The following is a 72,089-nucleotide window of genomic DNA, read 5'->3' as shown; positions in this document are numbered from 1 at the left end:
GTGTCATAAAACAAAATTAATTGTCAAAATTTCTTAGTAATTGTAAAGATGTTTTCCACTTCATTTGTTCATGATGTCACGAACTAAATATTTTTCTGTAAAAAGCACTAAATAAATAACGGAAAGAAGTTTTTGTAATGTCTAATTCTATCAATTACAGTTATGATATTGCAAGAGCTGCTGTTTTTTAGAAATTAAGAGCGTGCAAAAAAGATTTGCATTATTTACATACTTATTTATGATACTGATAGTAAAATTATAAATAAAAATATGTATATATATACTTTCATAAAACTATAAATCAAAAATAATAAAGAATTTGGTAACATTTACAGTAGTACAGTGGTAAGTAATCAAATATTACAAGTATTGTGTAAAACTACAATAAAAAACTACAGTTTTTATAAACAAAATTGCGATAGTTGCCTTTTAGTCTGACAAATTGTTGACCGTTACGTAGATATCGCTGACATCTTCTATTGATGATTTGTAAAATTTCTGTATTTAAGTGTTTTTGTGTGGTGTAAATTTGGCAGTAAATTCAACATCCTGTTCTGTATGCGCAACTGTGCACCGCCAGCTTTTGTTTGACTACCAAGTGCTTTTTACGCTGTTCTTGGGCGTTGCATGCTGCTTTCCCAGGACTAAAGCAAATCTTAATAATTTTTATTGAGTTTCAATGCTTGGGTCTTTGAATATTTATGTCAAAGCAAATCTTCACTAACTATTTTGTTGAATATTATTTAATTGCTATATTACGAAACTTTTTTTATGAACATTTTAGAAAACACAACTAGATATTTGATTAAATAGTATTTGGAAACTCAAACGAAAATAAAAATGCATAGTTTTTTTATCATTATTAACATTTTTAAAGTAAGTAAGTAAATTTGATTGCCTTTATTGGCTTACAGGCGTATAATTTTTTGAAAAAGGCTTATTTGAAAATTTTTGACACACAAGTTAGTTTATAACTCAGTTATGTAAAATATTTTATTTAATATTAAAATTCATTTAATTAAACTAAAATATATATGCAAAAAGAGTGAAAATTTTTTCCGAAAGAACAAACAAAGAATTAATTTAAAACTTTAATTGTAAATAAGCGATTATGACGAAATAATATATGCCAAAATTCACTCACAAAAATACCGTTGACCAATTTATTAAAGTTTAGTTACCTTTAATTGCGTTTAAACTTTTGCATATATGTAACTACATACATGTCTATTTCCATACAGCAATATTTACCTATATTCGCATATAAAAGTATGGTCTGCATGAATAACGGCATCGTTTAAATTTTTTTACGAAACTATCACAAAAATTTTGTTTTCAAAAATTTACAGCTGCTTCAAAATATAATATTTGAAAATCGAGTTAAAATATTTTTCTAACACACATCAATCAATTGTACTTTTCACTTTTAATTTATTTATAATTTACAATACTTCAATATTTGCTTTTATTGATAAGTTTATGAACAATACACCAAAACTTTAAAACGCTTTTCTAAGTAACGACGCAAATTTTTAGCACCGTAATATTAATATTCCTCTTATCTTTTGTTTACATATTAGTTTTGCTTTTATTTTCATTTATATTGTGTGCTATGTATGTACAGCATCATTACAGATGTACTCTTTTATTGCTGCTTTCGGAGATCATTCAGTAGGCGCAGATATAGCAATAACAACAACAATTTTATTTAAATTGATCTTCCTCAACTTTGGTAAATATGTTTCTATAACAATTATTATTTATAAATGGAATGTTGTTGTCAACTGAGTATCATATTCAAGGTAATAATGGTTTTGTATTAACTACGAATGTACATACATACATATGTAAATTATATGCTTTTGTGTTTGTATCGCTTAACTTTAAGAGAACCAAAAAAAAACCTTACTTGCTGCAAATTTTCAGTTTATGCTGTTGTACATTTGTTTTATTTCGCTACACTACACTACCCTTTAATTTAAGTAAATTGTTCAGCTGGTGGGGTAAGTGACTGTTTGAATTTCTTAACTCCGTGTCTCAATAGTTGCGGGTTTCAAAGGAAACGCCACAAGTATTGGCAAACTAAAGGAAATATTTTAGAGACTGATTTGCTATGCATAACAATAGCAGCATGCACTAATGAGCTTTCTAAGTTAAGTTGGAACGTATTGTTTATGTGGGGCGCCAGACATCTGGATCCTCCATTAGTGTGATATGTTGGTCGGTGCCCATTTGCATTTGGCCCCCGTCTGGTGGCATTTGTGTAGGCGATGTTGCGGCTGCAGCCATATCCTCGCGCGATGCTCTAAAGCGCATTCGTTGTTGCATATAAAAAATTTAGTTGAGCAATATTTAAACATAGGGCATATATAAGGACAAGAAACGAATTGTTTGCGACAAAATAAAACAAGGACATTTAATAAGAAATAGAAATAAAGGAATAGAGAACAAAGAGAAACAAACATGTAATTAGTTGATTAGCGCTTAAGGATTTGTTTAGAAGTGTCGTACCTAATAGCGAGGGCTTAAGCAGTATGTTACATTTCAGTTTACCCTTTAACCTATTTTTTTGGTTACTAACTTTTACGAGCCACTAAACATATATTTGTATTACATTTGTATTATTTCAATATATTTTTCTTTCAAGTTTGGAATCGTAATAAGTTAGAATAAAAATGTAATATCAGTGGACAGATGATTTCGAAAGACACCGTGAACCCTTTGATTTCTTTACAAATTAAAAATAGTTGAAAGTGCTACAAACCCAGTAGAAACAATTAAGGAAGTTCTAGGTTCGGGTGTAACCGAACATTTTATACTCTTGCAACTTGGATGGATCAAAGCCAGGGATATACCTTCAGGTGTTCCAATTTCCAGCCGGAAGTTCGAAAATATTTCTATTAGGTATATGGGGACTGAGGGAATTTTTGATCCGATTCAACCTAATTTTGACATATAGGCATACTATTATCTCTTCGATTGTTGGTTGTTTGTATCACCTAAAACTAAGCGAGGTAGATATAGGGTTATATATATATAGATGATCAGGATGAAGAGACGAGTTGAAATCCGGGTGACTTTCTGTCCGTTCGTGCAAGCTGTACCTTAAGTAAAAATTGAGATATCTTTATGAAACTTGGTACACATGTTTCTTGGTACCGTAAGACGGTTGGTATTGCAGATGGGCGTAATCGGACCACTGCCACGTCTACAAATTTGCTATAACTAAGCTCCACAATAAGATACAAGACTGTTATTTGGTATACAGGATCACATTAGGGAGGGGCATCTGCACATTAAAAATATTTTAAGTGGGCGTGGTGCCGCCCCCTAATAGGTTTAATGTGCATATCTCCTAAACCGCTCGTCTTTTTTTGCCAAGGAACACGTGTACCAAGTTTCATTAAGATACAGTCGTTTGCAGAGACGGACAGACAGACAGTCACTCATATTTTAACTCGTCTCATCATCCTGATCATTGAATTCTAATCTGTAATTTATTTTCATTGTATTCAGTAATGTTTACAATTTTACCATGGAAAGATATACGCAAGAACAACGTTTACAAATTATTCAATTTTATTATTATTAAAATAATAGTTCTCCAGCTACAACTTTTAGTGCGCTTTTGCCATTTTATGGTCGCAATAATCGTCCACCCCTCAAGTTGAAAATGTTCAAGTACCAATAGGATAAAGAACCGAAGAAGTAATGAAAATATTACTGCCGTTCTGGCAAGTGTTAAAGAAGTCCGCAATTTGTCGATTCCAAGACGTTCTCAAGAATGGGGACTGTTTCAAACCACAACCTAGCGGATTTTAAGAAAAAATTTGGGCTTGCATCCGTATAAAATTGTTCTCACTCAAGAACTGAAGCTATTGGACCACCGTAAACGTCCTGAATCTGCTGATTTTGCCGTGGACCAACTTGAAAACTATAACGATTTTTTTAAGAAAATCATCATCTGAGTGGTGCGTTAAATAAAAAAACTGTCGATTCTGGTGCAATTCACAAATTATTAATGAACAAATATTACATTCACCTAACTTGACAGTTTGGTGTGGTTTTTAGTCTGGTGAAATCATCGAGCCGTACTTATTTTGAAATGAAGCTGGTGACAACGTTACTGTCAATGAAGAGCAGTATAGATCGATAATAACCAACTTTTTATGGCAGAAACTGGAAGAAGTTGACCTTGACAACATTTGGTTCCAACAAGACGGGACTACACGCCTCACAGTATGTGCAACAACCGAATTATTACGAGAAAAGTTTGGAGACTCGATAATTTCAACAAATTGAACATTGAATGGCCTCCAAGAAGTTGTGATTTAACACCATTAGACTACTTCTTGTGGGGTTATTTGAAGTCATTGGTCTTTAGCAATAAACCCGACTCTCTTCAAGCTTTAGAAGTCAATATTGAACGTGCTATTCATGACATACGACTTGATTTAGTGGAAAAAGTACTCGTAAATTGGCTTCATCGAATTCGTTCTTGCAAAAGAAGTTGTTGTTGTTGTAACGGTTATCTAGTCCCCGCTTGGGTGGTAAATTTCAGTTTGGTTGTCATCAAGATCATCTAACGGGAGGACCAGGAAACGAGCTGTTTCGACGGGGTCGGACCTTAGGGAAATGGGTGTTAGATGAGTGGGGTTCGTTGGTCAGGTCATATATTTGGTATGTCTGGGTCGATTCTGGATAAATAGGTGTTTAACCTGCTACAGTATCCAGAACGAAGTTGTGCAAGGGTCATTCTAGATTGACGTGGCAACTCGAGCTCTACGTCTGCGATGGGTGGTGGTTTGACTTCAAGTATGCCATTCACTGTGGGTGAGTCGGTGAAGGTGTCTATGGCTCCACTTTGAATGGCGTCCAGTGCGTGTCTAAGGTTCATTGCGTCCGAAGTCTGGTCGGCGTACTGTCCAATGTCGTCGACGTAATCAAGGACCTCTTGATGTTCCTAGGAGGCGGTTCCGCTTCAAGCAGACGACTGCAAAGGTGGTTTCTACGAAAACAGCCCAGCAAAAACTGCTTGGAGAGGAGCTCGTTATGTTCCTTGACCGGAAGCATACGGGCCTGCCTATGTACGTGTTCGATTGGGGACATCAAGAGGCGTCCCGTGATAGTCCGGAGTGCAGTGTTTTGACATGCTTCCTTCCTCGTCTGCGGTGCACTACATCCAAGCGGCCGGCCGATTGCCTTGTAAGTTCCCAACAACGTTTCTTTGTCTTTTCCTCAAGAGCTGCCGGCAAGCGATATGAGGATTTTGTTGCAAAAGAAGCCATGGACACAAAATCACATTAAATAAAAAACATTTGAATTTCCTTAACAATTAGTGTGTTTTTTTTTAGAAGAAATCATACCACTCTCAATGGGTACCCCTGTAATATAACCCTATATCTATCCCCATTATTTTTAAGTGATACAAACAACTGTTAAATGAACAAAACTATTATACTCTCTAGCAACATGTTGCATGAACATCCCAGTTATAAAAGAAAATAAATAAAATAAAGTCCAGTTAGTGCACCATATATAAATCAAAGAGAATTTTGATGAACTTAGATTTTATAATATTATAGGAGATTAACTACTAAAATACGGAAAGATTCATAAACCGATTGTTAAATAAACAATATTGAAATTTTACAATACATGGCGCGACACATATTCAAATAAAAACATATATCATATTACAACATTGTTACCACTCCAAACTTGAATTTCCTAACACATAGCTGTAGCCTGCATACTAATAAATATTTTCATTACTAGCTCTAACAGGGCACACAATTTTCCTGTTAAAAATTGCATTACTTACTTTTTTCCCAATCCCATTAAACCATATATCACGCCAGTTCCGAACACAAGACCACATGCGAAAATACTACCCAGTCCTGGGCACAAAATTATGGGGGGTATAGCAATCCTGGGGAAAATAAAATATCATAAGTGAAATCTCAAATAAAATATTTATCTAATACTTACGCGCAATAGAAGGCAGCACGATTCCATAATGGACGTGCATCTACTTTATTTGATATATCGTTTACAAACTCTATACAGAAAAAACAACAAGGCGCTTCCAGTGCCATCACTACAAAACCGACCACCATTTGTATGATACCCGAGATAAGGCAGGAAACGTTGAGTAGCAGAATGCCGACGACATTCCATAGTCCAAATAGTATGCAGACTATAGACGGAAATAACAATGTATTGTATATATAACTGAATTTAAAACATGGAAAAATATTTCTAATTTAAAATAATATGTGTGTGTATATTATGTTCATATATAATATAAAGTGATTCGTTTAACTATTTTCACCGCATATGGGTCTACGCAACCGCAGTTCGTTACAACATGAACGTAACCGTATAAACTCGCTTCTCTATTCGGCCAAAAACTGTTCACTAACTATTTGCGGTATGTTTTCGGCGGCTATAACACTCATCATTACTTAATTATAAAGTTAAAAGTTTTTGAACCAAGTCCTCAAAATCAACATAATTTTGATTATTAGCTGTTCAATGTTTACGAGTATTATATGTATACTAAAAATTGGTTGATACTAAGCAACCATGACGTGACTCATTTATTTGATGTTTGTTGATAGTGAAACGATCGTACGAATTATTATTTACGATGCTGGTTTTATTTCAGGCTGACAACATAAGACAGTAACGGTGCATGTAACGTGTAATTAGTTGTAGCGATGATGAAGAAAAGTTGCATTTGATTTGTTGACTTATTAGGCGCACATACTCCCCAACCCACACCCGTACATTACAAAACAAAACTATAACAAAATAACGTCAACCAATGGTAACGCACCAACTAAACAAACCCATCGCCGTACGAATGAACATACTGAACGCCAATATTAAGAGTTCACTCACAGTAAAGCATTGGAACCGGTTTACTATTATGCCTTGTATCGCCATACTATTGCTACTGTTTTTTTGCAGGTTTTTTACTCAAGCTTTGTAAAACAAACCGTATTGATAAAACAAAAATCAAAAGCCGGCTTCATCTCTGTTTATAGTAATGAAGTCTAAGCTAGCACCGTAATTTATTTGAATGCAAGTAAGCATGAATGTTGGTTACCCAGAAGCCTTACAATCATAATAAAACATATGATTAGTTAGGAATACAAGTATAATGTAGAAATAAAAGAGAAAAAAAAGTAATGATCAAGATAAAATGGAATCTAATGCGAAATAAGATGAGTCAGCAGACAAATAAAAGTATTTATCTGATTTCTTGATTCAACCGTATGATATGGATTATACATTTATGGCGTTTTCTTGTAATCATTGATAATTATTTTGTTATCAGTTATCTTTGCGCATGCACATGCTTCAAGTGAAATACTTACATTTGTATATACATAAATATAGGTATGAAAACGGTTTGCTTTCATTCGTTAAAAGTAAAAAAGTTTTTTTGGAGAAGACAGGAAAATGTAAAACGAAAGTAAAAATCGTGCATTTACGTACATATTTAGATATGAAAGCAATTCGAACTATATTTATTAAATGAGTGAATGTTAAATGATGTTGAAGTTTTAGTTATTTTAAGTTAATATTTATTGATTTATAAACATGAAATAACTGAAATATTCTTTGAGTTAGGCAATTTTTGAGATAAGCTATATACCACTGACGAAACTACATATATCAAGGATGTACTTATTTTCATTCATATTAACTTTTTCGGGCCAATTATACATTTTAAAGCAGTTAAGAAGGGGAAGTACCTTACACAAATATCGTGGGCGGAACTTAATAAACTACAAGGTATGTTAGGGAATTGTGGTTTAAACATTAAAATTATAAAAAGTTATGCGTATCAATATAAAAAAAGATCGACCCATAAGCTCTAAGAGACAATAATTTTCACAATATATTCAATTAAGGAGAGTAAATGTCAAAAAGCGTGACATTTCGAAAAAAAATTTTTTTTTTTTAATTTTTGCATATATAATTAAATGTAATATACTAAAATTTTAAATTAATATTTCAAAATATAGTTATCAATAGCCAATGTAGTCAATCAGTTTAACTTCAATTGTACAACTTATTAGGAATATTGTCTAAAATTTCAAGCCGATCCGAGCAAAATTTCCAGATGTATACTCGTTTAAAGCTCGTAGTTACGTACGACTCGACGCGTTTTTCTCAAAACTCCCTTTTTTGATGTCGGTAGTCAAAGTTTCTCGATAACTTATGAACCGATCGTCGGGAAAATTCGCGTACATCTTTTAAACATGTTTGACTACTGCTTCATTGCATTTACAATTCAATTGAGAGGGTAATACATGGCCAAATTTAGTTCAAAAGTGCATATGATCAAGCAGTAGCTATACTCACCTACTAAAAGAAAAACTATGTTTTTTGATTTCAGATAAAAATTACCTAAGTTACAGTGACTACCGAGAGGACACTTTTCTGCCGCTGACGTTAGTTAAGGCGCTGTTAACAGCTGAATTTACATTATTTTTTATTGCAAATTTTTGTACATGATGTAGACATTATATACACATAGTACGTGTATCAAAAAAAAAAAATAATACTAATGTTGTAGATTCAAAAAAAAAATCCAGAAAAACTACCTTATTTTAAGTTACAAGACCCACGTAGTCCCCTAAGCACGTTTTCTCAAATCTACATTTTTCCTATTGATTGCAGTTGTAACTCGAAAACAAATTCTTCGATCGTTTCGATTTTTCTTTGTACAATTACCTTCCAGTTTTTCGGTTTTTTGTTTGAGCCACGATGAAGACCGTAAACACTACAGTAGTATTTTTTGCTAAATTTTTTTTTTGTATATACATTAATTATTCATTATCATATATAATTTTTTCAAGCGTTTTATGCAGTAGTTTTCTTTAAAAAAATTTACAAAAAAAAAACTTTTTTTCATCCGATCATACTACGTGTGAACTTTAACCATTGCCTTAACTTTATTACTATCGTATCAGTCTTAAGGAATATTGCATGTATATAGTTAAAAAATATTTATGATTATGCATTGTTCATGTGATAACAAATATGAAAATGCATTTGTTGTTGAAAGCTGCATTCTATAATATAAATGTTTAAAATTAAACATTGTAGTCGAAACTTTGGGTCGTTACTTCGTATTTTTATATTTTACGCAAGTAAAATATATTTTAATTTAGTAATTATATCAAAAATATGTCCCTAACATTAAAGTTAGCTCTATGTTTACTATGAATTTACATATTATTTGCAACTTGTTTAATCGAATCGGAACAGTTAAATAATTCACATGAAATATATGGCTCTTACTATGATGATATTCGTATAATATATGCACATACATACATATTTGCTTCTTCAAAAACTTGAGTGATTAACAACTGGAAAACATCTTACAATTCATTTGTATGCGATAACATTTCTAGATATGCATCAGATGCCTAATGTTATAAGCCATGGTTTTAAAAATATGTATACACACTTGTGTGTATATACATATGTTTTAGTACCCGTATATTTATATTGTAGAAATACAACAAAAATTACAAAGCTACAATATTTTGTTGCAATACATAATATTTATTAGTTGTAAACGTGACAGTGAATGTGTGATCGAACGTCACTACCATACATCATGCTATGCTCCTATTGATACAGATTCTTTTATCAATGCCAGTAAGCCTCTTGTAGCGAGTATGTGCATTTGCTTTTAAATATGAATACACACAGAAATACAACATAAGTAAGGGGTGCACAATCAACTCCCTAGATTTCTGATACTTATGAGCACACAAGTATACAAATGCCATGCAAACCAATGAACAAAGATAACGGTTAATAATTGCATACAGCTTTGTCTATCGAAGGTGGTCGGCTTTGAAAAATCGATTGAAAAGCTACGCATTCTGACACTATTTGACAGTAAAAAGAGGAACATAAAAACATAGAAAACAGCTGCGATATTAAATACGACCTCCTAAATGATTTGTGCAGTTTTCAAGTATTAAATTAGTAAAATCACATGTGTGCTCAATGATTTACTTACAGAAAGCTCCAACAATACCCAATAATCTTCCACCATACTTCATGTACCATGGTGCATCTATGCCGCCCATTTGTTCTGCTTGATTCGGCCGCGCCAACAAACCTGTGATTTTCTCCGCAAAGGACTGCATATTCAATTTGGTTACATGTTATGAAATGAAAACAAAAATTTAGCTACGATAGTGTCAACAAGATATGTAGAAAAGATATGCGAGGAAAACATTGCGAAACGAATAAAAAAAATTATCATTGCATCGACTTTTCCAATTGGACTATTCGTTTAGCCTTTATTGGTGAAGACAACAAATTTAGTTTTCCTGTGCGCTGTTTTATTACTCGCATTCTTGATTTTATTACCATTTTGTTAGATTTATATGTCACACACTATCTAAAGTCTATTGAAATTTAACATACACTTCCTTTTTAAATTACACTTATCGCAATTGCATACGAACACAATAAACTTTTTCCTAGACGATGAACAAAACTCTGTGTTTCTTTCTGCCAACAGTCACATAAGTAACGAGCAATTTGACACATCAAAAAAGAAGCAGCGAATAAAAAATGACTGACAATAAAATGACGAGTGAAAGAAATAGTCGGAAGTTTACAGTGTTGTAGGCTTTAGTTTATATTTGAACATTATTAAAAAATTACTTAGTACAAACGCGCTTAGCTACTTTATTTTATTGGCTAACAGAAAATATACTTTCTGCTTTATTCTCTAAACCATAAACTTCATTCCTGTAAAGTTATCTTTTTAGAGGCTAATTTTTAAGTCTTATAGCTCAAACAGTCACCGACATTACTCCCTTCCGTACGTCAGCTGACACCTATCTTATGAGAGCGCAATCAAGGATGACATGATGCGAGACTCTCATTTTCCCCAATTTTACTGTTATTCTCTTTCCCGGATTTTTAAGATTAGGGAATTTTGAACAGCTGATATCAAAAAAGGTGGGATGCCAGAAATAAACACGAAAAATAGCTAACAAAAGCAGTGCGAAACGAAATTTCAAGGAACGTACAACTAAAGTTTTTTTGCTAATTTAATTTAAAACGTTTATCATAAAACCATGATATTTTATTACGACTTGTATTGTTTCTTTGTTATAATTTTTTTATTTATATATAATATTTTAACGTTTATTGATGTTTTAAAAGTTTTATAATATGAATACACGTATTAAGGGATGTATATGCGTTATATAGGCCTATTCAGGAACCGAGCACCTAAAAATAATAATTAAATGCAAAATACCCAATCCTTTATCTTTTGACCGTAGCATGATTGACAAATGTTATAAAAAATGCGAGTTTTGACAGCTCTCTCTCGAATCAAAGAGTTTCGCATCATTTCATCCTTGGCGCAATGTAAATGAACACTCACCACCCCTTCTACCGACCGCTTCAACAGACCGCGCATTAGGATATCCGCAAAAATCGGATTTTTCCCGTAGAAATGAGTGAGCTGAGAGTGGGAGAGCAATCTCTTGCAACGCAGGGTTGTCAATCTCAATATTTTGTAGAAATTAAAAAATAAACTTGAATGTATTTGAAATATTCTTAAAATAACTCAAAATCACAGTCGAATACTTTTATTTATAAATAGGTAAACTATTTTTAATAGCTGGATTTTAGTGAGCTTTTACATTATGAAACAGTATAACTAAAAAACTATATGTGTGCAAAATCGTGTATACAAATTGAACAATGGCAAAATTGGTGAAATTAAAAAAAAAAGAGAACAACTGAATTCTACGTTGCCACTACGGGCATAACTTTTGACAAATTTGGTTTAATACGGGCGGTATGTACGGAAGGGAGAAATGTCGGTGACTGTTTGGGCTATTATTCAAAAATATGATAATATTGTGACGAACACGGATGATAGAACAAAATCGAATCGAAGATAAATTGCCAGATTCAACTAGCCAGCGAATTTCGTAGTTGCCAGAATGTGGTAATGGCGAAGTTTTGTTAAAGATCTACTCCATAAGGGCTGCCGGATTATGCAAGAGCAATTGAGATATAAGTAAGAAGTTATAAAATCGGGTAATGAGTAGTTAAGCGTTATATATATATATATATATATATATATATATATAGCTATGTACCAAGCAGCACTTTAATCAGAGTTATGTCTGTTGCACAATCTGGCAGCCCTTATATAGTAGACTGTTACGAAAACATCGCCACTCGAATATTCTGGCAACTACGAATCTCGATGTCTGGTGGATTCCAGCAATTTATCATCGATTCTGTTTTGTCCTGGCTTCACCCTCTACCCTTCACCTGAAACTTCAGTTAGTGACCGACGCAAAACCGTAGACCGAACTTGTTGATACGACCTAGCGTATGAGAGCGTAATGTAAATGAGCACTTACCACCACTTGTACCGTCCGCTTTTACCGGCCGTACCGTGGGATATCCGCGCAAATTGAATTTTTTCCGTAGAAACGAGTTAGCTGATTGCTCTCTTACAATGCAGGGTCGATACTCTCCATATTTTGTAGTAATAAAAAAATAAACTTGTGTATATGTGAAATATTCTTGAACTAACTCAAAATCACAGTCGAATACTTTTATTTAAAAATAGGTAGACTAGTTTTAATAGTTGGATTTTAGTTTTGAACTTTTACATTATCAAAAATTAAAACTTAAAAGCTAACGCTTAAAATCATGTATACATGTGGAATAATGGCAATATTGCTCAAATGAAAACAGAAGAGAACTGATTTCTACATTGTCACTACGGGTGAAGAATAAGTACTACTAACTGAAGAATAAGTCTGATCGTCTCGATTAGACATTTTTGCGGTACCGAACGGTGCAAGCCGTTCCCGATGAACTACCCTTATTTTTTTTCCTAGGTCTTCCAATTGTCTATATGCACTACATTGTTGATTCGTTTAATGACCTGGTATGGTCCTTTCCAACTACACTGTAATTTGGTAGACAGCGCTTTCTTTCGCTGTGAGTTATATAACAATACCCAATCTCTTTCAATAAAACCAGAGAATGTTAATTAATAGAGAAGGAGCAAATGTTAGCTGTTCTAAAATGTTAATTACGATGAGGGAACATCGAAACGCACAAGTTCGAAAAAAATATTTTACCATCCTGTCAATTTACGCAAAGAACTACACCACTCTATGAGCAAAATGTATGTATATACAATACATACGCACAGATGTTCTTTGATATGCGCATAAACAAAAATTGAAATAATAAAAACGAAAGTAATTGACTTCCGACAAGAAAATATAAATAATTAGGGAAATAATATTAGAATAGAATTCAAATATCATTTAATAAAAAAGAGTTATAAAAATAAAAAAAGACTATATAAAAATATGATAGAATTTGAACTTAGGCAAAATATTTCACGTTGCAAGTCTGCTATACAAGCAGCACCACAGACAACATTTAAGCCACTTTGTCTAATCTGTGAACTCAAACAGCTATTGTTGTTTACTTGCTTCAATGTTCATATGTCTATATGTGAATATTCTTGAAATTGCCTTCCTTCATTCGCATGTCCAAATATATTTGCATATACATATGTACACATATGGTTTTCATATAGAATTCCTACGCATATGCGAAATTAAGATGGTAAAATGAATGAAGGAATGAAATTGAATTTGAATGGTTTCAGTAAAACGAAAATCAATCAATCAATTTTACAATTTGACTGTGACACTGAAAATCCTAACATTCCCCTCGCATTTGTATGTTGCCCACAAGCTGCTTCCTCACAACATTTGCTAAAAATCAGAAATTGAAGAATTTGTCTGGTGTTCCCTTCAGAAAGGAGAATTGGCAACATGCCTATTAGCGAGTTAAAATAATATTTTAATTTTATTCATATTATGCACTATATATGGCATTAAATTATAAAATTGCCATTCATATGAAATCATTAACTACTTCTATATATTCTAAGCACAGTCCATAGTACTTTTATATGTTTACTTATTATCATTATGTTATAGTTTGTCGATTTAGCCCATTTTATCTAAATACGACGCTAGGAAAATGCAGCCCAATCGGTAATCGCAATATTTCAAAAGAGCATAAGTCAACTTTCAATAGCAAACCACTGCAAAAAGGACAAACGAGACAACATAGCCGACCGACATTGTCGTAAAATTGTCCATTTTTGTATGTTTGTCGACAAAGTCCTCATTTGGTTTTTTTCAACAACACAATGTCTGCGCGAACTCGCCGTTATTTCGTTGGCTTGCCACTATACACAGAGGCGTTCTAACTGAGGGTTTTTAGTATATTATTATGTTGCTTAATTTCTATTGAAAAATGCTGATGCATTTATGAATTATTTTCGTAATATAATATATATTATATATATATATAAATACAAATAAATTCATACCTCGTTTTTAAAATAAATTCGATTAATAAAATCTATCTGAAATAATTATGTGGCAGTGCGCCCCTGACCCCTTCTTGCTTGCGATCGTTCAACTTGATTCACGCAAAAAGCAAAAAGTGTTGACAAAAGTCATTGCTTGTGAGGGGCAAGAAGAAGCAAGCATCAGCGTACGTGTATTTAAGAATGTATGTGTGATTATCACATTTGTGTAAATACGCGTAATAAGGAAATATTCAATAAACCTAAACATATGAACAATTTTTCCTGATATATTTTAATTATATCAGAAAGTAAAATATGCTATTAAAGAAATTGAATTATGATATGCTTAGATTCCAATTAATAAAATAAAAAATTAAATAAAATTTAATTTACATGAGTTCTAGGATTCGAACTTATATGCTCGTATTCGGAATGAGCTTAACTCCTTCACGCTTACGACCTCAGCCACCTCAAAAGTGGAAACGCGGCCGCTTAGCCACCGTTTTATTGTTACCCTTTGCTCAATAAGCAATAGCTCACGCAACGCACATACATAAGTTGGAAAAATAGCCTATTAAATGTTTATTTTATTATATTATGAATTCTGAGGTTTTTACCGGTAATACAGATTTTTAATTCAGAAGGCTTTTCATAATTATAAATTTGTCATATCATAGAAATTGAAAACATAAATCTAAATAGGTATGCGCAACGATTTTTCATATAGGAATATTCGTTGTGTCTATTTATAGCATTTCGCACATTGCGTGGTGTATTTTTATTTTTCGAAGTTATATTTTTCGATGTTCCCTCATGTGGAATTACAAATTAGTACTCAAAAAGACCCTGACCTCTGATAAAACCCTTAGAATTCATTGCCTGTCGTATTTTGTTTTCATTTTAATCCTCATAGTTTTCGTGTGTGTCTTCTAGGATGCTGTTGACTTTCTTAGCATTTTTTCAGATATTTCCGGAAATGACCCGGATTTTATCCGGCCGAGGGCTGTTTTTTCAGCGATCTAACCTTGTTTCGATCAGTGAATTTTAGGTTAAGATTGTCTTTACTGGAGCAAATCCTAGCAACAGGGTTGCTCCGCATTCTCCTGATCTGTGCTAGCATTGAGTCCAACTCGGGCCTGGAGGAATTTTTTTGCTGCGTTTGCGCCAAAAGGTTGCATCCAAACTCTCCCTTGGTTAGGTGCAACGAATGCAATGGATGGAGCCATCTTAAGACCTGCTCAGGCCTTAAGACACATAGGCAGTGGATCTCAAGTTATGTGGCCCCATGCTGCCAACGCACTTTTGCAACACCAGCCTCTACGGCCGCGCGAATTGCATCATGTGCGCGTACTGCGCCGCCACTCCAGTCGAATGGCCAACAAAAGACTTCTTCGGCCCTAAAGAACTCAAACAGGCAGTCGGATTAGTACCCCCCAACCTGCATCCGGCTCCAAACCTCGTGCGGGAACCATTCAGTAACTGCTGGTTCTTTGCATGGTCTGTTCCGTGTGTCAGACCGCCATACGTCGGAACGCCACATCAGTCAAGTGCAATTCTTGTACTGGCTGGAATCACTTTCCGACGTGTTCCGGCCTGAACACCACGCGTGAGTGGAGAGTGTCCTAAACAGCCGCTCAGATATATTGAGTTGTGCAGGTTTCCACATTATACGTAAGAATCGCTAGCGAGATAATGGTGCAGGGCTAGCCTTTAACACTGGGCAATATCGTCTTATCGATGGGGATATATACAATATACCTTGTCAAATCCGAAGGCACATGACGACCGGGTTGAGATCCGATTCGATGGCCTCCTCCGACCCGAAGAAGTACGCGAGCAGCCGGCAGTTCACATTGCACCTTTCGACAGACAAGACCAAACGATGTGTTACCCGAAGGCTGCGCAAAATGCCAAAAGACTTGACGCCACTTACTTTCACCGATGAGGAGGTTCAGAGTGTGATCAACAAGGTAAAATTATCGAAGTCCATTGGCTCAGATGGAATAAACCTGCTGATGCTAAAGCACCTAGGCTCGACGAGTTTTCTAACCAAGGTCCTCAACCTGTCACTGACCACTCTTCAAATACCAGATGTGTGGAAAATTGCAACAAAGGGGAGTCTTATCGTCGGATAACTCTCCTTTCCCCAGTAGTGAAGACCCTTGAGGCCTTGCTTCTCCGGACGTTCATGCATCAGCTGAGTCTAGCAGGCCACCAGCATAGCTTCCGCAAAAAGCACAGCACCACCACAGCATTAGCGTCATAAGCGTCCTGCTGGTTCATAGCTTAAACCGAAAGCCACCCTGTGAAAGGACGATCTTCATAGCGTTAGACTTGTCAAAAGCTTTTGACACAGTCAATCATACAACTTGAGGACATAGAACAATCCACGCTTCTTCCAGGGTTGAAGAGGTGGACTATGAACTACCTGAGCGGTCGGTATTGATGTCGGGCAATGGAATCAATGGATTGTGTTCAAAAGTAAACGGCTATCTCTCCGACCTTTCTCGCTTCTTCTTTGCAAGCAGCTTACCACTCTTCCCCACTAAATAGCGACTATATTCACGAACGGATAACATACTGGATTACAGTCGCTGCATTAAAATTCTGACTGTCAATAATCCTAAGATTTTAGGCGTAACATTTGACAGCCTATACTTCGTCACTCCTCATACGCCCGCGATAACTGCCAAAGTACAGAGCCGCAAAAAAATCTTAAAGTCGCTAGTCAGCGGCTCATGGGGAAAAGACAAAGCAAGGTTGTTGGCAACATACAAGGCACTCCAACGCACCAATATGGTCGCCTGGATGTAGTGAAACACACTCCGGACTATCATGGAATGTCTCTGGTCGAACACTTACATAGCGAGGCTCGTATGCTTCCGGTTAAGGAACACAACGAGCGCCAGTCATCTGCTTAAAGCGGAACCGACTCCTAGAAACAACAAGAGGTCCTTTCTTAACTACGTCGACGACATCGAAGAGCACACCGACCAGACACGCACCGCCATTCACAGTGGAGCCATAGACACCTTCACCGCCTCACTCACAGTGAATGGCATACTTGGAGTCAAACCACCACCCATCGGAGACGTAGAGCTCGAGTTGCCGCGTGAATCTAGAGTGACCCTTGGGCAACTTTGTTCTGGATACTGTAGCAGGTTAAACTCCTACTTATCCAGAATCGACTCAGACACACCAAATATAAGTCCTGCATGCAATAAGTCTCCGCATTACACTAACCACCTCTTTACATGCCCCACGAACCCCACTTATCTAACACCCATTTCCCTACTGTTAGATGATATCGAAGACAAGCAATCTGATCCTTACCACATAAGCGGGGATTAGATAACCATTACAACAACAACAACCAGAAATTACCCGGCTGGAGTCAGACCCGTTGTTTTAGGTACAGCAGACCGATAAGCCATCAGGAACAAGGACATATGGGTATCCCAATTTTTTTGATACTTATCCACAATTGGCCATCCACTCTGTATGTGATTGACGACAACCAACCCAATAAAAACTTTGTTTTAATTTCTCCAAGGTTTTAGTGATTCACATGTATCCTCACCTGGACCGTTGTGAATCTCGTTGAGAACTGCGGGAACTTTTACAATCGCAACAATCACCAAAGTTCGGGATTTTTCCTCATCTTCGCTTTCCATCCTCGATGCAAGTAGCCAGATACCAATTTTTAACTATAACATTTTTGCCGAATATGCCTTTGCAACAGGGCTTTCTGCAGCTATTTCTTCTCTTGTTGGACGTTTATTCATTACCAATCCAGGAATAAAAATTTTGCAAATCTAGATCTTCTTGCTGACATTTCTGTAGTTCCTTCAGAACCCAGTCTGCTGTTATTATCATTAATCGGACATCTCTAATGTCTTCTTTGACATCTGCTTTCGAGCAAAGTCTGCATTCCAAATGACAGGGACGGCGGGATATTGCATCTAAATATCCATGACTACTATCTCTGCAACTTTTAATGCAACGAACAATGAAGCTCCTTTATCTTTATAAGTTACATAAATTCACAACAACCTAAAAATTGGTGAGACCGTTTAAAATATAATTATAAATAAAATTTCAAGGCCAAAGGTCAATTCGATTGTGAATGTTTGTGATTTTTTAATAGGGTAAGTTTTATCATAAAAATGTCTAAGAACAAAATTGTAGATTATAAAATTATCTATAAAATATTTTTTAATTCATTTTTTCCTTCGAGCTACTGTTTCGGAGATATAACGATTAAAAAATTTAGTAAAGTTGTAATATAATCTTTTTTATACAGGTGAAAGATGGGGTTTTTATACTTTAAAATTTTATATATAAATATATATTGGGAATTGGGCGATAAATCGTCTACCTTCTAACTCACTCTTAAGTTCGATCACTAGATTGTTAAATGAAAGTCCAAATTTAATGGCTATACACTTATCTTTATATCTAATTCCAACAACTTAACACTTATTGCTCGTTATTTGAACTTACAACTTCTTACTTAGGTCTTAATTGCTCATAGCACGACACCACTCTAACCAGAAATGTGTGTGCTACATAATCTGGCAGCCCTTACATAGTTCATCTTTAATAAATGTTCGTCCAGAGAACGTATATTATAATATATCATAATATACGTTCTCTGACAATATACCAAAAACTAAAAACATTGTATAAGCCTACAAGTAACCAAAGAATCAGCTGTTTTCCTATGTGTGTGAAACAGCTGTGATCACCTGATTGAATATGCCTTTTTTTGACACAGAGTTTTAAATATAAGGATGTAGTTTAACAATTTGTTTATGAATATAAATTCGTAATGGAAATAATAATGAAAACTTTCAAGAATATTATCGAAACAAATGGGTTTTATATATTTATTGCCTCTCCTCACCACCTCTGAGGTTGCAAGATAGGCGCGTTACCGATCACAGTAATATTTTTGATAAAATTGGAAACATTAAATAATATTTCAATACAATAAATAATAAGTTAAATAATACTATGTAAATTGAAGCTTTACGAATTATGACAACCGAAAAATATTTGAATATGTAATAAAAACATTCTTAAAGTTATAAATGTTAAAACTTAACACGGCAACACACTATAGCAGATTTGTGGCATTTGGACGTTTTAGTAGTAGAATATTGGTTGGCAACCTGTACCAAGTGTGACTTTAGTACTAGAATATAAGCAGGCAACCCGTACCAAGTGTAATTTAGTAGTAGAGTTTATGAGGCAACCCGTACCAAGTGGGACATTTCTGCGTGTGTATTAGTGAAAATCTTAGGTTGGTTAATTGTAGATTTATACAATGCTTAAATCGTCAGAGATAAAAGTATGCAGCTGATCTAGTTCCTCATTTGCAATTTATTCATACATAAAATATAAAATATATAAATTGTACATTTTTATCTATGATTGTTGGAGAATGGAATTCAATGAAATTTTTACAAATGAAGAAAGAATTTGTCGCCTATGCGGCGAAAAGCAACATAATGTCATAGAACTTTCTGGAAAGGATAGTAACGATATTAAATCTTTAGTCAGACGCACTCTTGGCTTTTTGAATATAAAGGTAAATTACATTATTTTCTTGCCCTTGTCTATAATGTACATGAGTTCTTTTACGTGTTTAGTACAAAGAAAATGATTACTTTCCAAATTGTTTATGCGTCGCTTGTCATTTGGATGCTGAATCAACAGATAAATTTCTTCAAATGGTAGAAGAGGGACAAAGGAAATTGACGCAAAAGTTAAGAAGGAAAAATGTGATGTCAATTGATGGGGAAAATTTTATTGACGGAGCTCCCACTCCCACTACAGGTCCAAAATTATCAAAGCACACCCCTCCTAAAAAATTCACTAAACGTGTAAGAAAAAAGAAAAAACGTTTTCCTTGTGATCCTTCTCCTTACCTTGAGGGTGAACAAATCGATGTCAGTTTAGGTAAGAAGATTAACTTCAATATAAAGCATACACTATAGTTAATTGTTGTTGTTGTTGTTGTTATAACGATTATCTAATCCCCGTTTGGGTGATAAATTCTAGATTCGTTGTCGTCGAGGTCATCTAACGGAAGGCCCAGGAAACGAGCTGTTTCGACGGGGTCGGACCATAGGGAAAGGGGTGTTAGATGAGTGGGGTTTGTAGGGCATGCAAAGAGGTGGTTAGTGTCATGCGGAGACTCATTGCATGCAGGACATGTGTTTAGTATGTCGGGGTCTATTCTGGATAGGTAGGAGTTTAACCTGCTACAGTATCCAGAACGAAGTTGCGCGAGGGTCACTCTAGATTCGCGAGGCAACTCGAGCTCTGTGTCTGCAATGGGTGGTGGTTTGACTCGTATTACGCCATTCACTGAAAGGGAGTCGGTGAAGGTGTTAATGGCTCCACTGTGAATGGCGGTCAGTGCTTGTCTGAAGTTAGTTGCGTCCGAAGTCTGGTCGACGTGCTGTCTGATGTCGTCGACGTAGTCAAGGAAGGACCTCTTGATGTTCCTAGGAGGCTGCTCCGCTGCAAGCAGGCGTCTGCAGGGGTGGTTTCTGCGAAAACATCCCAGCAGAAACTGCTTGGAGAGGAGCTCATTATGTTCCTTAACCGGAAGCATACGGGCCTCACTGTGTAGGTGTTCGATTGGGGACATCAAGAGGCACCCCGTGATAGTCCGGAGTGCAGTGTTCTGACAAGTCTGGAGCTTCTTATTCTGCGTGTCCCTACATCCAGGCGACCATATTGCGGCTGCATAATTGAGGACCGGCCGGCCGATTGCCTTGTATGTTGCCAACAACGTTTCTTTGTCCTTTCCCCATGAGCTGCCGGCAAGCGACTTGAGGATTTTGTTGCGGCTCTGTACTTTGGCAGTTATCGCGGTCGTGTGAGGAGTGAAAGAGCACAGACTGTCCAAAGTGACGCCTAAAATTTTAGGGTTATTTACTGTCGGAATTTTTGTGCCATCGACTGAAATGTTCAGGTCCAGTCTGTACTCCTTCGTCCAATTGGTGAAGATGGTCGCTGTGGATTTAGTGGGGGAGAGTGTTAAGTTCCTTGCAGAAAAGAAGCGAGAAAGATCGGAGAGGTAGCCGTTTACTTTTGAACACATGCCATCGATTCCATTGCCCGACGTCAATATCGTACAGTCATCTGCGTACGAGGTCATTGAAATTCCCGCTGGTGGCTGGGGGAGTTTCGAAATGTAGAAATTAAACAGTAGCGGGGAGAGGACACCGCCCTGCGGAACCCCCTGTTTAATTTTTCTGAGTTTGGAGTTTTGACCTCGAAATAGTACGGATGAGTGTCGACCGCTCAGGTAGTTCATGGTCCACCGCTTCAACCCTGGAGGGAGCGTTGATTGTTCCAGGTCCTCAAGTAGCGTTGCGTGATTGACTGTGTCAAAAGCTTTTGACAAGTCCAACGCTACGAGGATCGTCCTCTCGCAGGGTGGCTTCTGGTTCAGGCCATGAACTATCTGGGCGTTTATGACGCTAAGTGCTGTGGTGGTACTGTGCACTTTACGGAAACCATGCTGATGGTCTGCTAGGCTCAGGTGGTGGGTGAATGACGGGAGTAACAAGGCCTCAAGTGTCTTCACTACTGGGGAAAGGAGAGTTATCGGGCGATAAGACTCCCCTTTGTTGGCGGGTTTCCCAGGTTTCAGTAGTGGGACCACTCTTCCGACTTTCCACACATCGGGTATTTGAAGAGTGGATATCGACAGGTTGAGGACCTTGGTGAGGTAGTTTACTCCCGTTGGGCCTAGATGTTTTAACATCAGCATGTTTATTCCGTCAGGGCCGATGGATTTGGATGATTTCGCCTTTTTGATGACATTCTGAACCTCCTCATCGGTGAAAGTAAGTGGTGCGCAGTCTTTTGGCATTTTGCGCAACCGTCGGGTAACACATCGTTTGGCCTTGTCGGTCGAAGGGTGCAGTATAAACTGCCGGCTAAAGTAGCTCGCGCACTTCTTCGGGTCCGAGGAGGCATGGCCATCGAATTGGATTTCAACCCGATCGTCATGTTTCCTCGGATTTGACAGGGCCTTGACAGTAGTCCAAAGCTTACTCACACCGGTGGAGAGGTTGCAGGACTTCAGGTGCTCTATCCATTTTGTCCGCTTATGATGGTTTACCATTTGCCGAATCTCCAAATTGAGATCCCTTATTCGGGGATCACAGGGATCGGCATGGCGTAAGGTGTCGCGCTCATTTGCTAATACAGCTGCTTCGGCTGGGAAATTAGGGCGGAGTTCCGCTATTCTTCCAGCCGGTATGAAGCGAGCTGTAGCAGCAGCGATCACCTTGCGGAATTGACGCTCGCCAACGATGACGTCCGTAGGGATGGATAGTGCGTTGAAGGTGCTCTCAGTAAATTCTGTGAAGCCGACCCAGTTAGCTTTGTTAAAGTTAACATAGGTGCGGTTATCCACAGAAATAAAGTCAGGAGGTTTCTCGATCGAGATAATTATGGGCAGATGGTCTGATGCAAGAGTTAGCATAGGTCGCCAGGTTATACTATTTATCAGACCACCGCTAGCGATGGTAATATCTGGCGAGCTATTACAGGTGCCCATAATTTTGGTGGGGGCTTCGTCATTCATTGTGCAGAATGTCGAATCGTCTATCTGTTCCGCCAGCTCCATCCCCCTACGATCGTTTGACAGGCAGGAATGCCAAAGATCGTGATGCGCGTTAAAGTCGCCTAGCACCAGACGGTTTTCACCACGAAGTAGCGCATCTATATTCGGGTGATATCCTGTTGGGCAACATGTAACTGGGGGGATGTATATATTAAATATTTCGAGCTCGATATCGCCTGACCGGACAGCTATTCCCTGACATTCTAGGGTAGTGTCCCTGCGGTCGATGTCAACATCGATTAGACGATATTGCACGGTGTTGTGCAATATGAAGGCTAGGCCTCCACCATTATCTCGCTCGCGATCCTTACGTAAAACGTTGAAACCTGCACAACTCAGAAGATCTGAGCGGCTGTTTAACTTGGTTTCTTGGACCGCAGCTATCGTTACGCGCTCCCGGCTCATAAATGCAACTATCTCCTCGATCTTGCTCTGGAGTCCGTTGCAGTTGAATTGTAAGAGTCGCGTTTGTCGCGGGTGTCCAGTCGTGATCCTAGGGGTGAGTGGGGTGCGTGTAGGTGGTGGTTGTTGCAGCTGTGCTATCCGCATGGTCGCCAGGTTATACTATTTATCAGACCACCGCTAGCGATGGTAATATCTGGCGAGCTATTACAGGTGCCCATAATTCTGGTGGGGGCTTCGTCATTCATTGTGCAGAATGTCGAATCGTCTATCTGTTCCGCCAGCTCCATCCCCCTACGATCGTTTGACAGGCAGGAATGCCAAAGATCGTGATGCGCGTTAAAGTCGCCTAGCACCAGACGGTTTTCACCACGAAGTAGCGCATCTATATTCGGGTGATATCCTGTTGGGCAACATGTAACTGGGGGGATGTATATATTAAATATTTCGAGCTCGACATCGCCTGACCGGACAGCTATTCCCTGACATTCTAGGGTAGTGTCCCTGCGGTCGATGTCAACATCGATTAGACGATATTGCACGGTGTTGTGCAATATGAAGGCTAGGCCTCCACCATTATCTCGCTCGCGATCCTTACGTAAAACGTTGAAACCTGCACAACTCAGAAGATCTGAGCGGCTGTTTAACTTGGTTTCTTGGACCGCAGCTATCGTTACGCGCTCCCGGCTCATAAATGCAACTATCTCCTCGATCTTGCTCTGGAGTCCGTTGCAGTTGAATTGTAAGAGTCGCGTTTGTCGCGGGTGTCCAGTCGTGATCCTAGGGGTGAGTGGGGTGCGTGTAGGTGGTGGTTGTTGCAGCTGTGCTATCCGCATGGGCGGTTGTCGCACTATGGTGTTGGTTGGCGACGCCACTGTTTGTGATTGCGGGGGCAGACTCCCACAGCATGGGGCAACATACAACGCACTCCACTCTCGTGTGGTGCGCAGGCCAGAACACGACAGAAAGTGACACCAGCCAGTACAAGAATTGCACTTGACTGATGTGACATTCCGGCGTATTATGGTCTGACACACGGAACAGACTGTGCGAGGAACCAGGAGTTGCTGTGTGGTTCTCGCACGGGGATTGGAGCTGGATGAAGGTGGGGGGGGGGGAGGTTGGTCAGATTGGGAGTTGTGCTGTCTTTGTGAGCTCCTAAGGACCGTGGAGGTCCTATTTTGGCCACTCGACTGGAGTGGCAGCGCAGTGCGCGAACATGGTGCAGGTTGCACGGCCGTTGAGGCAAATGTCGCATTATTGCGTTGACAGCATGGGGCCACGTAACTCGTGGTCCACTCCCTGTGTGTCTTAAGGCCCGAGCAGGTCTTAAGATGGCTCCATCCATTGCATGTATTGCACCTAACCGAGGTGGAATTTGGATGGAGCCTTTTTGCGCATACGCAGCAGTAGAATACCTCGGGGCCCGGGTTGGACTCGATGCCAGCACGGGTCAGGAGGATACGGAGCAACCCTGCTGCTAGGCGTTGCTCCAGTGACGACAAACTTAATCTAAAACTTACCGATCCAAACAGGGTTAGATCGTCGAAATAACAGCCCTTGGCCGGATAAAATCCGGGTCAATTCCGGTATCGCAGAACCGGCTGTTGTGGGAATTGTATAGTTAATTGTATTCCTCTTCGCAATAGAAATAAATTCAGACAATTCTTCAGAGATAAACACTGGAACGCTCATCACTATACAACCAATTGCTGAATTAAGATCTGCAAATGGGTCGTCTTTAGCAGAAATAATTTCAGTTGGTTCAGATGCTCCTATGCATCAGTCAACACCCACTAAGCCAGAAATACGTATGATATGTGAATACTGTAAAGAAGTCTTTACAAAACAACACATATTTCTAAGACATTTACGGACGCATAATGATTCTCTATATAAATGTTTGGCGTGTGCATCAAAGTTCGAGACATTAACTAACGTGAAGAAACATCACAAGCTTACTCGTCATAAAGGTACAACACTTCTGACCAAAACTAACACTGAAAATAATGAAAAACAATCGCCGGACAAAAAATCCGAAACCACAATTAATATAGTTGTAAATGATGAAGGACATATCACATCTATTAATTCAGATGTAAATGCAACGCCCAAAGGAAACGATGAAACTGCTAAGTCACCGGTAAATATAGCTGAAAATATAGAGCAGGTACGATCAGTTTTGTCGCCTAAAATAAGCTCGTTTAAATGTTTGAAGTGCAACAAATCATATAAAACTCACTATTCGGTGTTACGTCATCACAAACAAGTCCATGTGGGCATTCGACCGTACAAGTGTCAATATTGCACTGCCAGCTTTAAGGTAAACTAGAAACAAAACGTCTTTATTATTACCTCGATTAATACTTTTTTGTTGCATAATTACTTTACAGCACACTACCAATTTGACTTATCATATGGCTAAACACACCGGTATACGAAATTTTAAATGCAATATATGCTCCAAGGCATTTGTACATAAAAGCGAGCTGACTTTGCACATGCGAACACACACCGGTGACAAACCTTATGTCTGCAAGGTTAGTAAACACTTTTTTTTAACTCTTGAATGGAGATCATCACTGCTTCCAATATCCGTACATCTAGCACTGTTCCAAAGGCTTTGCGCATCGTTCCAATATGGTCACACATATGCGATTGCACTCTGGTCAATTACCGTTTAATTGCGAAACATGCGGCGCAAATTTCAACAGCAGTTCCCATTGGAAACTGCACAAACAAATGCATCTAAAACACGCACAACGTGCAGTCCTCGCACGTTTGCAGGGCAATAAAGCGAAAAATGCCATATTAAGCGATACACTTGAATCTACTGTTAATGCATCTTCAACACAGACTTACGACTCCGTCCAAAAATCAAATGTTCCCATGTCCTTGCTTCGTTCAAAAGTTACAAACGTAAAGTCTGTTGAGGTATTGCCACCTCTCAAAACATTACCCGGTCCTAACATCGTTATTAGTAAAGACGAATTGGAAAGGCTCATTCTTACAAATATACCCATGAGTGTTAGCACCGCTCCTAAGGGCACCCAACTTAGATATAAATGCGATCGGTGTTTTCAACGTTTCAATTTGAAATCTGCTTTGACGAAGCACTTGCGTACACACACGGGAGAAAGGCCTTATAAGTGCCCATTTTGTCCGCGAACATTTGCTGATGCATCAAATTTTAAACGTCACAAGACGCTACACAAAACAGCCACGGAAGAGTTACAAAATGTCACCAAAAAATATAAGACTTCTGATTTGTTGCATGAATTTCAGCGTGATAGAAAAAAAGCACTTCCTGTTGGAAATGTCTCACCAACCCATAGTGTAGCATCAGATCCCGATCCAGACGGTTTGGAGGCACATCAACTAACAAGCGCACCTTCGCCAAAAAGTGCTTCCGATGTCAGTGATACTGTCGTTGATATGCTGCACAGCATAGCTGGCGAAACAAAGTGGAAGATATCAAGTGGCCACGATACTTCCCATAGTACAAGCGAGGTGAATGTTTTACACAGACCTGCAATTCCCAAATCTCCACAAAAACTAATTTGTATTTCTTATCCGAATCCAGCGAACCCCAGTGATAACAAAATTACTACTTTTTATGTGTAAATAAAGTTTTAAAGTTTTAAAAGTTATACATATCGTATGTATGTAAATTGTTATTTTTATAAAAATTATGGTTTAGTGTAAGAATTAAACAGTATTACAGCGGTGATAAGTAAGGCTGGAACTTACGATTTTATACCCAGTAATATGTCTACAAAATATATTTCACTGTATAAGATAAGTGGCCATACCCTGTATTTTTAACATGATTTGCTAATCGGACAAACACACATAAATCAGAGAATGTTAATGATTAGAGAAGACGCAAATGTTAGATCTAATCTTTTTGAGTACTAATTTGTAGTTTTCACATGAGGGAACATCGAAAAACATAATTTCGAAAAGAAAAATACAGCACGCAATGTGGGAATAAAACAGTGGCTAAAGCGGCCAGTCCCAATTTTTGACGAGGCTGAGGTCGTAAGCGTGATGGAGTTAAGACCAATGTAAATACGAGCACTTAAGTTCAATTCCTGAAAATCATGAAACAATTTTTTTTATTTTATTAATTGAAATCATAGCAGCTGTTCTCAATTCAGTTACTTTACTTACTGAGATAGTTAAGATATTTCAGAAAAATATGCTCATATATTAATTAAATGCTTTCTTATTTATACACAAATATGACAGATATGACAAGCACATATACATCCTTAAATAAATTAGCGTACGTTTATTACAGCTTACATCTTCTTGACCCGCAGGAACTATGATTTTTGTGCTCACTTTTGGCATTTTCGAGAACAGCTAGAACGAAGCGAGTTGAATTATCGCAGGCAAGGATTTAGTGGGGGACAGTGTTGAGCTCCTTGCAGTGAAGAAGCGAGAAAAGTCGGAGAGATAGCCGTTTACTTTCGAGCACATGCCATCGATTCCATAGCCCTAAGTCAATATCGTGCAATCATCAGCATACGAGGTCATGGAAATTCCCTCTGGTGGTTGGGGGAGTTTCAAGAAGTGGAAGTTAAACATTAGCGGGGAGAGGACACCTCCCTGCGGAACCCCCTGTTTAATTCTTCTCAGCTTGAAAGGAGCGTGGGTTGTTCGATGCCATTAAGTAGCGCTGTATGATTGACCATAAACTATCTGGCGGCTTATGACGCTAAGTGCTATGGTGGTACTGTGCACTTTTAGAAAGGCATGTTGGTGGTCAGCTAGACTCAGGTGGTGAGTGAATTTCGGGAGAAGCAAGGGCCCAAGTGTTTTCACTACTGGGGAAAGGAGAGTTATCGGACGATAAGACTTTTGAGGGCGGGTTTCCCAGTTTTTAGTAGTGGGACCACTCTTCCGACTTTCCACACATCAGGTATTTAAAAAGTGGTCTGCGACAAGTTGAGAACCTTGGTGAAATAGCTTACTCCCGTCGAGCCTAGGTGTTTTAGCATCAGCATGCTTATTCCATCAGGGCCAATGGATTTGGACGATTTTGCCTTGTTGGTGACACTCTGAACCTCCCCCTCGGTAGGGGGAGTAAGTGTCCGGGAAATTAGGGTGGAGTTTTTCCAGCCAGTATGATGCGAGCGGTAGCAGCAGCGATCATCTTGCGGAATCGCAACTCGTCAACTATGGTAGGAATGGGTAGTGCGGGTAAGGTGCTCTCGGTAAATTCTGTGAAGCCGACCCAGTTAGCTTTGTTAAAGTTAACAAAGGTACGGTTGTCAACAGAAATAAAGTCGGGAGGTTTCTCGATCGAGAGTTGACATAGGTCGCCAGGTTAAGCTATTTTTCAGACCACCGCTAGCGAAGGTAATATCTGGCTGACTATTAGAGGTGCCCATAATTTTGGTGGGGGTTCTTCATTCATTGTGCAGAATGTAGAATCGTTCATCTGTCCCCTAGGATCGTTTGACAGGCAGGAGTGCCAAAGATCGTGGTGCGCGTTAAGTAGAGCATCTGTGCTCGGGTGATATCCTGTTGGGCAACATGTAACTGGGAGGAAGTATACTTGTATATTGAATATCTCGAACTCGACATCGCCTGACCGGATAGCTATACGCTTATATTCTAGGGTAGTATCCCTGCGGTCGATATCACCATCGATTAGACGATATTGCACGGTGTTGTGCAGTATTAATTCAATTCTGGTTACCGGATTTTATCCGGTTAGGGCTAAGTTTGCCGCCCTAGAGCAATATCTAGCAGCAGGGTTGCTCCGTATACTCCTAACCCGGGCATTTGCGCGAAAAGGCTCCAACGCACAATTGCAATCTGCACCATGTTTACGCACTGCGGCGTCACTCCAGTCTGACCAATCCCCCCCCCCCAACCTTCATCCCGCTCCAATCCTCGTGCGCGAACCACTCTGCAACTTCTGGTTCCCTGCATAGTCTGTTCCGTGTGTCAGACCCTCATACGTCACATTAGACAAGTGCAATTCTTGTACTGGCTGGTGTCACTTTCCGTCGTGTTTCGGACTCCTGGTTCCCCGCATAGTCTGTTCCGTGTGTCAGACCCTTATACGTCGGAACGTCACATTAGGCAAGTGCAATTCTTGTCTTCTTTCCGTCGTGTTCCGGACTGCGCACCACACGTGAGTGGAGTGCGTCGTATATTGCCTCGTGTATTCTGTCCCTGCAATCCCATTTAGTGACGTCGCCAAACAACATCACAGTGCGACAACCGCCCCTGCGGATATTACAGCTGCAACAACCACCACCTACATGTGCCTTCCTCATCATTCACAAACTGCCAAAGTACAGAGCCGCAACAAAATCCTCAAATCGCTTTCCGGTAGCTCATGCGGAAAAGACAAAGAAACGTTGCTGGGAACTTACAAGGAATCGGCCGGCCGGTCTTAAATTACGCTGCACCGATATGGTCGGTGGATGTAGGTCAACGCAGACTAAGAAGCTTCAGACATGCCAGAGCACTGCACTCCGGACTATTACGGGATGCCTTTTGATATCTCCAATCGAACACGTACACAGTGAGGCCCGTATGCTTTCGGTTAAGGAACACAACGAGCTCCTCTCCAAATAGTTCCTGCTGGGATGTTTTCGCAGAAACCACCCCTACAGTCGTCTGCTTGAAGCGGAACCGCCTCCCAGGAACATCAAGAGGTCCTTTCTTGATTACATCGACGACACCGACCAAACTTCGGACGCAACTAACTTCAGACATGCACTGATCGCCATTCACAGCGGAGCCATCAACATCTTCATCGACTACCTCTCAGTGAATGGCGTACTTGGAGTCAAACCACCACCCATCGCAGACGAAGAGATCGAGTTGCCACGAGAATCTAGAGTGACCCTTGCGCATCTTCGTATTGTAGTAGGTTGAACTCCTACCTAACCAGAATCGACCCCGACATACCAAATATATATTCGGCATGCAATGAGTCTCCGCATGACACTAACCTCCTCTTTGCAACCAAACTGAAACTTACCACCCGAGCGCGGTTGGCAAAAATCCTTCGCTGAGCCCTGCACGAGGGTGCCGACTGGGAATAAAAACCACAGTTTCACGACGTAGGTAAGGACGAGCTGGCAGCAGTTCGCCTCTGTTTTAGTAGTAAGGTACCTAGCTAAGGTCAGGCTTCCTATCTGGGTGTTTGTTACTCTTCAATAGTACAGAATCCAGATAGGAGGTCTTACTAAGGTAGGAGGTGTGTAAAGGACTGGATCAAGGTGTCATGCGACCCGTGCAGAAGATCAACCTGGCTGGGGGCCCTTAAATAGCTCAGTCCCGCACGGAGCTTACGGATACCTGGCGCTTTCCGTAATAAGATAGCCTTACTTATGTATCGGGGGCTTTGCGTAAGCGGACATACTTTCCCCTGCACGCGTGGGTCCAAAATATGAGCCAGTTACTAAAGAATAATAATAAAAACAAATAGGAGTCCGAACCTCCTTTAAAAAGACCGGAGGGAGCACGTTGTTCCCCGCTTGGTCCTGGAGCAAAGGCAGACACTAAAGGTGCAGAAGCCAAGACTGGCGTCAGGAAAGCATCAGCACCTTAGACAGCCCATACCAACCCCTGTAGCCAAGGTTTGGCTGCTAAGCAGGGGAAGGAGGGAGATGGCAAAAGTGATGCTGCCAGTAGTGGGTCAGCCAGAGAATGGCCTACCTTTAATATTGACGACCCAACGAAGGCAAGATATGCAGAGAAGCGACGCACTGCATACCCGCTGAGGAAGGTGGAGCTGCAACTGCCAACCAATGAGGAGCTCACTGATATGAGCAGATAATGCAGCTCATAAGAGCCTATAACCCGAATTTACCAACTGGGGGATGGAGATTCGTCAGGGCCTTCGATGGTCCCGCAGCGAAATCTGGTGTAGAGACGAAACGAGCCACAATGCAGGTTCTGTTGCTCCTAACAAAGGAATCCGTAGAACCGCTAACGAAAAGTGGCGGAGAGATCAACTACGGATTAACAAAAGTGAAGGTTATGACCTACAAGTCAGACGCCGATGCAGTTGAAAGCTTGGCATCGGAATCGGAATGCGAAGTCAAGGAAGATCCAATGGAGTCCTCGAGTGATGTGGAGAACACTGAACAAGGTGAGTGTACTTTACACTGAGAGTGGGCTTTTAAGCGACTCTCAAAAAGACGCAGAGAAGACGCTAATTAATGCGTAATGCAGAGATTGAAAAGTTTCTGGAGATAAAAGAATACACCCTCGTAGCTTTTCTAGACATAAAAGGTGCTTTTAATACATCCAGCCGAAGGCCATATTGCGCGCTTAAAGATCTGGACACCTCTGAGCCTCTCTGGAAATTAATTGAACAGATGCTTTTTGGCAGGTAAATTATTTCAACGCTGGGAGCTTTAATGATGCGCAGGTCTGTCCGAAGGATAGATTAGTAGATACTTAATCGACAAACATGTCATTAACATAGCCGAGTGTTAGTGGAATCAGTCCCTGACTTGTTCAACTAGCAGACAAACGTGGCATGAATGGAATATGAGCCGCACATGCCGACTGTTAAAATTCAAACGGAATGATATAAGAACTCTAGTAGGAGTACTAACAGGCCACTGTCTAATCGGCAGACATGCAAGTAGACTTAGTACGCCGTATAACGACTATTGTAGAAGCTGTCAGGAAGTAGAAGAGGAGGAGACCATGAAACATCTTCTATGCACTACATAGGAAAAGAATCAAAGCCATCGGTCGTGGGTTTCTTAACGACGTCTCGGAAGTTGCACAGATAAAATTTGTCTCACTGATGAAGTTCATTAAAAGTACGGGGTGGTTCAGAGAGAAGCCAATAGAGTGAGGGGACCATAGTCCCGGTGGTATCACAATGGGCTTCCTAAAGGCCTAGGTATGTCGTAAGGCAGCCACCCTACCACCTACCTACCATCCGAGCTGGATTAGATAACAACAACAACAACAACTTATATTAACAATAATTATTTCAGATATATTTTTATTAATCGAATTTATTTTAAAAACATTTAAATAAGCATTAATATATGAGAATATATATTTTTACGTAAATATTATAATATTACGTAAACAAGCCCTAAGTTATCAGTATTTCTCAAAACAAATTAATCAATATAATAACATGATATAAATCCTCCGTTGAAATGCCTCTGCCCATGGTGGCACGCCATCGAGTTCGTGCAGACATCGTGTTGTTGAAAAATACCAAATGACAACTTTGCCGACATACATATTGTGGCGAACACGAGTACCAGAACAAATCAGAATCGACGATAAACTGCCAGAAGCAACTAGACAGCGAATTCGTAGTTGCCAGAATGTTCTAGTAGCGAACTTTTGTTAAAAGTTTACTATATAAGGGCTGCCGGATTGTGCAGCAGACGCAGTTCTAATTAGAGTGTTGCCCTGTAAAGAGCAATTAAGCTATAAGCAATAAGTTGTAAGTTCGAATAGCGAGAAATAAGTGTTAAGTTGTTGGGACTTTAATTTAACAATCCAGTGATCGAGCTCAAGAGTGAGTTATAGTTAGACGATTTATCGAGAAATCCGTTACAATTGGTGTCAGAAGTGGGATTGTCAAATAAATTCCCAAGGAGATAATTATTTGAAAATGGCCAAGTTTAACGATCTGAAGATCGTTGAAGCTGGAGCAACGGGGTTTGGCGACAAATGGATTAAAAACTGAATTACAATCATGGTTGAGAGAGGCCATGGAGGCGGAAAACATTAATGTTGAGGAATATGTCTTTCACATGGAATTAGAAGAAGAGACAACAAAGATAGAAGAAAAGGAAGAGGCTCAATGCTCGTCAAAGATTGTGGACATAAACATGGTTTTTGCCGCAATATCGCAAATGTCAACACAAATTAAAGAACAGGATACACGTATGTCTCAAATATCAACAGAAATATCGAGATAAATTAAAGAGGATACACGTATGTCTCAAATATCAACAGAAATATCGACACAATTTAAAGAGCAGGATGCACGTATAACCCAACAAATAGCAGAGGTGTCATCCCAAATGTTGTCACAACAATCCCAATCGTCCTCGTTAGAAACGTGGTTGGAAGAGCAGTTCGCAGCGCAAGATGCACGTATATCAGCACAGGTGTCCTTAAAGTTGGAAGAGCAGTTCGCAGCGCAAGATGCACATATATCATCGCAGGTGACCTCCCAAATAGCAGAAGTGTCCTCACAGATTTCGAAAGAGCGGGATAAAATTAAAACTGAAGTGGATGAATTGAGAGATCGTCTCCGTGAGCTACAATTAAATCAGCCAATTATGTCGTTAGCTTCTGCCAAGGTAAAACCTCCATCCTTTGATGGTACTGTTCCGTTCCACGTTTTTAAGCTTCAATTCGAAAAGACGGCATCTTCAAATAATTGGAACGCTGAAGATAAAGTAACTGCATTGTTCGTTGCATTAAAAGGATCTGCAGCGGAGATATTACAAACCATTCCAAACTGCGAGGCGAGTAGTTATGCAACGTTGATGGGTGCATTAGAAAGACAGTTTGGTAGTGAGCACAGGAAGCAGATCTTTCAAATCGAGTTGCGAAATCGCCGCCAGAAAGCCAATGAGACTCTGCAGGAGTTTTCTACAGAGATTGAGAGGTTAGCTCACTTAGCTTATGCACATAAATCCATGGAATACATCGAGAACACGAAAATTTAGACTTTCGTCAATGGAATACGAGATAACACTACACGATTCACTGCATTAGCATGTCCAAAATTAATTTTTGCAGAAACCGTTTTGAATGCTTTGACACTGGAAACTGCATTTCTGCTTTGCAATCAAACATTTAAAGCTCACAAATTAGAAATACATGAACACACTTGGGTGAACCAATTACTTGAAAAAATTGACACATGCAGAAAGCACTGGAAAAATCTTCGGAAGCGCATAAGAAAAATTATGGTGTGCTTAAATGCTTCAACTGCGGAAAAAGTGGCCATATTGCACGCAACTGTAACCAGCCCAATAATCCAGTTGGATGTAAACGCAAAGCTGAGGAAGATCAAGAAAATGTCAAATCAAACCAATCGTTAAACTAAAGCGAGCCAGCCGAAAAGGGCACGGGCTGGTTCCCGCAAGCAAATGCCCTGTAATCTTCATTTCACAAATAAGCAGGAATACGAGTAACGTTACCGTTAGTGGATGTTTAGACGGTAAAAAGCGCATATTGACTGTGGATACAGGCGCATCACATTCCATAATTCGATCTGATCTGGTTGAGAAAGAAGTGAGACCGTTACCTGGGGCAAAGTTGCGTACTGCAATTGGAGAAGATACCCAAGTTCTCGGAAAGGTAACGTGCGAGATCGTAATTGGAAAGGCAGCCGTGTTACACAATTTTATAGTGGCAGATATCGTTGACAAAGTCATAATTGGAGTAGACTTTCTAGCGAATCAAGGAATCAAAATTGACATGAAAAACAAGATTTTGTCCTATAGAAATATGGAAGTTCCACTTATGTTCAGTTACGATAATAAGTACAACGTTGGACGAGTGATAACAACAGAGAGCCAGCAGATTCCACCAACATCAGAAGCAGTTATTTGGGCAGAAATAGATGGAGACTATGGGTCAAACAAGTGGTGGATTGTTGAGGCCACAAAAGAATCTACACCAAACTTACTCATAGGCAAAACCCTGGCTACGACAAGACAAGATAAACGTGTTCCAGTAAGAGTACTTAATGAGTGCAAGTTACCAATCAAACTCTCCAAAGGAGCTGTATTAGGGCAGTGTCAAGAGATTGAGGCCGTGATAAATTGCGAAATACGTCTTGAGGAAGATTCCATGGACGAAAACGATATATCGAGTGAAATTAACGCATGGACTGAGGAACTAGAGGCAAACTTTCAAACTATGGCTAAAAAACTTCTTTTCAGATACTCATCCATATTTGATAAAAACAATGCCAAACCAGGAAGAACCAAAGCTGCGAAACATTTTATTAACACAGGTGATGCAATCCGCCGAAAGCGGTGTAATCGAACCATCAGAGAGTACTTGTGAAGAAGAAAGATGGCAACATGAGATTTTGTGTGGACTATAGAAGGTTGAATGATGTAACGAAGAAAGATAGTTATCCACTACCTAGAATCGTTGATACACTGAACTCGTTATCAGGCACAAAATGGTTCTCAACACTTGATTTGAAAAGTGGTTATTGGCAAGTGGAGGTAAACGAAGAAGACAAAGAAAAGACGGCTTTCAGCGTTGGAGATGGTCTATGGCAATTTAAAATTTTTAAAATGAAAAAGAACAGAGTTTTTGAATGGAATAAAGAACAGGAAGTGGCTTTCCAAACTCTGAAGAAACGGTTAAGTACTGCGCCAATGTTAGCATACCCAGTCCCAGGATCAACGTTTATTTTGGATACGGATGCTAGTAGATTTGCAGTAGGAGGCGTTCTATCAAAAGTCATTGATGGGCATGAGAAAATGGTTGCGTATTACAGCCAGACAGCATTAAAATGGCTTCTACAATTCAGGAACCCTGAAGAACAGTTGGCACGGTGGATTGAGAGACTCCAAAGTTACGACTTCTCTATAGAACATCGCAAAGGTAGTAGTCATGGAAATGCTGATGCCATGTCCCGCCGTCCCTGTAATCTGGAATGCAGACATTGCTCAAAAGCTGAGGCCAAAGAAGACATTATAGATGTCCGATTAATGACTATAACATCAGATTGGGATCCGGAGAGGCTACGGAAATGTCAGCAAGAGGATCCAGATTTGAAAAGTGTAATACACGGATTGGAGATGAATAAACGAGAGAAGAAATAGCTGGGTTGGTTGTCGTCATTGGGTTGGTTGTCGTCAATCAGTTACGGAGTGGATCGCCAATTGTGTCGAGTGCATTGCTGCAAAAGGGCCGCGGTCCAGGAGTCATGGTCAGATAAAGCAGTACAATTCAGGTGCGCCGTTTGAGCGAGTAGCCATGGATGTAGCTGGTCCATTTCCTATTAGTAAATTAGGAAACATATATGTTTTGATAGTCATGGACTATTTCAACAAATGGCCAGAGGTATACGCAATTCCTAACCAAGAGGCCGGAACAGTAGAGGATGTATTCATCAACAATTGGGTATCGACATATGGTGTTCCAATAGAATTACATTCTGACCAAGGAAGAAATTTTGAATCAGCTCTAATACAGGAGATATGCCAGAAGCTGGGTATCCGGAAAACCCGTACAACTGCACTACATCCGCAGTCCGATGGCATGGTAGAACGATTCAATCGAACTTTGGAAGAACATTTGAGGAAAGTTGTAGACAAATATCAGAAAGATTGGTATACCCATATATCCTTGTTCCTGATGGCTTATCGGTCTGCTGTACATGAATCAACGGGGCAGACTCCCGCAAGGGTAATTTTTCTTCGACTACCGATTGATTTAAAATTTGGAATTAACGCCAACGGAGGAAGGAATACTAAGGAGCTCAATAGCATCATAGAAGACGAGATGAGGGATATACATGCTATGGTGAGACAGCGCACCAAAATTATGAGCGATAAGATGAAAGCAAAATACGACAAGGCATAAACTCTGAGGGTTTTATTGAAGGCGATTGGGTATTGTTATATAACCCACAACGAAAGAAAGGGCTGTCTCCCAAATTACAGTGTAATTGGGAAGGACCATACCAGGTTATTAAACGACTCAATGATGTAGTGTATCGCATACAGACCATTGGAAGACCAAGGAATAAAATGAAGGTGGTTCATCTGGAACGGCTTGCAGCGTTTGGTACCGCAAATATGTCTAATCGGGACGATCAGACTTAGGTAGAGGGCAGTGTGGCGAACACGAGTACCAGAACAAATCAGAATTGACGATAAACTGCCAGAAGCAACTAGACAGCGAATTCGTAGTTGCCAGAATGTTTTAGTAGTGAACTTTTGTTAAAAGTTTACTATATAAGGGCTGCCGGATTGTGCAGCAGACACAGTTCTAATTAGAGTGTTGCCGTGTAAAGAGCAATTAAGCTACAAGCAATAAGTTGTAAGTTCGAATAGCGAGAAATAAGTGTTAAGTTGTTGGACTTGAAAATAAAGATAAGTGTATAGCATTAAATTGGGACTTTAATTTAACAATCCAGTGATCGAGCTCAAGAGTGAGTTATAGTTAGACGATTTATCGAGAAATCCGTTACAATATGTATATACATATCATATGAGCTCGCATACATATTGACACCGAATCGTGCGAATCGTCGCCGAGTTGACAATATTTGTTACAGTCGACAGTCTTGTGCATGTGAAAACAGCCGTTCGCAGGGTACAGATGATGCCACTATTGGCAAGTACTTCTTACCCACATTCCATAGATTGAGTTAAAATAATTATAAAAAATTTAATTTTAGGTAGAGAAGAATAGTTTATGTTCAAATTTAATGAAATTCTTTAAGAGCACTTACCTTTTTAGGCTGAACCTCTAAATTAATCTGACCGTTATTTCATCTTTTAAGGGTTTGGTGTTCTTGACTTGACGGCAGAGCAATCTTGTAAGCGCATTGTAAATGTTTCATCATTGTTGATGTGCTTTTATTAAACAAAAAGTCTTTATCACATAAATTGCACTTTATTTTACTGCCATTGTTTATTTTTGTACAGTTGACCCATATAAAACTAGGAGCCGTAATAAAATAATTATTCAAAGTAATAAAATTTTAGGAAATATTATTAACTGTAGTTAATTAAGTAACATTTGTTATAAGTAATTTATTAACTAATGTTTTACAAGAACGGCGACAATACACACATAAAAATGATATAAACCAATCAGCGAGTAGCTGTTTATAAAAAACTATGGTACAAATTGTGTTACTATCAGATACTAAACTGTAAAAAAGAAGTCAAAGCCATCGGGTAAGAGTCGATTCTAATCGATTCAGGCTCAACTCGATTCTAAAAAGTCGAATCTTTGTATCAAAAGATCGATTTTTGAATAAAGTCAGAGTAGACTTTCCTATCCCAATTTGAACTACATTTTCATAGCGTCGTATTTAGATAAAATGGGCTAAATAGAAAAACTATGAAATTATATTATATATAACGTAAACCTATAAAAGCACTATATGGAGTGTGCTTAAAATCCATAGAAGTTATTTTTGTTTTTTCATTCATTTCATTTCATTTTTCTATTTATGTTGGGAGATACGTAATTTGTCAGAGAACGCTGTTATAAATTCTCATTTCTGTTAAATAACAGCAAATATTACAGAAAATGGTGAACTCCTTGATCTCAAATTTTCAGCCAACCAATCGAGCATCATACAAAATTCACTTTACACCTTCTCGTTCATTTAAGTTCTCTGGTTCAATGTCATTGTAAGGCCGATCAATGTCATGCAAAGGTCAGCTTATTGTGATCCTCTAGAAGGGAAAAGTGACAACCCTGCAAACACAGAAAACACAGAAAAAAGTGGCAACAAAGCTTTTGTCGATTTAAAATATTTCACAATTCTAAAATATTTTTCCGTGGCTCGCAAAAATCTCCGTCAATATGTATGCATGTTCATATAAAAACATAAATACCTACAATGATTTGTTGGCAAAGCTGTTAGAGCGGCAAGGGAAGCGATGACAATCGGCGAGCGTTCGTTTATTTTTCGTCACATCTCGGATTTTCTACCAACAACACAATGTTGTGACGCTTTGTCGTCGCGTCAATCCTTCGACAGATTGACTCTTTGACATAAAAGCAACGGAGATTTCACATGAAGTAATGAATGTTCATATCTACATACATATGTTGTTTGTAGACAAATTTACAAATATTTTTACACATGATATGAAAATGCCCACGGCAAAACACAATTCTGTACTTTTATGACTCCATAATGGTGTCAAGCACTTGAATTATTTTAAGAAATATAGCAAAATATGTTTAAATTATTATTAATAACTCACAAGAAAGTAAAAATGACTTAACATAAAATAATTTAAAAATAATACTAAATAATAGTTCAATAAAAGGGAATATGTTTCAAATAGCATATCAATATTTTCAGTTTGGCATACATATTATATTCTCTTCAATATTCGCCGTTTGGTTATGTTAAGAGAGCGTATGTTTACAGTTTCACCGCTGTTATAAAAGCGAGAAATGTTATTTGTTTCTCGTGCATGTGAGGTGAACTCCTTGATAAAATCCTACAAATTGTTCGCTGTCGAACCTGCACCTTCTCGTTGTTTTAAGTTCTCTGATTGGACAACACTACGACAATTGCTCATTGATGAATTTGGCGAACATACACCTGTGTCTACTCTTATAAGTAATATAAAATTTAAGAATAGCGTAAAATTATTGTGCGAAGAAATTAACATAGAAGTATGTAGAGTAAAAGATTGTATCAAATTAAAAAATGAAAATATTTCCACCAAAACATTTTTGTATAAAGAGCTAGATCAAATTAGTTTAAAGACATTAAAAAGGGAATTGCAAAATTATTTAACTGCATTAATAAATGCAAATTTAGTAACAGACCTTAAGTCAGCAATACAAATTTTGAAAGAAAATAATGTATTTGAAGATGATAGAAGACTAAACAAAAGCAAACAAAATTATAACCAAAGAAACATCCTATTTCCCAGAGTTTCCAACCTTTCTTACATAAATTCAAATAGAGTAAATGGTAACGAGTTTCAACATTTTCCCCCACCTAGTGGAAATCGATTTTTTGACTATTCTCATGGCAATAACTATCGAGGATATACCCTATCACCTAATAACTCAAATCATTTTTATCACTCAAATCCAAATGAGTGGAATTATTACCCAGAAATGAATACAGCTTTAAATTCTCCTAATAGTTATACTAACAGAAATAATTTTAGTGCGCTTAATACTAATAATGTACCTCAAATAAATTCGCAACAAATAAAAAGGCAAAATAAATTAATTCGAATCAATCTAGAATAAGGCAATATGGCGCTCCTCAACCAATGGAATTTGAGCAGTAAAATTTTATCGAAAATTAAAGATCGAAGGTAAATTTATAAAGTTCTTGATAGATACGGGGTCTTCTGTCAGTTTAATTAAGCCCCAAGTTCTTAGTAGTAGAATCATTGAAATTGAACCAATATTACTAACAACAGCTACAGGAAAAGTATTACTTAAACAGATTCAAGAAGTTTTCGACAGTTGCCATAACCACAAAATGATATTTTATGTTTATAAGTTTTTCGATAATTACGACGGATTAATAGGTTACAATACACTTCGTCAGCTCAACTCTAAGATCGATTTAAAAAATAATACAATTAGTTTACAAGGACATATACACAAATTTTTCAACAATGTTAAAAATTATACACACACTAACTTACTAACCGAGTTGAATGTTAATGATGACAAATTTACTGCCAAATTTAGACTCAACCATTTAAATAATGAAGAATCGCAAAAAATTAATAAATTGCTGGGGAAACACAAAACTTTATTTTACAAAGAAGGTGAGAAACTTACATTCACTCACAAAATTAATCACAATATTAAAACAATTCATGAAGATCCAATATATGTTAAATCTTATAGAAACTCAGAAGTACATAAAATTGAAGTAAATAAACAGATAAAAGATATGCTAGAACAAAAAATAATTTGCCACAGTACTTCTCCTTATTCTGCACCGATTTGGGTGGTGCCTAAAAAGCTAGATGCTTTAGGTAAAGAAAAATGGTGAATCGTTGTAGATTACCGAAAGTTAAATAATATCACTGTGGATGACAAGTACCCAATTCCAAATATGGACGAGATACTTGACAAGTTAGGTAAATGTCTATACTTCACGACAATTGATTTGGCGCAAGGATTCCAACAAATCGAAATGGATCCTATAGATAGACAAAAAACCGCTTTTTTTACTCAAAATGGCCACTTCGAATTTTTGAGAATGCCATTCGGTTTAAAAAATGGACCAGCCACTTTGCAAAGGCTCATGAATTCAGTTTTGGAAGGTCTAATTGGGAAAGATTGCATGCTTTATTTAGAGGACATAGTAGTTTTCAGTACATCTCTGCAAGAGCACATCGGATCGCTCGATAAAGTGTTTCAAAGATTAGCTGAAGCGAATCTAAAAGTACAGCCGAACAAAAGCGAATTTTTAAATCAAGAAACCGAGTTTCTTGGCCCTGCTGGCATAAAACCAAATCCAAATAAAGTCGTGGCAATTTTAAATTATCCAATTCCCAAAACGGAAAAGGAAATAAAACAATTTTTGGGTTTAGCGGGATTTTACCGTAAATTTATTAAAATTTTTTCAAAAATAACAAAACCTTTAACGAATTGCTTAAAGAAAGGCAATGTGTCGAATAGTTCAGATAAAGAATTTATCAGAGCCATAGAAACTATTAAGTTATTAATAACAAAAGAGCCGATCCTGGCGTATCCAAATTACGAGAAGTTATTTACGTTAATGACAGACGCCTCTAATGTAGCATTAGGAGCAGTGTTAAGCCAAAATGGGCATCCGATCTGTTTCGCCAGCCGTACACTTAATGAACATGAGTTGAATTATTCTGCAACAGAAAAAGAGCTCTTGGCAATGGTATGGGCTGCGAAATAAATTAGAAAATTCTTAATAAATAGTGATCATCGCCCTCTGCAATGGTTACATAATTTAAAAGAGCCAAATGCAAAACTGCAACGGTGGAAGATTAGGTTGAATGAATACGATTTTGATATTAAATATATTCCAGGTAAAAAAAATAATGTTGCCGATGCGCTATCTCGGGTTAGAATTGAAGAATGTAACGTTAATGAAGAAACTGCTTCGAATGTAACCACAATCCATTCCGCTGACGAAGACTCCGGCGAGTTTATTAGAATTACCGAAAGGGCGGTGAACGTATTCAAAAACCAAATTAAGCTAATAAGATCTAACCAAAATTGTACTAACACATGCAAAATATTTTCTAACAATCTTACTACTATATATTATACGGAACTAACAACTGAATATATAAAGGACTTAATTAAAACTCATTTGTTAAACAAAAATACAACAATACTTATGACCGATGACGACGACTTTGTACAATTTCAAAACATTTATAAAACTCTGATTACTTCAAACAGATTTAAAATTTACCGAACCATGAAGGAATTAGAAAATATTGAAGATTATTCTGCCTTGAAATCAAAATTTTAAAAATTCACCTCGAAGGACTGCATCAAGGAATCGAAAAAGTAGCAAACTGTTTCAAGCAAAAATACTATTACCCTAATTACCTTAAGGAGATAACTAAAATAATTAATGAATTTGAGTTATGCAACCATTGCAAAAACGACCACATCTCGAACAAATCACCATTTAAAGTTACGCCTCCTGTGTATGAGATTCGAGAAAAGTTTGTAGTAATCTTTTGGAAATGGGATGATGAAAATTATCTAACATGTATTGATTTGTTTTCCAAATTTGCGACAGCTGAAAAAGTATCAGCTTTAAATTGGTTAGAAACTAAGAAAGCCCTCCTAAAGATTTTTAATTTTATGGGACCTCCGAAGACATTAAAAATAGACCAGGATAAATAATGTCACAACTGGGAAAACTGGTATTGGTGACATTGAGCGGTTTCATAAAACAATGAATGAAAAATTGCGAATTATTTGTAGTTCTGGGGACAAAGAGTTGAAATACCGTCAAATTGAACAAGCATTATTTATCTACAACCATATTATCTCTCATTCCACTACAGGTGAAAGTCCGTATAATATATTTTTTAATAGAAAACATCCAAAAACCAATCCCCAATTAATTAAAAGAAGAAGGATAAATAACATAAATCAAAACCGACAAGAAAAAGAAATAGATACGAATTTTGTTAGCGCCGAAACCTCTAAGAAAACATTGGATAAGATTAGTAACCCTTATAAAAAAGTACGGCTTGTTCAAACCGAATCTGATGGGGAACATCATGTAGTAAAGTTTAAAAACAGGAAAGTAAGAAAATACAAAAGCCAATTTAAAAGAAAGAAAAAATATGTATAACTGATTTATGTTTATAATTAATAGTTTTAAGTATTTTGTAAAAAAAAAAAAAAATAATTTAGTAATATTATTGAGAATTATATGAATTTGTTAATTTTTTTTAATTCTACACATTATGTAAATAATAAAAACAAAAAACTGCAATGAGGACATTGCAATATTTTTAGATGGGAGGAGTGACATTGCTACACTCACTCAAATCATAAATATCTCTAATACGCTCTCATACGATATGAGTAAAAACAATCAAGGTAGAAGTTGTTATCGAGAGTTTAGTTTAGTTCTGAAGCAAATATTCATATGATATAATATAAATTAAGCATACAATTGTTTATAAATATAAAATTAAATCGTATAGTTTAAAAATATTACTTATATATAACCCTAGATCTATCTCGAGTAGTTTTAAATGTTGACATGTTGCGATAATATAAAAATTGGGCCAAAACGAAGCAATACAGTCAAAGTTTCCGAGCGAACTTAATGCGATCTCTTTTTGGAAAAATATTCTACAGGCCTCTTATAACCGAATATCTCTGTGTTGTTTTTGTGCAAAGGAAGAGCAATTTCTGGTATAATCGGCATGGATTCTCGTGTAGCTTCGCCATATGGTTAATCCTTTTATGAATTATCATAAATCTACCAATAAAAATCTTTACGGTTTAAAAATATTAAATGTCAGTTACTTCCTAATAACACTTAACATGATATGAGTATGTATATTTATTGCAGTTATTATTTCATGTTCAGGGAACAGTTGGTAATTTGTTCTTCCGTTTCTACACCGGCAGGTATTTTCCTCTTCAGTGCACCAGCTCTTCAGGTTGATTGTTCATTTTGCACAGCTGTTGCCATATTTGCCAAACGTTTGCTTTCTTTGTAAATATATTAAACAAAGCGGGCTTATGCACCAGTAGCTTGACCCTTGGCCAGCGCTTTACAAAAGTGCTCTTTTATGTCGGCTAATCCGTTTTTTCCACCTTCGAAATCCAGTCATTTATGTACTAATAGATATACAGTTAGGTAAAGAATAATAATGACAATTAATGAAGTTAATGAGCATTCACAAATATGAGGAATCGAAATCTGGAACGAATTGAAAATAAGATTTTTTTTAGTTATACCATTTGGCAAAGTCTTGTATTTTATTTACAATTTTTCGTTTTTTTTTGAAAATCATTGGTTGTTTAACACTAATCAAAACGACTGCGACATATGATCCACTAGGTTTTGGCAGAACAAACCGGAATTGTGTTCTATGAATAAGTTGCCAAAGTTTATCATTGTCATTTGGGCACTTTCCTCTTATGGACGCTTTCACCAGAGAACTTAAAACAATGAGAAGGTGCAGGTTCGACAGCGAACAATTTGTAGGAATTTATCAAGGAGTTCACCACAGATGCACGAGAAACAAATAACATTTTTCGCTTTTATAACAGCGGTGAATCTGTACACATACGCTCTCTTAACATAACCAACCGACGAATATTGAAGAGAATATAATATGTATGCCAAACTGGGAATATTGATATGCTATTTGAAACATATTCATTTTTATTGAACTATTATTTATTATTATTTTTAAATTATTTTATGTTAAGTCATTTTTACTTTCTTGTGAGTTATTAATAATAATTTAAACATATTTTGATATATTTTTAAAAATAATTCAAGTGCTTGACACCATTATGGAGTCATAAAAGTACAGAATTGTGTTTTGCCGTCGGTATTTCACATTCATGCTTCAATTTTTCTTTTCAAATGCATGTGTAAACATATGTAACAGGACATACATATAATATATTATGTCGTTTACACATTTGTATGTATTTTTATGTAGATATAGAAGTTATTTTTGTTTTTTCATTCATTTCATTTCATTTTTCTCTTTATATTGGTAGATACGTATTTTGTCAGAGAACGTTGTTAAAAATTCTCATTTCTGTTAAATAACAGCAAAACTATACAGAAAGTGGGGAACTCCTTGATCTCAAATTTTCAGCCAACCAATCGAGCATCATACAAAATTCAATTTGCACCTTCTCATTGTTTTAAGTTCTCTGCTTTCACTATATTCCAACAATTTTCACTGGGAATTAGATTTGGAGATTGTGGAGGCCACTCCATTACATTGATGTTGCTGACCTTAAACCACTCTTTTGTACACTTAGTCGCGCGATTATCGTCGTTGCCTTGCTGAAATACCTACTTTAGAGGTATATTATCTTCATCGTACTATACCATTTGCGTACTTGATGAATATCTCGATCACACTTAAATAAGTTTTCTTTTGTTGCGTCAGAGCACTTCTTTTTTGTAAGAACTTGCGGATAGTTGATGGGTCAACGTAATTATTCAAATCACATTTAATTTGTTTTGAAGGAATAAATGTAATTTTCTTAACACAGAGAATTGTATTGGTTTTGAATTATAGTGTTATTTTGGATATTTCAATCTGGGGAACCCATTTTACTGCTTGTTCAACAATTTTTTTTGGAAAAATTCCCTAATTCTTTGTATGAATTTCTCTGTTTTTGGGTCTCAGTGCTTTCCCTTTCTCAATTCTATATAATAAATAGAAAAACCAGGTTCTAATTCATTGCTAAAAAGCCTAACGTATTATTCTGACTTTTTCTTTAAAAATTAACATGTTTTAGTAAAAATGTTTGGTTATTATTATAAAACGGCATGGCGTCCTTATTAAAAAATTGTTTGTATAAAAGTCCTCTAAAAAGAAATCGAAGATATAATGTTTTATAATATTCAAATTATGTAAAAGTTAAAACTTAAAACGTTAATCGATAATCGATAATCCAAAAAATATACTTACAACCAGCTGGTATAATAAACTAGTTTAATAAAATAAAGATAAAATAGCAAGTTATAATCATTTAATGAACTGTAATATGTTTATCAAGAAAGCAGAGCTATGATAAGTTACCACAACGAAGCATAAAGTCTTGATTCTTGACATAAAGTATAAAAACGTGACCCTTAAAACAGAGAATGTTAATGAATAGAGAAGGCGCAAATGCTAAGAACTAAATTGAGCTTTTCACAAGAGGGAACATCGAAAAATACAACTCGTCTCTGTTGAAATACACCACGCAGTGAACAAAGAATGTTCTTAAATGAATTATGCGCATGCTGATTTACATTTGCATATTATCAAAAATCATAATTTTTGTAATTTAAAATAATCCTTCAAATTATATAAGAGGATTATTGGTTAAAGCCGCAGAATTAACAACAAAATAAGTAATTAATAGATAAATTCTTCAACACATTTTTGTGTGTTGCATGAACAATACCAAATAGACAAAGGATAACATTAAAACAATGGCTAAGCGATCGCGATTTTACTTCTGTGGTGGCTCAGGTCGTAAGCCATTCAGAATACAAACGCTTACGATCGAATCCTGTAAATCATAAATCTTAATTTTTTAATTTTATTTTATTATTTAACATTTTAGCTGATCTCAATTCAGTTACTTAAATAGCATATTTTACTCACTGAAATAATTGTAATATTTCAGGAAATATGTTCATATGTTTGGGTTTATTGCAAATTCCCTTATTTATGCGTATTTCTACAAATGTGAAAATCACACATACATTCATAAGTACACGTACGCTGATGCTTGCTTCTTCTTGCCCCGCACAAACAATGACTTTTGTCTACACTTCTGCGAGAAGCAAGTTGAACGATCGCAGGCAAAGAGGGATCAGGGGCGCAACACTACGTAACTATTTCAGATATTTTTTTATTAATTGAATTTATTTTAAAAACGTTTAAATAAGTATGAATTTATGTATATTTATATTTTTTCGTAAATGTTATAGTATTGCGTAACTAAGCCCTAAGATATCAGTATTTCTCAATACAAATTAAGCATTATAATAATGTGATATAAATCCTCCGTTGAAACGCCTCTTTCCATAAAGTAACGGCGAGTTCGTGCGGAGACGGGGCGGAGCAAAAAATTGAGTTCTGACAAAACGTTGAAAAAAACCAAATGACAACTTTGCGGACAAACATATATACCTACGCGCTCGCATACATATTGACACCAAATTTTGAGCATCGTCCCGGAGTTGAGAAAATTTGTTTGAATAGACAATTTTTCGACAATGTCGTTAGGCTACGATGTCTCGTTTGTCCTTTTTGCAGTGCTTTACTATTAAAAATTTACTTATGCTCTTTTCAAATACTACGAATACCGATTCGGGTACATTTTCATAACGTTGAATTTAGCTAAAATGGGCTAAATAGAAAAACTACTATGAAATAATGATAATAAGTAAACATATAAAAGTATTATATTGAGTGTTCTTAAAATATATAGAAGTAATAAAGAATTTTATATAAATGTCAATTTTATAATATAATGTCGTATATAATGAGTTATTTGAAGTAAATTTAAAAAATATTTCAAGTCGCTAATAGACTATGTTGCCAATTCTCCTTTCTGTTCCCTTCAGACAAATTCTTCAGTTTCTGATTTTTAGCAAATGTTCTGAAGATTTTATATAAAATTGCCATTTATTGGGTGTATGCATTAATTCGTGCGTTTTTTTTGAAACTTAAGACTTTATTGTGAAAAAATTGTTATACATTTAATGTTCAAATTTGTTTGCCGATCTCTCTGGCAGTTTGTGGATCCCATCCCAAAAGAACTTCACCGGCTTGGAGGTCAAGAAAAAATCGAGCCAATTTCTGATACCCTGTTCTGAAGTGAAGCGTACTCCGGTGGGGGTATTCTGCATTGATCTGAACAAGTGCTAATTGGAAGGTGCTATGTCTGGGCTATAAGGCAGGTGAGATAGAACTTCCCATCCACAGTTTTCCAAATAGTATTTAACTGGTCATGGTAAAAAATTATTGATTCGTGTCTGGCCGCATATTCTGGTCGTTTTTCCGCGATGGCCTTTTTCAAACGAATCAATTGTTTTCGGTAGAGGCCCCCATTGATCGTCTGACCCGATTTCAATAGCTCATAATAGAGCACACCCTTGTGGTCCCACCAAATACATAGCATAACCTTGGCACCATGGATGGCCGGGCTTCACATACGGTCTCTTGCGCTTTGGGTTATCATAATGAATCCATTTTTCATCGCCAGTGACAATCCGAGTCAAAAATGACTTCTTTTGGTGGCGTTGAAGCAATATTTCCGACATGCAGAATCGACGTTCGACGTCTTTTGGCTTTAATTCATAAGGCACCTAATTTCCAAGCTTCTGGATGAATCCTAATGATTTTAATCGTCTGGAAACGGTTGCTTGATCAACTCCTAATACTTTTGCAAGTTCTTCTTGCGTCTGGCATGCATCTGCGTCGAGCAGTGTCTCCAATTCTTCGTCTTGAAATTTTGCTGTTCGGGTCGTTCTCCGGCGTCTAAGTCGAAATTGCCACTTTTAAACCGTGCAAACCACTTTTGGCACGTTCGTTCGGCTAAAGCATGGTCACCATAAACGTCCAGTAAAATACGATGGCTTTCGGTAGCACTTTTCTTCATCTTAAAGTAATGAAGAAGTACTCCCCGCAAAAACACTTTATCACAAATTTCGACATTTTCAAATGAATGAAACAAATTGTTGTTCACGCTAAAACAAATGACATATATTGAAAACGACGCGGAATGACAGTACCTTTGAAACGAATATAGCCACAGATGAACACGACGCGAAATAATACTAGTAGAGCCCTCTCTTAGAAAACCGCACGAATTAATGCATTCACAAACAATATATGAAATCCTTTATTACTTTTATATGTTCTAAGCACACTCCATATAGTACTTTTATATGTTTACTTATTATCATTATTTCAAAGTATTTCGATTTAGCCCATTTTATCTAAAAACGTCGCTATGAAAATGCACCCCAATTGGTAGTCGTAGTATTTGAAAAGAGCATAAGTTAACTTTCAATCCACTGCAAAAAGGACAAACGAGACAACATAGCCATCCCCGACAATGTGCAAAATTCGGCGTCAATATGTATGCGAGCTCGTATGTACAAGTATGTATGTTTGTCGTCAAAGTTGTCATTTGGTTTTTTTCAACGTTTTGTCAGAATACTCAATTTTTTGCTTCGCCCCGTCTCAGCGCGATCTCGCCGTTACTTCAATGGCATGCCACCATGGACAGAGGCATTTCAACGGAGGGCTCATATCATATTATTATTATTTTGCTTAATTTGTATAGAAAAAAACTGATATCTCAGGGCTTAGTTACGCAATATAATATTTGAGTAAAAATATAAATACACATGCATTCATACTTATTTAAATGTATTTAAAATAAATTCGATTACTAAAAATATATCTGACATAATTAAGTGGGAGTGCGCCGCTGACTCTCCCTGCCTGCGATCCTTCAACTAGACAAAAGTCATTGTTTATGTGGGGTAAGAAGAAGCAAGCAGCATACAAATAAGGGAATATGCAATAAACCCAAACATATGAACATATTTTCCTGAAATATTCTAATTATTTCAGTGAGTAAAATATGCTATTTAAGTAACTGAATTGAGATCAACAAAAATGTCAAATAATAAAATAAAAAATAAGTAAAAACAAGTAAGGAAGGGCTAAGTTCGGATGTAACCGAACATTTTATACTCTCGCAAAGTCAAATGGTATACTCGTTTGAGATTTCTTTGTGGATTGGCTGATATATTCGGTAGAAGGTCAACTATAGGCACTGGGGTCCACATATTTAGTACTTAGGGGCTTGAACAGTTTTGGTTCGATTTAGACAATTTTTGGTCACAAGGTGGGATCACGCAAAGTTTTACCCCGATATAATCATTGTTGCTTGATATGCATAGTGGAAAGTGAAAGAATCAGATGGAATTGAAAATGGTGTTATATGGGAAATAGGCGTGGTTGTAGTGCGATTTCGCCCATTTTCGCACTATAACATAGAAATATGAAAATATTTTTTTGAAATTGGTTGTTAAGCAGATCTCAAGATATAGGTTTTCACCTAAAAGTGGGCTGTGCCAAGCCGCGGTTCCTATAAAATCATCTCATACCATCCCAGAGATAAAATTTAATGTCTCTGGCGTGTTTAGTACTTGATTTATCGCGCTTTTAGTAGTTTTTAACAGTACCGTTATATGGGGAGTGGGCGGAATTGCCACCCGATTTCAACACCGTCAATAGAAGTGCTGAAAACATTTGCTTCCAGTGAATTTTGTTATTATAGCATTAGCGGTTTAGGAGATATGCACATTAAACTTATTAGAGGCGGGACCACGCCCACTTAAAAAAAAAAATTTAACTGCAGATGCCCCTCCCTAATGTGATCCTGTGTACCAAATAACAGTCTTGTATCTTATTGCGGAGCTTAGTTATGGTAATTTATTTGTTTTTGATTAATGGCGTTTTGTGGGCGTGGCAGTGGTCCGATTACGCCCATCTGCAATACCAACCGTCTCACGGTACCAGGAAACATATCTACCAAGTTTCATAAAGATATCTCAATTTTTACTCAAGTTAGAGCTTGCACGGATGGACAGACGGACGGACGGACGGACAGACAGTCACCCGGATTTCAACTCGTCTCTTCATCCTGATCATTTATATATATATAACCCTATATCTAACTCGATTAGTTTTAGGTGATACAAACAACCGTTAGGTGAACAAAACTATTATACTCTGTAGCAACAGGTTGCGAGAGTATAATTACCCATTCTATTGTAAACTTTGGGGCTTAAACCAATAATCATCGTACATAATTTGAAGGTTTATTTAAAATTACAAAAAATATAATTTTTTTTGTAATATGCAAATGTAAATCAGCATGCGCATAATTCATTTAAGAACATTCTTTGTGTCTATTAATAGCCTTTTCCCCGTTTCGATAATTGCGTGGTGTATTTCAACAGAGTCGAAGTTGTATTTTTCGAGGTTCTCTCTTGTAAAAATCTCAATTTAGTACTTTTAACATTTGCGCCTTCTCTATTTATTAACATTCTCTGGTATTTGATGTTAAGTGTAAATTAAATTTAACATCTATCAACATAGGCCAACTTATTTGAAGAAAACCGTCTTGATAATATTTTTAGTTCTTCCTTGACACCTCAAAATCTTTGTGACTCCTACCTTGTGAATCATAAATCAATTTTAGTATGGATGGATCCTTGAATTTTTTTATTGGATTTCAGCATAGACAATCCTTTGGAAATATTAGTATATACGGTTATTATAGATACATTTTGTGTCTAATATTACATAACAAATGTTTACTAGCAAAACAAAGTTTGTGGAATCCATTTCAACCAAAAATGTCCAGTCCACTAAAAAGCTTTGAAAAAATTTCATAGCAGTAACGCTAATTTAGTTAATAATATAAAGGTTGCTTTGATTCGGATACATTAATAGCTAGGTAGGTAGGAGTGTAGTCCTTCGCGCTGAATTAGCGCTAGATGGGTCATTCTGATCATTTTGCTATCTCGTTTCATCATTGCATTCATCATCTCCGTATGCCCCTTTAGATCGTTCCTGGTTTTTTGTTGCCGAAAATATTCCTGTGATCGGGAACCCCAATTATGGACAAGTGGAGTTGGGCTGGCAGTGAGCTTAAAGCCTATACTTGTTGACTACGCTGGAATTAATCCTTGACAATACCGCTTGGCTATCTGTAGTTATTCAGTAGAACTCCACAGGCCTTCTCTATGCATAGTATTTCCGCTTAAAGAAGCTAGCTGAGTTTGACAGACGAATAGCGAGAGAGATATCAAGATAATCGGAGTATACCCATCTTCCTACTCCGCAGTCCGTTTTGGATATGTCGGTATAGATTGAAATAGTATCCTCCTCCTCTACTAAATATCTTCGGCATTCACGTATAGAGGGTATTGTCACCTGGAAGTAGCTATTGAAATCCAATTTTGGGAGAATATAGTCCGCTTTATTTAAAATTGTTTTGAGCTGGTTCAGAATATCGTTATGTTAACTATCTAACTTCTTAATTATTATAGAAGCATATGCTGTTACTTTCCGTATGCGTCTTAAGTCTATGAGCAGTTGATGCAGGAACATATTAAGCGAATCAGTCGGAAATGACTTAATAGCCTCGTTGCTCAAGCTACAAGTTGCCCTTGATATTCCATTTAGTTTTCTGATATTATATTTTTTTTATTGCTAGCCATCAAACGAGTGGTCCATATGTAAGAATTGGTGCAAAAAGTGGTCGAAAATTAGGTCTCTCAGCTGGAATTTATTGGAGCCAGCCACGATGGTCACTTGTCTGAAATTATTCTTAAAACACAATGGCAAACCTTTATCTTTATAATGAAGCTAAGCTTTTGGCCGTAACATTAAATTACATGCATTTTATTTCTTCTTGACCACATGTCTAAAAAAGACACCTTGAATTAGTATTTTATTCAGCGCCTCCACCCATAAAAGCGTGGAAAGGACACCTCCTTGAGCAGTCCCTATTTGTTCGTTTGGCTGTAAGATAACAGAATAATGGCCTTATAACTACAATATATAGATATTTTTAAGTCTTAGAACCATTGGATCGTCTAGCTTCTGCAGCTTTATGGGAATAATCCCATACTGATAATTCCGTATGTGACTTTCTTCTTGCTTACTGTATTTGCTGCTTGTTCTGGTTAAACAGCCCGCAGATTTCTGACTACCAGGGAAGTGCGTGTTCATCAGAACCTTCAGTGACTCTTCAGCAGAAATGGTGTGTTCTTTGGACAATATTTTGCTCAGCCTGGCAGATTATTTGAATATAAAATAACAGTTACTGCATAATTTTTGACTTAAAAAACCATTATGAAGGAAAGGTCGGATATATACATATGATGTAGAAATAGAAAATTTCTTTTTTTTTGTCAAAAACTTTGTTCTTCACAAAATAATCGTTATACTATGATTAAATTTATCGTTTACAAAATAAGAGACGGCAGCACCTAGGCCATCATTAGGACAAGCAACTCAGTGGATTTGGTAAAAAAAAAACCTAATTTTTTTCCACCCCAGCTGCCCAATGTGGTGGAATATGTCCCATCTCATCTGGCTTAAGGCTGGGCATTCGCATAGATAATGTTCCAGCGTCTCATCATCCTCCGCACATGCTTTGCATCCCGCCGAATCCACTTTTCCCATTTGCTGAAGATGGGATCTTGACACTAGAGGCCCTGTGATGATCTCTACAATGTTAATAAGCCCCCTTTTGCCTAGAAGTAAGAGCTTTTTGGTTTGTCCACCATCAATACTACCCCAAAGTAACTTGTGGTGGTATGCCCGGTGTTGTGACTCCAGCTGCCCCCGAGAGGTACAACTCGTCTGTTTTATTTCCTTCTATTCCTATATGACCGGGTACCCAGTTGATATTAACCAAATTACTTACTAGAAGTATAGCTATTGCATGATTGCATAACCCAACGCAATGATACTTAATATTGGCGCTACGAATGGCCTTAATTGCCGCTTGGCTATCCACTATAATGTTTATGGACTTGCTGATTAAAGCAGAAGCCCACTTGGCACCTTCTGTTATGCCCACAATTTTGGTCTGAAAGTCTGAATGGCAGTCATTTAGTTTGAAGCTGCCTTCTATGTACGAATCACTACAGAAGAAGATCGCTTTCCTCTTGCCCCCTTTGATCCGTCAGTGAATATGTAGATTTCGACGTTGGAACTGTCGATAACAGAACCATTGGTCCAATTTTCTCTACTGGGGAATGAAAACGATGTCTTTAGTTCATAGTGGGTCTCCTTTACTCGGCCGCAATGCCAGCTTAACCCGAGTTCATTAAAAAGGTTAAGCGTGGTACGTAGCGATGCATAGCTTGACTCCAATGACCTAAATCATGAGCCGGCTTACCGTAAGCGTTGCCTCATACCTCACTTGTATGTGTATTGGTCGGATGTCGAGTATAATCTCCAGAGCCTTTGTTGCGGTAGTTTTCATTGCGCCCATAATCTCCAGCAAGCAGACCCGTTGCACTTGCTCCAGGGGTTCCATACGGCACTTTTTCGATAATGCCTCCAACATACCAGTAGCCACACCGAGAGTACAGTAGCCCTTAAGGAGGGGAGATTGAATTGCCAAGTTTTCGTTCATCGAGTATAATAGGGGAGGTGTACTACATACTCTAGGAATGAGTACAAGTCTTGATCTATACTCATAGCTATGAATATATATATTTCCCACAGATTCATCCTTAATTCCGTGTTTTGTTTGGTCAGCGTTCTCAGTATCGACTCCGTGGACATTACAGCCACCCTACAAACCTCCTTGTCACTCACCAGGCGTAGCTTGGAGTTATTTCATATCTCCGGGAGACTCTCCAATATGGAGTAGATGGATGTAACGTCTTCCACGGAGTCGATGGCAAACCGGAAAACTCGCCTTTTTGAGTTGTGTTGATTTCGAACACCAATCTGTTCGAGGCTGACGACAAGATTAAGTCCATTGGACTATCGCTGAACGCTGATCCGCTGACATGCTCCCTCCGGGTCTGCCTTTGTCGATAACCGCGAAGTTGAACTGGTCGTCTCCGCGTGAGGCGTGATACTTCGCTCTTTTTGAGCATTTAGTAACCTCAGGATCGGAGTCGTTTCTCTATCCTAAGGGCTGGGTCCGGCATCCAGTATTCGCTGTTTGCGCGTTGCGCGTCTAGCAACCACGGAGCGTTTGGCAGTCTTCCGGACAAGTTACCCACCGGTGGATACATACACGCAAAGGATCGACGACGAGATCCGGTTTTCTTTTTTCCGATCGCCATCCCCAACTCCACACGAGATATCTGAGTTTCTTGCGACATTGTGTCGACATTAAAAGGTGTAAATTCGCGAATCTTAATTCTACATTATTTCTTTATTTCGGGAGTACGTGCTGAAAAGGTGAAAGTGGTGAGTGCCTTTGTGCAAAGTAGCATAACAATTGTGTGATGAGTATTACTTTCAGATCGTAGCTAAATAGATTTTTTGTATGTATGTATGTATGATACGTATTCCTTTTTTCTTGATTGGTCTAAATTAAATATTGAGTTTTCAAAAATCTAAAATACTTTTTTTCGAACTCAATTACACGTAAGGTAACAAACATATTTTCAAATGCTTACAAAATTTATTCCTAAAACTGATCAATTGAGCTGAGTTGCAGTATCTATTTTCCAGCATATGATTTCACCTTAAACATTAATTTTATTTAATTTTTTTAAACTCCTGCAACATGTTGCTACAGAGTATAATGGTTTTGTTCACCTAACGGTTGTTTGTATCGCCTAAAACTAATCGAGTTAGATATAGCGTTATATATATATTGTATAAATGATCAGGATGAAGAGAAAGTTGAAATTCGCATGTCTGTCCGTCCATCTGCTTGCACGCTGTAACTTGAGTAAAAATTTAGATATCGTAATGAAACTTTGTAAACGTGTTCTTTGACAAGTTAATGAGTTAAAAACAAGTAAGGAAGGGCTAAGTTCAGATGTAATCGAACATTTCATACTCTTGCAACTTGCAAAGATCAAAGCCGGGGGAATACCTGCAATTAAGGTATTATTTTGAAGGACATAGACTCCTTTAGTTTTATTACTATATTTTACATCTCGTCCGGGAAAATTATACTAAAATCATTAGGGTATAGAAATTTAAGGGCTGATAGGATTAATTTTTGACATTGCCCAGGTATACTTGAGAACTTATTTTCAAGCAATTATGGAGTAAAGTCAGCCGGACGTTTTAAAATCGTGAATTGACCGATATACTTGTACGAAGTTTGTTCAAAAAGTATTGCGAAATTCGATTTTTCGCGTTCTACGTGTATTCGATTTTATATCCCTTACTTATGCTGACAAGGTCGGCCATTTTGAATGTTTAGTTAATTTTTGACAGTTGTTTTGCTTGGACGCGTTTTAGTTTGTCTTCGACTTTTGTTTATTCAAAAAATGGATCAAAGAATTTTAATACATTTTTTTGTGATAACGTCATAACCATAAACCCATGATTCGTCACCAGTTATGACCCTCTGGAGCAGATCTTTTTCGTCGCGGATTGATTTATCCCAGCTTTAGTACTTTTTAACGAAACCGTTAGATGGGGAATGTACATGGTTATCATCCGAATTCACATATTTTCAAACTTTCACAAGAAGTATCGAAATGATATGTTCGGTACAAATTTGGATGATATAGCTTGAATAGTTTGGGAGGTGTATACAATAAACCTATTGGGGGGAGGTGAAACGCGAGCGTGGCAGTGGTACGTCTTCACTTTTTTGCCAACTCGTGTATTAAGTTTCTTTAAGTTACCTAAATCACATCCTGATCATTTATACATATACATATATATAACCCTAAATATTGCACGGACGGACGGACAGACAGTTACCCGAATTTGAACTCGTCTCTTCATCCTGATCATTTATATATGTATATATAACCCTATACCTAACTCGATTAGTGTCAGGTAATGAAAACAACCGTTAGGTGAACAAAACTTTTATACTCTGTAGCAATCGGTTGCGAGAGTATAAAAATATACCTTTAATTTTCCTCGGTTAATTGCACAAGAAACTTTCGTTAAAAAAATCAGGTATTGCCGCACATTTTTAGTTTGAAGTGCTTTAAAAGCACGGTTGGTATTGCAGATGGGCGTAATCGGACTAGTGCCACGCTCACAAAACGCGTGGCACCGCCCATTTTTAGGGGAAAATCCATATCTTGGGATCTGCCTAACCGATTTCAACCAAATTCGGTACATAATATTCTTCTCACATATCTATGTTATAGTTCGAAAATGGACGAAATCGTATTACAACCACGCCTATTTCCCATATAACACCATTTTCAATTCCATCTGATTCTTTCACTTTCCACTATGCAAATCAGGTAACAATGATTATATCGGGGTAAAACTTTGCGTGAATAATGCGTTTAAAGTACGCCTTGTGACCAAAAATTGTCTAAATCGAACCAAAACTGTTCAAGCCCCTAGGTACTGAATATGTGAATCCCAGTACCTATAGTTGATTTTTTATTGAAAATATCGGTCAATGTGTAAGATATATAATTGAAATTCATATAATAAAATAAATAAATCAAACTCTCGATAATAGTATGTTTTTTGTGTCATAAATGGGTTGAATCGGATCAATACATTCTTTAATATACAATTTTGCAAAGCAAGTTGCGAGAGTATAAAATGTTCGGTTACACCCGAACTTAGAACTTCCTTACTTGTTTAAACTACATTTATTTTTCACTTTTTAGTTTAATGTGCTTTAAAAGCATGTTTTTTGGGTTTTTAAACCATATTTATTATTTAGCCATACCTGGTGTCTTCACTTTCTAAATTTCACTTGAGTAAATTTGTTATTCAAATGACAGCATCGAAATTGAATGCTTTTAGATGCATAGTTTTATGGGTATTTTTGTTTTAGGATGGATAATTGAAGCTTTTAGCTACATAGTTTTAGACTTTTTTTTGTTGTGCTTATCCATCTGCTGCTTCTTTTGTCAGTACCATTCAGTTTCAGTGGCACTGGAAAAAGTTACAAACATACAAACATACAGGTGAAGCTAATAAAAAGTGCGGACAAGTTTGTAGATCAGCGAAATTGGAAAAATGCCACGCCCAAAAAACGCCATTAATCGAAAACCTATAAAATGCAATAACTAAGCACTAAATTAAGATATAAATCTGTAATTTTTTACAAGGGGCAAGGGGCACTTGTGGACTAAAAATTTTGAAGAAAGAGGTGTTGGGTTTGGCCGCCTTTTAATTTGTTTAATGTACATATCTCCTAAACCAATATAGTTATAATAACTAAATTCGCTTAAAATAAATATATAAGAATAACTACCGACAGTGTGAAAATGGCTGATATCGGATTATAACCACGCCCTCTCCCCATTAAACGGTTTTGTTAACATTAGGTTTACGGGACCCGTAAATTTGACGGAATTCAAACTTTGCAATGAAATATCTCGGAAACCGGTAAATCGATTTCAACCATTTTGCATCGTAAATTAATTATTACTTCCAAAGAACTTATCTACACAGTTTCCTTATTGACCTTCAACTTTTTGAAATTCATATGTGGTATACCTATCTCTACGGGACCCGTTAAATTGACGGGTTAGCTGATTACGAAAACAATCCTTATATATTTGCTTCGCTTGTAAAATTATATCTCCAATAGCAAATATAAGATTTCACTGATTACCCTTTTCTAACATTCATGAGTGAAAACACGAGATATAATAAGAAATTGTCCAAAATTACCAACATCAATGAGGATTGTTCTGAGGTGTCCTCCGAAGGTTGTGTAACTTTTGAATTGATAATTGACGCTGATATTATGAAACATATAAAAGACTGCACCGAAACCGAGGCACGTCGAGTTTTGAAGAACCACTGGAAAATTACAATTCCCAAATTACGTAGGGGCGCTTACGAAGTAAGATCATTGAAAGTATCTTATCTATGGTCCAAAACATGGGGTCCTTCTTTTTTTCGAGACACAATGACCAGAGATAGATTTATGAAAATTCTGAGTTTTATACGTTACGATAAACGAACCAAGCACTAAGATCTAGGCACCAAGCATAGAAATATACAGATAGAAAACAAGAGAAAATGTGTTCCAGAAACTACTACATAATATAATAAAACAAAGTTTGGTGTCGATTTTGAGGACCAGATGGCACGTACATAAATATAGTGTGAAAGCAGGGTCTTTTCGATGGCTACATATTTTATATGATATTTTAGATTTGGTTGCGATAAACGCATGGATATTGTACAAAAAAGAGTGTACCGGATCATTAATAAGCGTAGTTACTTCTCATATAGCACAATTTTAAATTTTATACAATTCATTTCCTTTCCAGTACACTCAATCACCTATGAACGTATTCAGATAAAACTTTCCACAAATAGTGCCTTTGAGGTATGCCATCTCGAGTAAAAAAAATTGGACCATAACTGTTCAACATACCGAATATGTGGACTTCAGTGTGTATGGCTGACTTTATGCCGAAAATATCGGTCAATCTGTGAGACAATTATTGAAGTTCGGGAAAATGTTTTTTTCTTTGATAATAATATATTTTTGTGTCAAAAATGGATTGAAGGAGGTCAATACTTCCCTAGCCCCCATATACCTAGTATAAAGATTTTCGAATTTTCGGATATATTTTTATGAAATTGAGAGAACGTTTTCTTCTAATCACAGATCACTTTGTGCCTAAATGGATAAAATCGGACGAAAACTTGCCGTAGCCCCCATATAACTGATATTCAGGATTTTGAAACATCCGGCTAACTCCATATGTATATGAATGTTTACATTTACATATATATTTATTTATAAAATTTCTTGTAAATTAGTTCCCAAGCATACCTGAACAATGTCAAAAATTAATGTAATCAGCCATTCTATTTCTCTGACCAGAATTTCCACTTAACTTTTAACCGTCAAAATATGCTTAAATGGCATATATGTATATAAAATTAAGTGAACACGTTTTCTTAATAAATGAAATTGGTCTTGGCCTAAACTTCATATGCTTAATATAATAAATTCCGATCTATTGGCTGACGTTTTTCACATCAATTCAATATATTAAATTTAGCCTCTTCGATTGAGTTTATATCACATACACATATCACTTTTGAGGATGATTTAAGTATAATTTTCCATTATGGGAAGTAAAATATAGTCATAAAACAAAGTGAGTCTATGACCTTCAAAATAAGTTAGAATAATACCAAATTTGATTGTAATCCCTTCACGATTTAGTCGAACAATGAGGTTGAACCCTTTCGCTACATTTTATAATATTTTCAACACCCGAAGGTATTTAGTCGGCTATGATCCTTGCAAGTTGCAAGAGTATGAAATGTTCGGTAGCAGCCGAACTTAGCATTTTCTTGCTTGTTTGTATTGCTTATTGAAATCTTTGTAAGGTTGCCAATTTTGGTCTTATAACTTACATTGTAGGCTTTCCTTAGTTGAGTTCTTCTATTCTTAAGATCACTGTTCTATCAAGGATGAGACATCCTATTTTTCAGAAAAAGCGATTGTAAAACACTCGCCGCAATGCACGTACTGCAGTCTACAGGATACCATATTTTACGCTTGAAACGAATGTTTTTATCTTCGTACGCAGGGGCGTATACAATGGGGGTTTTATGGGTTCATGATAGGCAACTGTCGCAAAGTCGTACAACCACCGGAATAAGATAGTTGTGGAATGCGACAAGACAGATTGAACGACCTTCTTTTCTCTCTCTCGCTCTTTTCAATATCCATGGAGATATTGATGTTTCGAGCGAATAAACTTTGAACATCATGGCTTCACAGCCCAGTAGACTGGATATCGTTTTATAAGCACTTTTTGCATTTTTGGAAAATTTTGTTTAGTAACTAAACATAATTTAATGAATAATTGCGTGACCTTTCGATATCCGATTTCATATATCAGTTGCTAACCTACCATTTTTTGTAATTACGGCGCCTAAATAGCAAAACTCATAAGCTTCACCAAGGGGCGTGCCGGCAATCTAAAAAACTCGTTATATTTATTTTTGCCTTTGCAATGTTGATTTAATTTCTGTTTCTGTGGCGAAATCTCTAACAGCTTGAAGAAGAGGAGTAATGATATGTGAGTATTTATAATCTAAACCTTCAGAAAATCGCATAAACTCCAAGATCACACAAGTTTGTAGCATCACCAAATCCAAAACCAACTTAAATAACAGCGGCGATATCATGCATACGTTCCATATATCTAAATAGAGATCCTATTCCTAAAAGTAATACTGGATTCAGCTTGTAGATACATGGATTGAATTAAAATTATTATAATTATTGAAAGATTGGCCCGACACCCCCTTAACAAAATAAGTTGTTTCTTTCTATATGTCTTGGAACTTTTTGTGGTTCCCATCACTCATTGCGATTTAAATGATTACACTTAATTAACCAGTTTTATTCTAATATTAAATTTCTTTAATAATATTCAGAAATTCATTGTTTTTTGGATCTAAATAGCCTGACAAAATTATAATTTACAAAATAAATACTAGAAATTCCTGACTGAAATAAAACTTAACTCTATTAAGTATTTGAAAAGCTGGTTCAGAATGATGGTATAATTACATTGGCGAATCAATATTGTTTTCAATATAAACTGAAAATATCTAAACCATAATCATATTGAAATTGGTTAAAGAGTATGTACACCGAAATACTGAACTTCGTAGGACATCTAAACATATAAAATATCAGTTGCTTGTAATACCGTCGGATGGCGGGTTGTGCTTGATTTTCATTCTAGCTGTAAACTGGTGTATAACTAGTTGATTTGACTGCAGGGATTTGCGAAGTGTTTCATTTATGTGAAGGAATAAAATGAAATGATTCTGAAATCTTATAAAACCCACTGACTGGTAACTTGGACAGCTATCCGCTTTAGGGAAAATATCAAGAGGTGAACCACTAATATGAAGAGAACTTTGATCAACTATTACTAAATGTCAAATGTTAGTGATTTAAATCTATTTAACAGAATTTTATTTTAGTTGCGGCCATCCTCAGTAAGGTCAATAACTTCCATAGTATTTGCGAAGCTGAGTTTAAAGCTTTATTTTTTTACTAAAAATGCTTCACCTGCCGGATATATACTTAAGGGAGGATTATATGCTAAATTGGGTATATATATATATATTATATTATATAATAAATATATTATATTATATAATAAATATTATATTATATAATATATATATCGGTTCATTTATTGTTTTACAATACAAAACTGGAAAATACTCTTTGTGCTCCACAGAAGAAAATCTGTGTCTTTATTGAGTAAGCAAATATTGGATAAAAAAGAAAAGAAGAAAAGCATTGGCAGGAGTAAGGCGACAAGCAACAAATTAATCAGTAAATCGAAGGCAAACAAAAAAAAAATGCCAACAAAACAAAAAAAGTAAGCAAAGAGGGACAATTAGGATATATTTGCGCATGCGTAACATTATGAGCATATATAATACAATGCCTAAAGATGACAGCAACAAATTTCATGCAATATAAGAAAACAACACAGGACAAACAAGAATAGAAGGCAAAAGGTCAACAAAAAAAAAAGATTTTCCAGAAAAAATATCAAATTCGACGAAAGGTCTGCGCTTGGATAACCGACAACTCAATAAATGCTTGCCTGTGTGATCACGAGGTATTGTTTGGAAGGCGAACGGACAATGGATCGAGTGATTATTGCAAATGTTTAGTATGATCATTGTGGCTGTCTTAAATTGCGCTTTTCATGGTCGATCAACGGCAATATGCAACAAAAATGGAACGCGAAATTGAGATGATTCAAAAGGCCTAAGAGAATACGAAGAGCTCTAGGAGATTTTGGCCAGCTAAGGAATGAATTTTCTTTGAAAGCCAGCACATTGTATTCATTCCTTTGTTCTTATATTTGTTTTTTCATTTACAGCTAACAAAGGTCTACATACTTATGTACATATACCTCCATTGTTAGTCAGTTCCAATTCAATTAATTTCGTGCCTTTGCCGTGCTTTGCTTTTAGCACAGAAGCAAAAAATTTAAAATGAAGAGCCTGCTGCGTGTTCTTTTCGCAGTTGCCTTTGTGAATAGTACAATAAAAGTACCGAAAACGGCAGTATCTACTGTAAAATGGTGATTTCATGCTTGACACTTCTCGTCGGCGGGTTCGAGTATAATGGAGTACTAGACAGTTCATAGCTGGCAGTTGCAATATCCTGCGGTGTGTCGCCACATGCCAAGGCTGATACTGTTATGTCCTGTTGCGTGGTCCTGTCACTGCGCATGAGCTGTTCATCTAATCGTAGGCTAGTCGTACAAATTAAGCAATTGCAACTTTATCTCGCTTTGTTGCAGCTAAGCAAATTGCCCATATTTTATATGCTCTTCGCTGTCGTGCGCAGTTGTACGATTGTCTTTGCCGATAGTTTTTTTTCGGGCCAAACCGAAGGAGGTCCAATCGGTGGCTTCCTGTCTGCTGTATTGCTTATCTGTTACGCCTTTTATTTTGTTGGCCGCTAACTTGGGATCGTTTTCGTTTGGCAGCTGCAGCGTTCTGTTTTTTTATTTGCTATGTCTTATTTGTATCTTTTCACCTAATTTTTTCTTTCTCTTCCTGGTTGCCCGGTCCGGACAGTGGCATTAGCAGCTTCCTTGGTAGCGTAGTAGTCTGAGCGGCACGTCTTCAAGTCGATTATTCGGAGTTTTATTTGTTTTTGTGCCGAATGCTCATCTATTTTTATTTTTTTCGGGTGGTTACTAATTGAGATATTGTAGAAAATAAAATTATAATGTGGATGCGCTTTGGAAAGGATGCATCTGTAGTGTACATCTGTATCTGTATTAGTGTCTTGCCATGCTAATTAATTTGCACATTTTTCTAGATATGATAAATTTACAATAGTTAATCTACTAATTACCTAAAATCTACTCTACACGTCGTTTTATATTTGGCTGTAGTTAAAATCGAATTATAAAACGTTATTACGATGATGAAAGTGTTAAGTCAGTCTAGAGCTCTCTAAATTTAACACTTTATTCTTTCAATAAGGAGAAATGTATCGATTTTCTCTCTTTCAGGCTTTATTAAACATGTATTTGATTGTATAAATGTGTGCACATTAACATTTTGACACAAAGTGCTGAAGCTGACAGACCTGAACCCTACGAACTACATCTGATTGGACACGGAAAAAATATTTCATAAATATTCCAACAATTGAATAACATTTTTAGGATCCTAAAGTTTACTTTAAGCAAAACAAATCGATTTTGTTTAGTCGTAGGCTGGCCCAACCTCTTAAGACTCCATTGAGTCAATAAAATCAGTGATTAAATTAATTTGGTATGCGCTAAATTTTGTACTTAGTCTAGGCTCCATTTATTTAAGTTAATTAATTCAACCACGTTATGTAGCGTTACTGGCCACTTGTGTTGATGCGATCAGTAAGAAATGTTTAGAGATGTTCGACGATTTTTTACGACAATATTTTTTCTTTGATGGGCGACTAGCTTGAGGGAAGTTCTTCATTGTAGGGAGACCCCCGCTGAATATTTGCTATGATACCGTAAGTAATTTCAGTGAAATGATAAGATAGTATTTATATTTATACATATAAGGAAATTGTTACAAATCATTACAGCTAAGATTTATTATTCAACAGTCATTCATTGCCATCGTAGGTGATACGCCCAGATCATAGAAATCTTTTACCATTTAGGTAATATTGTTGGTATTTTTCTTCCAAATAAGCTCAGGCTAAATGATTGTCTCTTCATTGTCGCTCAAATAATTCCAGCTATAATTCTCTTGAGAACTGAAGACAGGAAAAAACTACAGGAGAGTATTATCCATCGGAAGCTACGATGTTTGCCCATCTTTCTGGCAGTTTGTGGATCCCATCCCAAAAGAACTTCTCCGGCTTGGAGGTCAAGAAAAAATCGAGCCAATTTCTGATACCCTGTTCTGAAGTGAAGCGTACTCCGGTGAGGGCATTCTGCATTGATCTGAACAAGTGGTAATCGGAAGGTGCTATGTCTGGGCTATAAAGCGGGTGAGGTAGAACTTCCCACCCACAGTTTTCCAAATAGTTTTTAACTGGCCTTGCAACATGGGGCCGAGCGTTGTCATGATGAAAAATTATTGATTCGTGTCTGGTCGCTTATTCTGGTCGTTTTTCCGCGATGGCCTTTTTCAAATGAATCAATTGTTTTCCGTATCAAATCAATTGTTTTCAATAGCTCATAATAGAGCACACCCTTGTGGTCCCACCAAATACATAGCATAACCTTGGCACCATGGATGGCCGGGCTTCACATACGATCTCTTGCGCTTTGGGTTATCATAATGAATCCATTTATCATCACCAGTGACAATCCGAGGCAAAAATGACTTCTTTTGGTGGCGTTGAAGCAACATTTCCGACATGCAGAATCGACGTTCGACGTCTTTTGGCTTTAATTCATAAGGCACCCAATTTACAAGCTTCTGCATGAATCCTAATGATTTTAATCGTCTAAAAACGGTTGCTTGATCAACTCCTAATACTTTTGCAAGTTCTTCTTGCGTCTGGCATGCATCTGCGTCGAGCAGTGTCTCCAATTCTTCGTCTTGAAATTTTTTTGCATTTCCGACATGCAGAATCGACGTTCGACGTCTTTTGGCTTTAATTCATAAGGCACCCAATTTACAAGCTTCTGGATGAATCCTAATGATTTTAATCGTCTAAAAACGGTTGCTTGATCAACTCCTAATACTTTTGCAAGTTCTTCTTGCGTCTGGCATGCATCTGCGTCGAGCAGTGTCTCCAATTCTTCGTCTTGAAATTTTTTTGGCTGTCCGGATCGTTCTCCGTCGTCCGTCGTTCGTTCGGCTAAAGCATGGTCCCCATAAACGTCCAGTAAAATACGATGGCTTTCGGTAGCACTTTTCTTCATGTTAAAGTAATGAAGAAGAACTAAACCCCCGCAAAAACACTTTATCTGGTAAAAATTTCGACATTTTCAAATGAATGAAACAAATTGTTGTTCACGCTAATACAAATGACGTCTACTGAAGACGACGCGAAATGACAGTACCTTTGAAATGAATATAACCACAATATACATTAATGCATACACCCAATATGATATTTCAAACTTGTTCATTTTACGGCCAAACAGTCTCTCAGACGTCTATTTTATTCATCGCTTTCGGTCTGTACGGTATTTAGGAAACAGGTTCCGACTGGTGTATATTTTTTAGTATTTTTTTATACACTTGCAACATTATGCTGCAGTGTCTAATAGTTTTGTTCACCTAATGGTGTTTTGTATAACCAAAATCTAATCGTGTTAGATATAAATGATCAGGATGGAAAGATGAATTGAAATCCGGGAGACTGTCAGTCTGCCCGTACGTTGGTACACATATTTCATGATATCGTTAGAAGGTTGGTATTACAAACGGACGTAAATGAAGCATTGTTACGCCCATAAAATGCTAATAATCAAAAACAAATAAATTACCATAAACCAAGTAAGATAAAGGGCTGTTATTTGGATAATATATAAATTTGAGAAAGTGGGTGTGGCCCCGCTCTCTAATACATTTAATGTACATATGTACTCATAAGCCATTCAAGTTATAATAACCATATTCACTCAAAACAAATCGTTTTAGCATCCCTACCGACAGTATGAAAATGAGTGGATTCGGATTATAACTCCGCCTATTTCCCATATAACGGTTTTGTTAAAACTATTAAAATTGCGATAAATCTATAAATAAATGCGCCATAAAATTTTACACCCGAGATGGCACAAAAAGGCTTAATAGGAAATTGGCGATGTCACCGCACATATTTAGGTGAAAACTCCTCTGATGCTTGCTAAACCGATTTCAACCAAATTCCGTACCTACTTCCCATATAACACAATTTAAAATTCCACATGATTCTTTCACTTTCCAGTATACCAATCATGCACCAATACATATAATGGGATAAAACTCTGCACGAATAATGCCTTTGACGTGTGTCTCCTTATTCTGAAAAATTGTTAAAATCGGACCAAAACTATTTAAGAATCCAGTTACAGAATATGTGGACCCCAGTTCCATTGCGAACTTTTGATCGAAAAACCCTTTCTGACGATAGTATGTCTGTATGCCAAAAATGGGTTAGATCGGCGAACTTTCGGCTGACCGTTCATACCGCAACTTTCGATCAAAAATAGTGTGCTTTTCTAATAATAATAACTCGGGTGAAAACTTGCCCTAGCCCCCATAAATGGAGCTAATATAAAAATTTTCAAATAACTGGTTGCCTTTACTTCTTATATATGATTTTTGTGAGGTACTTTATGAAACTCAGAGAGCATTTTTTACTGTTAATAATATGCAATAATGCCAAAAATACCATAGATGAAATTGGGTCAATACTACTCCTATCTTCAGTAAGATTTTCAAACTTTCGGTTGGCTTTATATTGTATACAAGTATATCGGTCGATATGTAATATATCTTACCAAAATTAACTGAACGAATACAAGTAATACTGGATATACTTGTACTATAGTTTAATGCCGAAAATATGTAAAATTGGTTATTCTAGCAAGCCTTATGACAAATATGCCGGCTGGTGTGTGAGTTATTCATTTATAAAATTATTTGAAAATATGTTCTCAAGTATATTGACCAATGTAAAAGTTAATGCAATAAGCTCAGATCTTTCACTGGCCCAGTTCCAGCTGACTTTGAACCGTTTAGGTTGGTCAAAATGTGTGACATTTTAATGAAATTAAATGGACAAGTTTTCTTAAAAATTATAAATTATGTTATTAATGTAGAGCTGAATTTGAATGGAGTTGATCTAAACCTCATATCCCTAACATAATGAATTCTTATCCTCTGGTTGACGTTTTTCACATCAATTCAATATATTAAATTTAGCCTCTTCGATTGAGTTTATATCACATAAATATTATATATCTTATATGAAGGTGATTTTAATATAATTTTCGCTGACGGGAAGTAAAATATATTTAATATAGTTATTGAGTTTATGACCTATTATATAAGATAATAGACCAAATTTGATTGCAAATCATTCGGTTTCGTCAAACGATGAATGTTGAATTCATTCGCAACATTTTTATATTCTCGCAACATGTTGCTACAGAGTATAATAGTTTTGTTCACCTAACGGTTGTTTGTATCACCTTAAATTAATTGAAAGAGATATGTATAATAACTTAAGTAAAATTTGAGATATTTTGATGAAACTTGCTACAAATGTTCCTTGGTACCCAAGGACGGACACAAAATGCCATTAAACGATAACCTGTAAAGTGCCATCACCAGGGATGAACACGACTAAAACCAAACGACTCTCACAAAATGACATTATCTTAGTGCGTTTAGATATATGTGATAGAGCTGCAAAACAATCGATGGGACTACCGATAGTTGTATTTTCGCCTTACTCTCTTACACTCAAGGCTAAAAATATCAACATATTACTATTTTTAAACAAAAACAAGTGGATTATTGAGGAATAAAGTACTCTACCGAATCGTCTTTTAAGTATAATTTGCTTGATCTCATATTACATTAGTAAATGTATAAAAAATGTATCTTTTTATGACTCGTCAGATCTCAGAGCAGTTTATATAGATGAAACATTTTATATGTAACTTTATTAATTTCTTAGGTGTTAAAAATTGAATTAAATTTGGTATTGGTAATAAAAAGTGGAACACTTATGACAATGTCAAGCGAAAACGGTGATGGTCGAATCGTAGTCAGCAAGGGCAAACGGTAGCTAAGAATCCGGCAATCATGGTCAGGGAGGTTTTGCTCTACGTGTAGGGGTATTGACAGGGAATCATTATGAGCTGCTCTTCTACGACCAAACTCATAATTCGAACCTTTACTGTCTACAATTAAATCGTATGAAGGAAGTCATCGGCCAGACGGACAAAGCCAGGTCACACACATTGATAGTGACTCACCAGAAGCCCAGAAAAATTCGTCTCAAGAGAAGATTGTGAAAATTGACTGTCTCTAAGAGAGAATCATTATGAAATTACCTTAAAATCATTTTAACTGCGCTAAATAAAGCATTAAGTTTAATGCAGAAATAATGGATTTCTTTTTAATAGAATATACTAGATAACATATCATTAAAAGAACGTTTTGAAAAAAGGTTAGTTCAATATTACTAGATGCTTAATAAAATCACTTTTTGCCTTAACAGTACAAAAAAGTATCAATTTGCTATCCGGAGAAAATCTATCAATCTAAGCATTTTAAACGAAAACCCTCGCAATTATCACGAATTATATGCAAATTCTTTATAATATTCTGATATCACAGTAATATTGAGAAACATTTATTGAATATGAATTAGAGTATATACTATATATATATAGGTATATTGTTTTACTGCTGTCGAGTGCTCACAATTAAAGGTAACTACGAAGAAACAAGTCTCAAATTTGGTAATAAAAATTCGAGTGCCGCAAAATAAAACCAGACAAAATTAGTAATTAAATACGTGATACTAAAAATCAACCTAATAATAGCGGCAAGCGCTGTTGTCGACACCGACCATATCCTTAATAGACTTTTCTAGGAAATCCAAACGTGAGATTGTTTAGGCTCTTGCATAATAAGTTAACGGCTTACTTTCGGATTTGTGCTCAATCGGAAGGTGCTGTTGTTAGCCGAAGATAATTCATAAAGTAATGCATAATTTGATGTAATTCAGAAGAAGGGTTATTGTACAGTGTTGCCTAACTGGCGCCAACATAAAACTGTCATAACTCTATATAGCTTTAACCCGCCCCCGATGTCTATATGCCCCTTAACAATAAGTGTAAAGTCCCTAAATGGTTCGTACATGCATTTTCCAAGTTAGTTTACCTTTTTACTCGTGTACTTGTCTAGTTGTACTGGCGTTGTGATTACCAAACTGCTCACGTCTATCGGTTGCATCTACAAGGCTTAGCATGTGACGCTCGATCCCGGTTGCACTTACTCGCTGCGCATACGAATTTCGGCTTTCGTTTTTCAGTGCGGTCAGAGTTGCTATGCTCTTAATGTGCGTTAATTTTATTTCGTTTTGGATAAATTAAAAACATGTTTTCCCTCAATTAACAAGAAATATCAACATAAATTTTCACAGAAATGTCAGCATTGGAATGCCTAATTTTGTGTGTGGGAATGCTGACAATATAAATAGGTATGCTGGTATGTACATTTTTGAGACTTGTGGGCTTGGTATGTGTGCAAATTGATGCCACACAGAATAGCTAAAAAGGTGATCTCAACCAAGTAGGGGATGTGCCTATGAATACTCTAAGAATCAGCAAAACCAAGATCTCTTGTGATTTCTGCATTGAAATGCGAACCAATTTCAAATTGTCATTCATGATATGCGAATGACGTATTTAATTTCTTATTGGAAGAACACACGCCGAAATAAAGCTTCCATAGAGAATCAGAATTTTAATAATTTAAGAATTTTCAAATTTTGTGTGTTTGAAATGACATTGTGGTAAAGTTTTTTAAAATATCGTAGCTATGTATATGTAGAATAAACAATGTTGAACGAACTATTTCTGATATTCGAATCAACAAATCTTATAACCTGTCCTATTTTTTATGGGTATGATCTTTTTGAAACCTCTGGCAGGTTGAAAAGCTCGTACGTCATTAATAGTCACATCATACCATTTTGATAAGTGCTTTATTAAACTATGAACGGTCAAAAGAGGCACTTATAAAAGAAAACAGGAAAAGAAATCCAAAAGATGATTTTTGGATGGCCGTCAAATGAATTTGACCTTTACATATACAACTGCATAATAAGCTTCCTGTACCCATAACATTTTTATAACGATTATTCGTCATTTTAATTTTGACCATTTGAATGAAGTTTCACATTCAAGAAATTCCAATCTTTTTGCTTTGCTGACATTTCTATTTAACCGTAGCAATTTAATACCTCATATTCTTCAAAATGCAAAGCCGAAATCGTTATGTTTTCACTTTCCTGCTAAGGATAGTAAACAAATATTTTTCCATTGTTCGTGTATGAAAAGCTATTTAAAAATGTAATAACATACTTGTCTATTTAAAGGAACAGGTGAAGGCAAAATGCTTTCATATATTTCTTCCTGGAACTCCTATGTCCCATCTGATTGGCTGATTTCCTGTGAACAAATTCCGGTAAAAAATAAACATACCTATATATTTATATACGAAAATATATTTGTATATTACTTATGCGTCATGAAGATTCATCATATTTAATAAAAAACGACAGCAGCCTGAAAATCAAAACTTAACTTACTCTCTTGAGAAGTGTGATAAAATCAATGAGTTGATTTTAAATATGTAAACATTTTGGAGGGTATGAATATTGATTACAAAAGTTTATAAAGTCAAAAGGCATGAAGATGCTAAGGATACAGACGCAAGAATTGGAGAGTGCGTGTCCTAAGATGAGTATACGTGTATAGTTGGGTTTCTTTATGGCCTCTTTTATTTTAGGGTTAATTTTGATTCGGTACCCGTAAGCAAATACAAAATTTTTTAAATGGTCATACATTTGAAGTTGTAACAAAGAGACTGTGTTATAATATGATGATTATATTTCTTTGATCAATGCATATATGTATGTGCATTTACACATGTGTATATAAACCCCAAGAGAAGTAGTTGATGTCTTGAGGGTATGCTTATACAGATGTATGTAGTATATGGAAAATTTATAGGAATTTTTTGTTTGTTTTAGCATAAATAAATATTTCAATATATGATGTCTGCACCGTTTTGTTAGATATCTTGCTGATACAAAATGACAAAAAACTTAAACGTCTATTTTCACAAGCTGTTCTTGAGGCGAATTTTTCACCAGCAAAATCATTCGCCATAGACAGCAACAGGTAGTAATCACTTGTTGCTTGCTCCGCGCTATAAGGTGGATGCATAAGAACCTCCCAACCATGTTTCCGGAACTTTT

At 36.8% G+C, this 72,089-nt stretch overlaps 2 protein-coding genes and 1 long non-coding RNA gene across 5 annotated transcripts in view; 1 reads left to right on the top strand and 2 right to left on the bottom strand.

Annotated features, from left to right (window-relative positions):
* The window catches only part of fwe (Calcium channel fwe), a 14,564-nt gene extending 3,973 nt beyond the window's left edge, over positions 1 to 10,591 (bottom strand). The window contains exons 1-5 of one of the 2 annotated variants that reach the window (XM_070110879.1): positions 10,414 to 10,591; positions 10,058 to 10,181; positions 5,992 to 6,199; positions 5,825 to 5,932; positions 1,412 to 2,305 (exon numbers count right to left, since the gene is read on the bottom strand). In XM_070110879.1, the coding sequence (XP_069966980.1) occupies positions 2,173 to 2,305; positions 5,825 to 5,932; positions 5,992 to 6,199; positions 10,058 to 10,181; positions 10,414 to 10,416 (576 nt within the window). In that variant the 5' untranslated portion in view covers positions 10,417 to 10,591 and the 3' untranslated portion in view covers positions 1,412 to 2,172. Of the gene's footprint in view, positions 1 to 1,411; positions 2,306 to 5,824; positions 5,933 to 5,991; positions 6,200 to 10,057; positions 10,182 to 10,413 lie in introns of those variants that run through there. The other variant, XM_014244074.3, reaches the window with a different exon arrangement.
* Positions 10,592 to 19,727: 9,136 nt separating this feature from the next.
* LOC106624355 (oocyte zinc finger protein XlCOF28) lies at positions 19,728 to 27,150 on the top strand. Of its 2 annotated transcripts, XM_014244078.3 has the most exons (6): positions 19,728 to 20,027; positions 20,089 to 20,398; positions 25,139 to 25,462; positions 25,586 to 25,812; positions 25,883 to 26,029; positions 26,097 to 27,150. In XM_014244078.3, the coding sequence occupies exons 1-6, from the start codon at positions 19,881 to 19,883 to the stop codon at positions 27,111 to 27,113; spliced, it is 2,172 nt and encodes a 723-aa protein (XP_014099553.2). In that variant the 5' UTR covers positions 19,728 to 19,880; the 3' UTR covers positions 27,114 to 27,150. The 2 variants fall into 2 exon arrangements, with proteins under 2 accessions (XP_014099553.2, XP_014099552.2); XM_014244077.3 differs by having other exon boundaries at positions 25,139 to 25,812.
* A 24,509-nt stretch (positions 27,151 to 51,659) lies between these two features.
* LOC106621500 (uncharacterized) lies at positions 51,660 to 53,317 on the bottom strand. The gene is made up of 2 exons (XR_004978139.2): positions 53,057 to 53,317; positions 51,660 to 52,993 (listed from the first exon to the last, which is right to left on the bottom strand). It is a non-coding gene; the product is annotated as an uncharacterized lncRNA (long non-coding RNA).
* Positions 53,318 to 72,089: the final 18,772 nt, after the last annotated feature.

Source organism: Bactrocera oleae, chromosome 6 (assembly GCF_042242935.1).
Source record: "Bactrocera oleae isolate idBacOlea1 chromosome 6, idBacOlea1, whole genome shotgun sequence".
In the NCBI taxonomy this organism is placed as follows: Eukaryota; Metazoa; Arthropoda; class Insecta; order Diptera; family Tephritidae; genus Bactrocera; species Bactrocera oleae.
This window is presented reverse-complemented; position numbering and strand designations above follow the sequence as displayed.

Excerpts from the sequence above, each read along its gene's own strand:
- LOC106624355 (XM_014244077.3), top strand. The coding sequence starts at position 19,881 with ATGGAATTCAATGAAATTTTTACAAATGAAGAAAGAATTTGTCGCCTA. Across the intron at positions 25,813-25,882 it reads ATTGCACTGCCAGCTTTAAG|CACACTACCAATTTGACTTA; the intron begins GTAAACTAGAAA and ends ATTACTTTACAG. Across the intron at positions 26,030-26,096 it reads ACAAACCTTATGTCTGCAAG|CACTGTTCCAAAGGCTTTGC; the intron begins GTTAGTAAACAC and ends CCGTACATCTAG.